The following is a 62,934-nucleotide window of genomic DNA, read 5'->3' as shown; positions in this document are numbered from 1 at the left end:
AGTGCATGTAAACCAATGCTACAAAAGGTACATTTACGGTACATGCCCAAAAGCTTTTTCAACCCATACAAAGAGCTTTCAATGGAACATTTATTTTAAATTGTTTGAAAAGAAAGTTTTAGTAGTACTGTCACCATTCACCCACCTCATGATACGCACGGCCCACACAAGTATAACTGAGAGATTGATCATTTACTATCAGTAACTTACATAAATGCAGTTATTTATTGAACAAGTCTTCCTCTTGGTTGAATACCTGATCTTTATAATAACAGTGTACCATATCCACACGAGTAGTGCATAAGTCTAATATGTTCATGTATAGATGATTAGCATCATATATGACTAATAATGTGTTTGCAATTCCTGAGAATGGTCTTGATTTCCTATTACTTTAAGAACATGTGATTAACCAGAAGGCAATTTACAAGTTATGAGGACATCAGTTGGCATGGTAACCCAATTTGCCATCTGCAAGCTTCATTCATGCTGAAAAATGACACTGCCAACTGACAAGAAACAATTCAATATGCCTCAGCCATTGTGGGTCAAAGTGCCCTGCTTTAAATCTCGGTGCGTGTTGTGATTTTGAGTGTTTTCCACCGCAGGACAAACATTTCATTTCTGAGGAATGTGATTTGAAGTGAGCGAACTCAGGCAAAAACACCAGGTTTCCAACATTGTTGGGAAGATTCATTACGTAATACTTCATAAGATGTTGGACGTAGAAAAAAGGTTTGCTAGTTACAAATCAGTTGTTCACACTGTTTATGAATCAGGGACTCGCTGTGCTGTGATTATGCATTAAATAAATATGATTTAAGACAGATATCCTCTGTGTAGGATAATCTGGTGTCAAGAAGGGATAGATGGTTCTACTTTCTTCTCAATTGAGTAAGTAGCATATCAAATCAATGCTCACATTATTGATAAACTCTCATTCAAACTTAATATATTAGATAATATTAGTATCTTTTTAAGTTAAGGTTAAATTTATTCAGACACATTTTCAGAAAATTGACTTTGATCTGCTGACATGTTTTGACTGTCAGAGGCATCTGCTGATTGCTTTGATGTGTCCTTGACTTTCGTGTAATAATTCGAGCAAATTAATTTTGTCTTCTTTTTTTAATATGTTAATGTTTCAAGAAAATTTCCTGAAAAATGTGTTTGAATAAATGAAACAAAAAGACGACAAAATGAACTTGCTGGAATTATTAACTTTTTGTTGTCTGAACAGTATTTCTTTTTTTTTTTTTTTTTTTTCTAAATTGGAATAAAAGGTCCTGAAATTTGTAAACTATGAAATCATTATTGAGCAGGAGACAGAGCTATGGAAGAGAATTCTGAGATTAAAACTCAGAATTCTGTGATTAAAGTCAGAATTCTGAGTTTTAAAGTCAGAATTCAGATTTTAATCACAGAATTCTGAGTTTTAATCACAGAATTCTGAGTTTTAATCACAGAATTCTGAGTTTTAATCTCAGAATTCTGTGATTACAGTCAGAATTCTGACATGTGGCCCTAATTCTCTTCCGTACAGAGTTGTTTCTGTTTCTAATCCTACATAATATGTATTTCTAAAGGGGAAAACAATCACAATGGCAAAGTATAATTTTTTTAATCTTGTGAATGAAACATTATATACACACGGACTAATCAATGACTATCCAAAATCTATTGACTATTATTCTTGCAGGCATGTTTTTTTTTAGTTCCTTTTTGTTGGTACCGTGTTTCATTTCATATTAATCACTTTTATTGTTTTTTATGTCTCATCAGTGCTCTGACATTTGCAGTGTCTTTATGGTTTGAAAACCAATATTTGTAAAACTCCATTTGCAAATATTTATGCTTTTAATATTTGCAACCACAGCAAAAGGCACTGAACCTGCTTATGAAGAAGAACATTAGGATTTCCTCACCTTTTTTTTTTTTTTTTTTTCAAACTTACATATTACAAAAACAAAAACAAAAAACACTATCATTATCATCTTTCAGGATTGTTAATGATGGTTTCACTTCAGTGACTCATTTGTTGTGCAGATTGGCATCCAACCAACCAAGGTCATTTCCACCATTATAAAGTGTGAATTAATAATAGTTAAGTGCTTTGCGTGCCATTGAAAGTAGGTTAGCAACCTTATTATTATCATTATTATTAGCCTAGAGCTGAAAGTTGGAGCCAAAATTCTTGCAATGGATTATGGGAGCGGAAACTAGCCTAAAGATGGCATTTTACCAATTTATAAAACATGTTCTACTTTAATATGTAAAAACCTTTGGAATTGATTTGAATTTGTTAAAGAACAAAAGTGTATTTCTCATGAAATGACGGCTGTGCTTTAGAAAACTATCCAGCAGGCTGATGTAAAGCGCTTTTGATCGATCACAGTGTGCGGGCGGGTGTCTGAGGAACTAAAAAAACACCTCTCGTTTGTTCACATCGTGAGAGAATAAATGCCCTTTCCCTTTAAATGTCTCTACTAAATAGGAAACGCGCTTTCTTTGACGGGCTTTGGCTTCCACGCTTAGCCCCGCCTCCTCTTTCCTGTGATTGGCTGAGCTGTGGGAATATTTAAATTTGCCTTTGATTGATTGGCTCGGAGCCGGTTCCAGCAGCTCAGTAGTGTGACTCGTTTCTATTCCGACATCACTCCCAGGCTCACAGGACTCTGCTGAGGTGCTCGGAAACCTGCGGCTTGAATAGAAAAAAGAAGAAGAAGAAGAAGAAGAAGCTCCATCGGGTGATAAACTATCCTGTTGTGGAGTGAGGAATAATGTCGCATTAATGGAGTTCGGGGTCATCCATGGATATTTCCCCCGAGGTTTGCACCGATCACCGCAGCCAGATTGCTTTTGTGGAGGAAATACGCCTTCGGAGCAGGAGAGGGACCAATCAGCCGTGGCCAACCAAAGATAAACAAGCCTTATGATAAAGACTAAACTCTGTAAGACGCACATCAATCCTAGCTTTTTTATTCTCTTATAGTTTCATATTGATTTGATTGGAAACATGTGTGTTTTATTTGTGATTCACTAGTGGGAAAATACCTTGTGCGCACTAATAGAGTTAATTACGACGCCTTAAATACACTGGGGAAAAAAAATCCCTATAATCTTATGTGTGGTTTGAATAGTTTGTTTGAATGACGCACACATTAGGTAAATATTAAAACTACAAAGGTGTGACTTTGTTTGATGAATTAAAGGAGATGATGATGATGATGATGATGATGAGGCATGTGCTCGCATATCATCATCATCATCATCATCAGTCCAGTGCATGTGATGTGAACTGCAGGGTGGCTTCGCCCTGAAAGGAGCTTTGTATGTCAGCATCTCCACTGGTGGATGGATACTCAGGGGGAAGTGCTTTGAAGTATATTATCGCCTCTCAAGGTTTCCATTTCTATTGTGTAGGGGCCGGAGGTGGGATCATCGCACCTCACTGCACCGGTGGCAGCTGAGGTTGAAGGTTAACCCCAGCAGAGGTTCCTATAGATTATTGGCCAGGTGTGAAATTCTAGCCTGCGTGCTTTTTTCCCCTCTCTCTCTCTCTCTCTCTCTCTCTGCTTGTACCAGATCCTTTATTACCCAGAGAAATGGGATGTCACAGCTCACCACCAGAAGGCAAGGGATGGAGGGAGGGGGGTCTAAAATCCTGCAATTTGGTGTTTTATTATCCTCTGCTGCCCTTTTTCTGTCTGACCAAACAAGGGAAATATGTAGACTCCCCTGAGTTTGGATTTTCACTGACAGGAAGATCATCATTTTTCTTTCCTTGGTCTTTTTCTACCAGAGTGTCACAATAGAAGCCCAGATCTGTATATCTTTTCCTTGTGAAAGTGGACTAGGTTGGCTTCTTTCACTATATAACAGTTTGAATGGAGACCATGTTTTTTTTTTTTGCTTTTCTCCATTGTCTTTACTAGTGCAGGGGTTCTCAACTGGTTCTCACCCCGGGACCAATATTTTGCTAGGGTCATTAAAGCTGCAGTGTGTAGAATTGTGAGACACTCCACGTGTCCCCCTTCCCCTCCTGAACGAAACTTGTGAATGCGCACACCGTCGAACTCTATGTGACTTTTTTTCTCAATGATGTTTTAAAGACATGAAAGCACATGTCACTCGCTGCTGTGAGGGCAGTAACTAAATGCTCAGAGCCGCTCGTCACACACAAGCCACTGCAGCGAGCCCAGCTGATCAGAGCAGACGGATAGACACTCCACATCCACACTGCAAATTCATTGCATCTGTTCTCTCCACTTTAAATGATGTTTCTCTTAGGTTTACAAGCGATTTATCCCATCTGTTATCACTCTCTCTCTCTGACTCGGTATGTGGGGCAGACTGCGCACGGACTGAAAGCGGATCGCACATACCGAGAGGGACATTCGTCGAGTCCGTTAATTCTGAAAATGTTTGTGCCTTTATTCTGTTGCTTCTCCTCCTCTGTCCAGCTGTCCTCGACCCACTTTTGGGTCCTGACCCAGCAGTTGAGAATCCCTGCTTTAGTGTGTCCTGTTAAAACGAGAATGACCTCTCTTGGGAAACGTGTGCTGCCTATAGTGCACGGGCTAGAAGAACTTTCTTCTGGAAGGTTTTCATTTTGCCTTGTATCATAAGCAGTCAGTGTGCAGGTATCCCCATGGGGCTTTCCCTCTGATCTCACATCACAGCCCAGCAGTAATTCCAACTCTGTGAAGAAAAGGGATTTGTCATTTGGCTGCCTGCTTCCCTTTGCTTTCTGAGAAGCGAAGCTCAGCTCTGATTTACTGTGAAGTTTCCCCAGGCTCGCTCAATCTCCAGACCCAGCGAATTACACCAATTGAGGAAACTGCGCACACACACACACAGAGAAAGGGTTCTTCTTCTTCTTCTTCTTCTTCTTCTTGGAAAGATTATTATCCAGGGCTGGTACAAACACTGATTAAGGTCATGTCTCATTCATGCCTCATCATTCATCAGGCTTTTAAGGACTATACTCAGTGTTGGAGGACTTTTCTCTACCTTTCATCTGTAGGGCTGTGCATTGCCATGAATCTGATGATACGATTCACGATTTGCAAGAACGACGCGATATAGTGCGATACTAAACAATAATATACATCAGGAAATATATTGCAATATCAGTAATTACAAATTTCGCATTTACAAGTACAAAAATGGTCTGAAATATGATTTATTTTATTTTTTTTTAAACTTGTAAGAACAAGTAAATGGTAACTAACTGTAATACAGTTACCAATATCAAAAAAAAGTGGTATGTTTATCATTTTTCCAAAATTTTTTGCTTAAACCACTTACATCTATAAAAGTTCCCAGTGTGTTTTATGAAAATAAAGTGCAATCAACTTCCAAGCTAAAATGCATTGAGGAACGAGGTAGTTTAACAAGGTTTTATGTGGTTCACTGACAGGGAATGACCGGGCATTTACGTGCTATGCATATGTTAGCGCAGTTTAAAAAAAAAAAATGTAAAAAAACAATTTAAAAAATCTATTTGGACATTTTTTTTGGCATCGATACGATAAATATTGCGATATATTGCCAAATCGATTCTTTTCCCCACACCCTTATTCATCGGTCTACGCTCTGAATGGCAGATGATTTCATACACGTGTACATGCACCCAACCCCTCTCGTCATGTTTGTCGTAAGTAATGTCATTTGCTCTGTTGCTTAGCAATTTCCTTTGTTCCCCCCTTTTTAATCACCAATTTATCCACAAGAAGTTGTCATGTGTAATTACCAGTGACCTGCCATCTTTTGAAATCTGTCTAATTGGTCTTTTCATGAATAGGATGAAGGCGTAGTGAGACTGGGGGGTTAAGGGTTGAAGGTTAAGGACTGGGCCTCCGAGGTTATTGGCGGGGGGACGGGACCGCTAAGGTCACTGTTATTATTTTGTCTGCTCGCTGCCTCTCAGTAATTGCTTCATATTCATGATTAACTTCTTGCCAAATTGCAACTGATGCATCACGATCTGCCCTGAAAAGGAAAAAGCAGCGAAATGATGATGATGATGGGTTGGTTCAGAGATCAAAGAATAAACATTTGGTTGTTTTTATCTAATGCATGCTAGACAGCTTCTTTCTCATTAGGTTATCTCCCACATAGAAGCCATAGGCAGTGTTTACTTTAAAGCTTTAATGAGTTGTATATTTGCCTTGTGATTTTAATGGCTTGCGGGAATTGGTGACCCTTAACAATGAAGCCGAAAACTAAACAGCCAGATGACAAGAGCTCAGGAGCGGTTTATATTTGTCTAACACAAACTGAGTTTTATCTTCTCTGTGGAAAGACTAAAAGTGATCCACCGCAGGGCCGAGGAACTGTCAAATGTCATTGTTTGGGATTCTCTGTGAAAGGAGTTACCTACAGCACGCTCTTTGCTGTGTGTTTATCTTTCCAAGTCAAGGTTTCCTGAAGGCTGGGCCGCATACCCATGTGCCTGAGTATGCATACTGGGATAAGGACGAGATAAGGCCCTGTTTACCCTCCAACGCTACCTTGGCATCAGTCAGACTTTACCCCATGCTGCGTGTGTTTCTTTTACCTTGGCACAGTCCATGTGCAAGGGCAGATTTAGGTCAGTCCAAGGCTTTCTACTCCCGTCCAAAGCTGGTCTGATAGATAAGAGATAATGGTCCTGTTTTGGAGTTGTGGAATAATTAGCACTTTTTGTCTGAAAACATCATAATTACTGTTTTTCAGTGAACACATTCCTCCTGATGACCTATTTGTATTTCCACAAATAGTATATCATCCACAAAAATTAAAATGTGATGTATTCTTATCATTTTGAACTCACTTTTAGTATAATATTATAGCTCAAATAAATACAAATAAACCACCATAATGGACATTTTATTGGTGAAGTTGTGGTGAATTGTTATGTAGCGGACCAATACTCCATATTGCCTGTGTTGTCAGATAAAAAATGTTTGGATTTTTCCAGAAAAAGAGACTTAAAGACATGCTAAATGTATAGCCATTGTTAGTGGAGCTTTAGCTCTCATTAACAATCTATGTTAGTGTCAAATCAAATTTGCTGTTGTAAAAATATAAAATGTAACCAAAAGGCTCACATTAATTTGTTGTTTTTTAAAATCATTTATAATTTTATTTTATTTTCAAATAAACACCATATAAGCACCTAAACTTAACATAAAACAGGGTCATGTGCAAGGGTCATTATGAGGGTATCAATACATTCCCTTAACAAATAATATAATAAATAAAATAAAATAAAATGTAAGATAAAGAAATATAAAATGTAATATATTGTAAAAAATATGAAAATAAGAGAATAAAAAAACAAACATCAATTTGGTATTTAATTAAAAAATAACAATAATAACAATGTCACAACCCTCTCCTTTTGGAATCTTTATAAACAACAAAAAAAAACAAACAAACTGTTGTTACAACTCGTAATGTCATCTATTTTGTTGAAAATTAGTGCACAATTTAACTCTTATTTTGAATGAACTTTTTCAAAGTAGTTACTAGAGTATTCTTTCGAGGCTGGATTGTCTAAATTCAGATAACACACAGCGCTGTTGCAGTATACAATATTTTTGTTCAGTAGAAAGTTCATCTCAGGCTAGATCAGGACAACAACAATAATAATAATACAAAATATTTCTTGATACCTCACAGCAAAGGTACACTGTGACACACCACAACAATAACTGATTTATATTCTCTCATTATTGTCGTGCCCCGTTATGATATTGCACTAGTGAGATAATTGGACATTATTAAAGGCTGACAGTTGATGTTTTTTTCTGGTTTCGAAGCTGACTGATATGCTCCATTATCCTATAAGTGTGTCTCCGATATAATTTAGCATTAGAGAAACTGTACTGCTAATGTTTTCTGTCAGGCACACAGTCATTAATGCCGCCTTATTTATATTCAGCTAAATGCTCTGGACATCTGTCTGAACGCTACCCAGTGATAAATTACATACATTTTGTGCTTGCAGAAAGAAATACAACATATATAGGAAATGCTTAGTAAACACAGTTGTAATACCTTTTGTGGGAGCTAATCTGGTAATATGGCTCATTGTTAACCGCCTCAGGCCTGGAGTGTTCCCTCAGCGTGGAGCGGAGCGACTCCAGGTTGTTTGGTTATCCTGTATGTGACCCTTTGTGTCCTTTTTACTTCCTCCATAGAGAATGAGACGAGCAGAATCTGGGTCTTCTTTATATGCCACTCTGATACCAATTATGTACACTATTATAGAATTTAACCAGGCCAGCTCTTATCTGCTAATCCAGAAGTAATAGATTCTATTAAAAATGTATGAGGGGATGAAGGGGGTGGATTCATGTGTGTGTGTGTGTGTGTGTGTGTGTGTGTGTGGTTGAATCTAATTCTGTCTGCTTGTCTGGTCTACATTACAGGGAATGGCTCCTGCCATGAGACAATATGAAAGCCATAAATAAAATACAATTAATTATACAGTAAGTGAGTTGTTATTCATGATGTGCGTCATACTCATTAGAACACTGACCCTGCCCTTTTTCTCTTTTTTATACACTAATTGTTCTTTGTTGCTCATTTATTAACCCCTTAACTATTGGTCGTCTTCTTTACGCCTCATCTTTAGTCCACTTAAATCTCCGTGAACCAGTTTCTTCAGGAAAAAGGAAAACATTTACATAAAACTTGTGCTAATCCACGAGAGACAGTGAAAAGATTGCCCGTCTTAAACCTTTTTCATTATCATTGAATTATTAACCGAGGATCCTGAGACCTGCGGTGCGAGCACGAGCCGAGATAGTAAAAGAAGTGTGCGAGGTGTGCTCGAGTGTCTGCGCTTCTTTTTTTTTTTTATCTCTGCATTAGATGTTGGCTCTGAGCACCTTTGTGCAATTTGCACAATCTGACCCTCAATGCAGTGCGAAGTCATAAAAGACTCCAGAAGGTCAGGCAGATGTTGGAGTCTGAAGTCGCTGGATTATTTATAGTTTGTTTCCTGTGCTTTGATGATTGCTGTTCTGCTTTCCACAACCAAACAGGTGAAGGGAAACATGAGCCGTGTCTTCCCAAAACCTCATCCTGAGGCCAGCTGGTTAACTGACAAACCAAAGGATGTTGCACGTTGACATGAAACATGGTAAAAAAAAGCAACTAAATTTGCCAAAAACTTTGTATCACTTAATCATTAGGTAATAGTTAGATAGTCTCAAACAGCCCACAGTATCTAGGCCTATTCTTTGCACACATCACCTAGTTAACAGCTAAATGGATGTTGATCAGACTCTTTCAACTTGAATCGAGTCATGTAGGTTGTATGAGTGAATGCAATGTGATCTGTACCTCAATATCCTTGTGCATGGCTAATTTAGTTGCTGATTTAAGAGTAGCTAGTTATGCTAATAGTTGGTTAGCGATGTTACCTTAATATCCGGAGTTTCTGAGAAACATCTCGATGTCCCGCCCTAAACAACCTCACTTCCTCCCACTGCCGCTCCCAATCTACCAGAAGCCACGCCTCTACTTTCTGCACGCGCATCGCGGAACATAACAAGGTCGCATCGGGTCACATTGATATAGGTCTATGGGTCAGGTAAGAGCCAAAATCATATTCACCTGTTTGAGCTGTTGTGACGCGCGGCCTTGTTTCCGTGCACAGTTCCGCATTCACTTTGATTGACAGTCTCAAAAACAGGAAGTCAAAGCCTATTGGCTGGGCGCACTCGGCGATCGTTTCCATTTGTATAGGGGTCTATAGGACGAAGGAGGGACTTATATACATTGATGTATATTAATGACTAACGGCAGTAGACCAGAGTAAAAAACTAGTTATGTATTTTTTCGCATTTCAAAAGAATCGTGTATAAACATAGATTTCTCAGAAACTCCGGATATCAGCTTTAAGCGAGCTTAAAGCACAGAGGTGATAATTATTATTAGGTTGTATATCTTTTTCCTTGTGGTTTACTCCCATAGTCCAAACATATGTGTTATTGTTAGGTTTACCTCATTTCTAAATTGATTAATGTAGGTGTGAATGTGTGTTGTTTGCTCTGGTGAACTTTACCAGAAATTCTTCACCTTGTTCTTGTTTTAGCTAATTTACTTTTAACTATTTATCTCTTATAAGCTCTTACTCTGTGATAGGGCAAAAAAAAAAAAATTGATTTAATCGATTTATCGAATTTGTAGATTTGCGTTCCTTCCTTGTGGGTTACCGTAGCGCGATGTGAGCCAGCCCCCTCTTTGTTTACATGTGTTTACCCTTTGAGTAGGCTATATGTGTGCCACAGGCATGTTCAATTTGTTTTTCCCACTATGCTGAGATGCTAAGGGAAGAGTTTATTATTTTTTTAATTGTAATGTTACATGTTATAAAATATGTAGTTTTTTTAAACATTTAAGCTACTGTGAAGTTGCTGTTGCACTTTTGCTTAAACCTGGGTTAAAGCTTGAAACAGTTGAATGACAGAGCCTCATTTACTTGTTATTTTGGGATTGTTTTATGCATTTTATCTCTGGAGGACAATCATATCAATAAAGTTGCACTTTTGACAATATACAGTATCTGATGTCTGCAGTCATTTTTAAGTGCATTGAAGAAAAAAAAATCAAATCGAAACTCTAATTTTCTTTAAAAATTTAGAGATTTTTTTTTTTTTTTTGGCAAAATCGCCCAGCCCTATATGTGACTGTTCTTTTTATTGTTTTTAATGTACTTGTCTTCTGTGCCATTTATTTGTTTGAAGAACATTTTAGTATTATTTTGACACATTGTAAACTTGTTTTATGGACTGCTGCCAGGACACACTTGTGAAAGAGATTATTAATCTCAATGTGGTTCTCCTGACTAAATAAAGGCTGAAGAAAAAACTATAGGCTCCAACCAGTAGCCTACAGCTGATTTTAAATCAGAATGGTTGCATAAAAAGGGAGGTGAGCAAGTTGCCATAACTGGAAAGCTACCAGTTTTGTTATGTTTTTGGGCAAGACCTTCTAATCACATGACGGTGTGTCAATGGATTTGGTGGGGTTAGTTGTTGCTATAGGTATAGCTTTCCTCAAGTATGACTGGTATTTAAATACATTATATTACCCTATATGTAAGTAAGCAACTTTGGGTTTGTAGAAAGGTGCTGAATAAATCTATACCATTATTCCTATGGTCTAGATATTTGACCAGGGCTGTGTTCGAAATGGCAAACTCTGTACTATACACTAGAGGTCGACCGATATATCAGCCGGCCAATATATCAGGCCGATATATGGACTTCGGCGGATTTTTTATTTTATTTTTATTTTTTATTTAGCACTTTAGAGTAGCCATTGAAGGAAAAAAGAAAGAACATAAATTAAAAAAAGTCATATTAATAATAACACGTGCATGGGAGAGGTAGAAGCCATTAGGCTTACAAATAAAAAAGCCGATATAATATAATATTGCCTGATCAAATATCCTGATCCTATTATATCTTAACAGGATAAGGATTTTTGTTTTACTTGGTTGCGTACAGGTATATTTAAATTTCAATAAATGTTAAGTCAGTTCTATTGGTGTATTTTATTTAATTTCTAATATATACATTTATATCATATGAGTGTTTCAATTGCCTTTCATAATTAACGTGCTTTAAAAAAAAAAAAAAGTATATCAGCCTCAAATATCGGCCATCGGCTGAATTTTGTTTTTTTTTTTTTTTGTTTTTTAAATCGGTTTCTGTATCGCCCTTTGAAAATCCCATATTGGTCGACCTTTACTATACACTACACACTCAATGAGTATAGACTGTTTACAATATACTGTAGGTGACCATTCCCACTGAAATATACTTCCAAGTTTCCTAAGATGCAATTTAAACCTACAACGTCAAAAAGCAGAAGCACACCGAGGCTAAATATCTCCGTTGATTCACCACCTTTGAATGTTCTGAAAGCATTTTAAGTGAGAAAATGACCATGTAGAATATCAACATGTGGTTATTTGATTCATAAAACTCATATATGTACAATACACATTTAATTCCAACATTTCGTGCAACTAACAAAACTTCTGGTTGACTTCAAAACAAGAGCCTAATTTACGAAAGCGTTCGAAAACTAATGGAAGTCAAGAAGAGATGCTTTGGTTTTGAAAAAAAGGATGTTGGGAATTTTAGCTTGAAGCCGGTCCCGGGACGATTTTACGTTCCGCTCGCAATGCATCATGGGGTGGTTGAGTATGACGAGTGTCTAGCCCACCATGCATACTTAAAAAAATGTCCCGATATGCAATATAGTATATATTCGGGTAGGGGTGTTGAAAAAAATCGATTCGACGATATAACGTTGCGCGATTCTCGGATCGATTCAAAATGCATCCATATCCATTTTTTTAATTTAATTTATTTTTTTTTTTTTTTTTAACCTTTATTTAACCAGGAATGTATTTTCTACTGCAGGAGACATTGTAACTGCACAAAGAAGTGCACTGAAACCTGGCCATGTTGACCAGCTTATGTTTGTTTCAATAAAACCTAGAAAGAAAGTAATAACTTTCTGCATTTATATGTTGTTCTAGACATATACCTCAGTTAAGTTGCACTAAAGTCATGTTGCACTAAAGTCAAAGTTGGTTTAAAAGCCACAGGTAGATTGTATGTTATTGTTTTATTTTAAATTGTTGACACATGGCATGTTAAAGCCAATGTTTTAAGTGTAAAATATGCCAATAAAATATATTTAATACATAATGTTCTCATGAAGGTGTAGACATTTACAGATTAGTTGTATCTTTAGTCATATATATATTAAAAAAAAATCACAATAATCGCCTTATACTTTAATATCAGGATATATTTTATCATGACCTATGTATCGGGAAACTAATCATATCGCCAGATGCCAGGCAATACACACCCCTATATGTGGCGTACTCAATCTTTTCATACTTTCTAATATGAACGCACTAGATACGTATATTTACGACAAACTTAGTAAGTTAGTATGCGATTTCGAACACAACCCAGGACTAATGATTTCTATTGAATAGCGTTTTTGAATAGCGTTCTTCATAATATTTAAATTCACCAATCTGGAGAAAGCAGAACACAGAAAGTATTTAGTCTAAGTGAAACACAGGTGTTTGATGCATATTCTGGGTATTGCTGTGATTTTATATCACTCTTTTTAGGTTCGCTATGCTCAGTGAGACGCCAATTCAAACGCAATATTTTCGGAAACTTTAATAATAATTTGGAAGGGGGATGGGAGCACAAGAAAAAAGCATCCATACTTTTAACTTCATGCCTGGTTTCCTTTTCTGTTAACCTCCTACTGTTTTCTCTTTGAATTATAATGTCCTCTGTCTCATGTTTTCTTCCAGCTGGAAATTATTGAAGTAATGGCAGGTATTTTGATTCATGCCTCATTTTCTGCTTGTGAAGGGATTTCCCTGGAGACACTTTTTCTCGCGCCTTTTCAGTATCTCCCTCTTGACAAATGTGTGGTAATGGAAGGGTTGTTGTGAAATTTCCATTATTTTCAAAATGGAATCCGCCCATACAGAGGCTTTTAGCTCCTCTGATGTGTGTGTTCAGACGAGACAGGTTGCACTGAGCGGTTTGAAGTGAGCTTGTCACCAAGGGACAGATGTTGAGCGGAGGAGGGGAGCGGGGAGAAGAAGTGAAGAGCGAGAAGGACTTCTTTCTTTCTTTGGGCACCTGAGTAAGATAAAAGCCACTCTGTCTCTCCTGCTTGGTAGTCGTGTTTTTGCTGGCCATCGTCCATATCCTGCACTCCCTTCGGATGCTCTGTGGACTTTGAATAAGGAATGAAAGCAAAAATGAAGAAGAACCTTAAAACAAAGTGTCCTGCATGCTAATTTTAGCCACATTAGTGAAATTACTGTATGTGTTGTTCTCTATTTGTACAGAAATATTTATTATCACTTTCCATTCACATCAGTATTTATTTGCTTTGATAAGTTGTTAGCTCTCAACAAATACCAGATCTACACACAGCAAAAACCATTTCAGCCTTATCTTGGCTGTTTTAGTTTACCACTGCTATGGATTGGATGTGCTGACTTTTTGACAATAAAAAGAAAAAAAAATTGCCAATTGTGATTATCAGTGAAATTTTCCCTCAATGCACGGCTCTCTCTCTTCTGTATGATTGCTTCAATCAGCACAGCTGTGGATAGGCGCAGTCCTCTTCAGGCACAGGCGCTCATTTCCTCTGACAATGCGTAACTCTGCAAACACTGCTGCCTATTTTAAAAAGTGGGCTGCTTTTGGCTTCTCTCCGTCGATCAATGCAGACATAAGTTCATAGAAGAAAAAAAAAAAAAAAAAGAGACAGAGGTCCGAGAGTGGCTCGAAACTGCGGCCGCAGGAAGGGGTTGTAAATGATCTGTGATCGTAATGGAATAAACAAGGTTGATGACGAAAAATAAGAATCACAACAGCTCAGTTACCTTCTTAAATAGACAGATTTCTGAATATTAGTATGTACGGGGTTTATTTGGAACCCAGACCTGAAGTAGCTACTGTTTAAATTACAGAAAGCACCACTAACCTCCATCTTTCTCTAAGCCATACTTAAATATGCTAATTGTAACATCCTTTATTTTGATTTTAATAGTTTACCTCTGTTCAACATAAAGTTATAGTCTGTTTCAACAATGGACAGCTGGGACTATAGTTATGAATTCAGCCTTTAATTCATTTATCCATTCATCTTACCACTTGTCATTGCCAGGGTACACAGGAGTCTGCTGGAGGTATCGGTCTATGGGTAGAAAACTGTAGAATGGGGAGAAACCGCTTACATTCTTTTGGAAATGTGCAAACTCCTTAAACAGTTTGCACACAATTCAGCAACCAATTGCCACGTATGAACAACTAATGGGATTAGCTTTCAAAATAAAGCAACCTATTCAAGATATATCGAGATAATATAGAGAATTACAATGACATATTTAAAAAAAAATTTTATAGCATATTTTATATTACAATACATGTTTTAGAAGTCGCTGCTTTTTCTGCTTCTCAAAACAGCTTGAAAAGCACAGTTTGATGGATTGCCGAGTGCGTCCTAACCCAGAACTCACTCACACATGCTGTCCCTTATAGGAAAAAAAGGCAAAAGTGGCACACATCATGCAGCTGTTTGTTAATAAATGTGCCTGTGTGACATATCGCATCAGCAAATTTAACCCAGAATCGTGTTTCTAATAAGACTTTAATGAAGTTAAAAAATATTGGAATTTATATCGTATCACGACAGAAACTCTGGTGCAGACGGAAATAGTGGAACAACTCTTGGAAAGATTACTGTGGAACTTCATACAAACATTGATGATTACCAGAGGATTAAAACGTGCTGCTTGTGTTTATTTCCTCCACCACCATGTGGCTCTTACAGTCTCTGAATCTGAAACTTTTTGATACAATTTCACAAATATTGGAAAAAACAAATGCTTAGAAGATGAATCTAACTGGCTTTGACGTTCCCACGTTTTTTCATTTCAGTGTCACAGGTCACAGCTTTTAATCGGGTTATTAGAGCCCCAATCTATGAGATACAATGTTCACCATCATGGGTTTTAGAATAATGTATTTCCAATTCATCTGTGGAGTGTCTACATTTTCATCTGTGTGTAGCTTAGTCGTGTTTGCCCTAGCCTTTGCAATCATTGGCTGTACATTCAAAAAAGTTTCTTCATCTTTTTTCAGCAGGTTTACCCAGGCTGTGCACAGCCCTAGTGAAGTATCATGCTGGCCTGTGTCCAGAGACGGCAGAACCTCCCATCGCAGCGCGTGGCCTGCACTCCCAAAAGCCTCGATGTCGCCCCTTTACCGATACTACTGCAAGTACCACCACTACAGTCATGCACCAACAACAAAAGTGAGTGTCAAAATGTATCAGTTGTGTCTCAATCGAAGAGTTGACTTGTGATTAGGCATGTTAATTGATACGAATCGGTATCTAAATACAAACGTGCGCGATGCGAGTACAATGATTCATTCAGCGTGCGTTGGTACAGTCGATGGGTGAAATCCTGCCTGCATCGGTAAAATCCATGGTTGCATCGGTTTTTTCATTCATTCATTCATGCATCCATTTTCTGACCCGCTTGTTCCTGTTTTCAGGGTTGTGGGGCGATTTTTTCATGTTGTATTTCATTCTATCCTGTGTTTCCAAGGCACACTGAATGCACCATCACTGCTTTGCATTTTGTTTTGAACACGGACCGAAGCCGGGGAGCACATTTCTATCCAACAAAGTTACAACAACATGGCGTAGAAAGATGGTAAACTTGACAAGACGCAGGTGGTTTGTAAAGAATTCCATACTGATAAACCTTACACTGACAGAATGACAAAAACTGAGGGGCTCACTCGTACCGATACGGCATCGCTGCTCCCTCTAACTCAGATTCCTCCGAGGCAGATTTCTGTTTACAGTTTTGGTATCATTTCTTTGCATCATATTGAATTGATCATATCGTGGGGTTGAATCGGCATCAAATCAATATCAAATCGCGAACGGGTGAATCGTATCGCATCATATCGCCACGAGGGGATTCAGTGTACCACTAATGTATCGAATCTCCAGGGGTGTCAATGTACCGCTAATGTATCGTATCGCTGGTAGTGTATCGAGGTGCGTATCGAATCGTTGTACTGGTGATGTGTTTGCTTGTTGTATACTGTATATTTGTTTGTCTCGCAAAGCTCCATATTTTAGCTTCACCGTTTAGCCTGTTCAATTCCATTAATGGCATCTTGAAGGTGAAGCCTGTTAATGGGACTAGTAATCAGCGTTCTCCTGCGGTGCAAATGTACGCAGGTCTAAGTGGACTCTGAAATTACAGAGTTAATCAGCTCTCTCCCATACAGGGTTATTTGGCTTTCACCTTGACTGATTACGCTGCATCCGTTGAAAGGTTGAGTGAAAGTTTTTTTTTCGGCCTGGGATTTGTGATTAGATTCCTTTAAATTAGATTAGCGTGTTTTTTGCTGCCTTGGGTTCTTGTTTATTTCATCTTTCTCTGATGGTTGCTTTCATCTACTACAGTTTTGTGATGTTGTAAAATATAGAGGAGTCAAACATAATCTGTTTAATTCATTAAACTACATAGATTGTTTTCTGTATTTTTTTTTTTTAATCTTTGCTCTAAATCCACCTATGGATTGTTCTTCAGTTTTGTATTTGGGGGATAATCTATCTTTCTTTCTTTGAATGCGGCCTCACAGTTGTCACTATTCATATGGTATAACAAGAGATTAAGGGCTTGTTGTAAATTAAATAAGTGTGTGCCGCTCAGACTGTCAAGTCTGTGGTATCACAAATACTCAAACCATTCAAATATTGACCTGGAGTTTGGACTGTTTTTATACAAGCAGCAGCAGCAGCAGCTGTGTTTTGTACACTGAAGTAAAAATGTGCAGTTTACGAAATTTGATAAAATTCAATGGGTTAAAAAAAATAGTTTTCAAGCCTAAAAATCAATTTGTTTTTCTTTTTTGCATTGGTTTTATATTTGACAATCTTACACAAATAAAAACCAGATTATCATTATAATATTTTTTTTTCTCCTTACCGTCACCAGCCCTCCCTAAGGAAGGGTAAACTAAAAATGTATTGGAGGGAAAGGTATAAAAAGAGAGATCAGTGTTAAACCCTAGTGAAGGGAGAAAATACAGGGTAGGAAGGACTGGCACAGAGCTATTTCGGTTGTGTTGAAAGTATAATGTGATGTTAACATTGTGCATATTGTCCAGATCATTTTGGAACTCCTTCAAGATATTGATATCCTGAAGCCACACACCAAATTTGGTCATCCTATCTTAAACGGTTTTTAAAAAAAAGCTGTCCCCTTTGCAGATACCTTTAACAGAATGAAGAAAAACAAAACAAGGGCAATAACTCCAGGAAAAATAATTCAGCACTTCTCATTTTCGAACTCCATCAAGGTATTGATACCCTGAAGCCACACAGCAAATTTGGTTATCCTATCTTAAACGGTTTCTACGAAAAGCTGTCCCCTTTGAAAATACCTCGAACAGAGTCCAAAAAACGGAAAAAGAGCAATACCTCCGGAAAAAAATAATTGTGCGCTTCTCATTTTAGATCTTCATCAAGGTACTGATACCCTGAAGCCGCACACCAAATTTGGTTATCGTATTTTAAATGGTTTCTGAGAAAAGCTGTCCCGTTTGAAGATACCTCGAACAGAGTGAAAAAAATGGAAAAAGGGCAATAACTCCAGAAAAAATAATTGCGCGCTTCTCATTTTCAAACTCCATTAAGGTATTGATTCCCTGAAGCCACAGATAGAATTTGGTCTGAGAAAAGCTGTCCCCTTTAACTCGGACGGACGGACGGACGGACGGCGGAGGATAATAAACTTTGACGCCATTACAGAAATCAGACAAAACAGACATTGGAAAATGTTACATCATGTAGTTAGACGTCTGCATGTCATTTTAAAACCTAACTGCCACCTCACGACTAGGATTAATAAATGCAATAACTTCTCTCTGACCACGTTAGATCAAACTTTTTATCAACATTATCATCAACAGGTTTAAGCAAAAGTGTAACAGCAACTTCACAGTAGCTTAAATTTTCTGATTAAGGAATCAGATAACTACATATTTTATAACATAAAACATTACAATTAAAAAAATAATAAACTCTTCCTATAGCATCTCAGCATAGTGCGAATAAAAAAGTGAACATGCCTGTGGCACACATATAGCCTACTCAAAGGGTAAACACATGTAAACAAAGAGTGGGCTGGCTCACATTGGAAAAAACTGTAGTGGGGAAAAAAATAAATAAATATATATATATGTGCTTTTTATTATTCATCTAATAAATGCCTTTATCTATTAAAGAAAGATTTAACAGGCACTTCTTTATTAGCAGGTTTAAAATGACAGTGACTGGGCTTTTACTGACACCTGGACACCATTTGGATGTTTTCACTCCCTAGGGATAATTAGACTTCCTCTTAGGTTAGCAGTGAGTGAAACCATGCTGGGTGTGTGCTGCTGTCTATAAACCGTGCGTGGTTTAATGAGCAATAAAAGTTCTCCTGATCAAACAGCTGGAGCGTGACTAACAGGACAGGCAAGGAGACATCACTCAAGTGATTTATGTCAGCACTCACACAATGGAGAGTTAAGCTCACTTCAGCTAAAACAGGTGACGCCGCTGTTGTTGATCTAACAGATTGTGTTGCTGATTTGATGTCCTTTTTTATTTACTTGGGTGTAACCGACCGTAGTCAAATGTGAAAAGCTGGGAACTGAGTTCGACTCATCTCTCATTGTCCTCGGGTGAAATACCTCTTTGTCTTTTTTTGGTTATTAAATATTAATTGGGAATCAGTGGAGCACTTGTCTGCTAAATGTTGGAACAGATGGGCCTTATTTGCCTTCAGGCAGAACCAGGGATGCATTTAACATCCTGTTTACCTGCAGGGCCTTCACCCCCTCGTGAGTTTTATGTAGTGCGACTGTGCAGCGTAGTGCGGCACCCTCCAGCTCCACGCCTGACATTTAAAGCAGAGCCACAGGGAATAAACCGCTGATGGGAGCTCAGTCTGTGTGGTCTGAGCTTCTTCATTAAATGAGTCGTTGCTGGATCGAGTTAAACGGGGACGGTCTTCAGCCACCGCTGCGCTTTTGAAATCCATTTCCATTTTTAGCTATGAATAAATGGAGGGCACAGGCTTTTGAGAGCTCTCAGCCTCACCCATGTGAAAGATTTCTGTGAAACGAGTGTTAGGAATTATGTGATGAGAGTGAATGAGAGCTGCGCTGCTCCTCTCTTGCTATCTCAGCCTGAAAGCTCGAGCTGGAAATGTTTTTTTTTTTTTTTTTTTTTTTCCCACGCTGTTAGCCTCTGCCCGGCCTGGCTTTTAAAGGGGAAACTTTTGCCCAGGCTGGGCCGAGCGGCACAGAGACAAATGAGGAATGACATTGGTGCAAAGAAGTATTCGCCAGAGCCTCCTAAGTGTTGAACCCTGAGGTTCCTCTCTTCTGAGAGCTGCCTTCATATAGTGATTACTGATGCGGGAGCTGGGAGGCATGTGAAAATAGGGTGAATGACGGTCTGTCTTTTTTATTTTTGTGTATTTTTTTTAAAGAAGACGATAGATAGATAAGTTGCTGTGGGCTCAGATTCCGGAGTATGTGCTAGAGTGCTTGCACAGCTATTTCTTTTCCCTCTGCAGTAAAAAAAAAAAAAAAAAAAAAAAAAAAATGTACAGCAAAGTAAAATCTGAAGCTCAGTTTGGCAGGAGAGATCAGCTGTACCAGCAGGGCCGGTCCAAACCTCTGAGGAGCCCTGAGCAATTTTAGATTGGGGGCTGATAACAGTAAGGTTGAAAACAAATGTAGCACTTATTATCCTTGTACTGTATTTATAGTAGTTTTACTATTTACACCAGCCTTTTACATTTAAACCCTAAGGTGGAACAGGCCTTGTTCAGAAAAAGTATTTTGAGCTTGAAAAAAGTTCCAAGTCATTAGCAAGTGGGCATTGCTAACCTGGCTTCTAACTGGGATATGTTTTCATAACAAAACTCCATCATAATAAATTGCCACATTACAACATTTACATGCCAGAGACAAATGGGCAAGTGTCATTGTTTACCTGTTAAGTGAATCTTACTTCTAACCTGAAAGGCTAGCTAGAAAATGCTATAGTAACATGTTTAGCTAGAAAATGCTATAGTAGCATGTTTCGCTAGAAAATGGTATTGTAGCATCTTTAGCTAGAAAGTGCTACAGCAACATGTTTAGCGAGAAAATGCTATTGTAGAATGTTTTGCTCGAAAATGCTATGTAGGATGTTTAGCTAGAAAATGCTACAGTAACATGTTTAACTAGAATATGCTATAGTATCATGTTTCACTAGAAAATGGTATTGTAGCATCTTTAACTAGAAAATGCTACAGCAACATGTTTAGCTACAGAATGCTATAGTAGCATGTTTAGCAAGAAAATGCTATTGTAGAATGTTTCGCTAGAAAATGCTGTGTAGGATGTTTAGCTAGAATATGCTATAGTAGCATGTTTCACTAGAAAATGGTATTGTAGCATCTTTAGCTAGAAAATGCTACAGCAACATGTTTAGCTACAGAATGCTATAGTAGCATGTTTAGCAAGAAAATTATATTGTAGAATGTTTCACTAGAAAATGCTTTTGTAGAATGTTTCACTAAAAAATGCTATTGTAGAATGTTTCGCTAGAAAATGCTATGTAGCATGTTTAGCTAGAAAACGCTACAGTAGCATGTTTAGCTAGAAAATGCTAGCATGTTTAATTAGAAAATGCTACAGCAACATGTTTAGCTAGAAAATGCTATAGTAGCGTGTTTAGGTAGAAAATGCTACAGTAGCATATTTAGCTAGAAAATGCCACAGTAGCATGTTTAGCTAGAAAATGCTACAGTAGCATGTTTAGCTAGAAAATGCAACAGCAGCATGTTTAGCTAGAAAATGCAACAGTAGCATGTTGAGCTAGAAACTGCTACAGTAGCATGTTGAGCTAGAAACTGCTACAGTAGCATGTTTAGCTAGAAAATGCTACACTAACATGTTCAGCTACAAAATGCTATAGTAGCATGTTTAGCGAGAAAATGCCACATGATTAGCTAGAAAATGCTCCAGTAACATGTTTAGCTAGAATATGCTATAGTAGCATGTTTCACTAGAAAATGGTATTGTAGCATCTTTAGCTAGAAAATGCTATGTAGCATGTTTAGCTAGAAAACGCTACAGTAGCATGTTTAGCTATAAAATGCCACAGTAGCATGTTTAGCTAGAAAATGCCACAGTAGCATGTTTAGCTACAAAATGCTACAGTAGCAGGTTTAGCTACAAAATGCTACAGTAGCAGTTTTAGCTACAAAATGCTACAGTAACATGTTTAGCTAGAAAATGCTAGCATGTTTACATTGAAAATGCTACAGTAGCATGTTTAGCTACAAAATACTAAAGTAACATGTTTAGCTAGAAAATGCTACAGTAGCATGTTTAGCTACAAAATACTAAAGTAACATGTTTAGCTAGAAAATGCTACAGCAACATGTTTAGCTAGAAAATGCTGTAGTAGCATGTTTAGCTAGAAAATGCTACAGTAGCATGTTTAACTAGAAAATGCTACAGTAGCATGTTTAGCGAGAAAATGCTATAGTGGCATGTTTAGAGAAAATGCTACAAGAAAATGTCAATATAAAAAAGCTTGAATGGTTGACACTATGTTTGCTACCCTCGTGACTGATCAGTCTGAAAAACTAAAAACAAGAATTTAGAAGAAAAATGTATCAAATAACTGTATTTTACTTCAGAAGCAATAACCTTATTACTTAAGGCTATTAATTAAGGATGCTTGTGTTTTGCTGTTTGAATTATTTGTGGGGCTTGAAGATTTACTTACATCATCTTGTTTAAAGTAAATTATGTAAAATTAACAAAGAACAGGATTTCTATTTCACCCAATGGGAGGAAAGTTGGAGCTGCTAGTCAACGGCTCGCTCTGTCCAACCCGGCACATAGTCGATTGCAGAAGCTCATCTTACACAGATGAATGAAGGCAGGGCCAATTAATTACACGGTCCTAATGACCGGGCTCATTGGGCCAAGTGGGTGCAAAGAGGAGGTAGCCATGGTAACAGAGAAACAGGTTTTAAATGCATATATGTGTCGAGCTTAGACTGCGGTTGTTAAGGTAGGCTTGAGTGTTCTTAAGATCAGGATTATTGTTGTGGTAAACAAGTGTTAATGGCTGCTGAGAATGGCTGTTCTGTAATTAACTGCGAGTTCCCTGTGCCATGTTCCCACTGAGGATTTGACTCTCGTAAACATGTTATCTCTCAAAAGTGCTCGGGATAAGTCTTTAGCCTAACATCAAAGGCCTCAGGGGTTTTAGCCGTGGTAGTTCTGCCAACATGTATGGATATTAATAGAGAGGACATGATGAATTTTAGATTTATCACATGTGGAAATCGCTGCTAGCAGCCAGTGTAATTGTTTCCTTATGCTCCCCCTCTGGGTATGACATGGTTGGGGAGCCGTGGTTTTTTGGAAAACGCACTGAGCCGGTCCAACTCCTGTTTCAGCCCTGCCTCTGGGGCTTGTTTTGCCCATAAATTAGTGATTAACTCAAACTGCTGTAAAACAATGAAGCATAAGCTCTAATCTGTGGGGGAAATGGCTTCGAGTGTGACCACGGGAAAAAGATTAGTCAGTTTAAAAAGCACAGAGCTGGCTTGTATGTGGGTGGAAAAAAAAAAAAAAAAAAAAGGTTATAAAAGAACACTCAGAGGTCATGTGTGCGAGTGTAAAAGAAGTATACAGTATTCCATAAATAATAGCCACAAAAACTAGACTGTGAAATGATAGAAACTCCCCATCTCCTGAGCTCTTACTCTCTGAGCATGTCCCCTGCACGGAAGGAGGAAATCAGGATTAGGCGTTTCTTGTGAAAGTGTGCCAGTTTCACTCAGTGCCATAGCTGTGGAGCGGCATGTTTAATGCGTGGAGTCTCTGTGAAGCGAGAAAACATTTTGAAGGCTGAGTAGCAAAGCCAGTAAATCCAGCAAGGTTGTAAAATGCATCACACATCACTGTCATCACACATCACTGTCATCCCCCCCCCCCCCCCCCCCGTTAAGGATAAATAAATAAAAATAAAAAATGCAAACAAGCTTTTCAGCCCCGTGTTCGTTCACTACTCAATCCTATGCGTATGCAAGCAGGGCGGGGGGGGGGGGATGCTGAAAGGTCAATGGGTGTTTTAGCACTGCGTGTTGGCTTTACCCAAGGCTGCATGGGAAAAGTGGATGCTGATATTTTCTGTGGGGTGTGTGTGTGTGTGTGTGTGTGTGTCTCTGCCTCCTGTCAAGGCTGAGCAGAGAAGCAGCGTGCAGTCTGCAGGTTCAGGGTGATTAAGTGCTTAAGGTCACGCCGCTAATTATCCCTCAGCCTTTCTTACCTCACAAACACACCGCTGCCATTTCCCTGTTGTCATGTGAACAGCCTGATATTTGTTTTCTTTTCCGATCTCTTATTTCACACCATTGGGTTGGTGTTGGCGGACAGACCAGCTTTGTACGTAAACACAGAAAATCATGTCTCCATGACTTAAGATTAACCAATTAACAGAGATTACATCCATAAAGATGAAAGTTAGTCACATTTGCCTTTTTTTTTTCTTTCTTTTTTTGCTTGTACCCTTTATGGCAGAGATCATTTTTTATCTCTGTTTGGGGGATGCATCTGTAAATGAGGTGTGACATCTCCAAACACAGACTTTTCCATCTATTGCACTTTAGCGTTTTTAAGCATGAAAGAAGTATTGTTATTTCTATTTTTTCTATTATTATTATTATGATTTCTTCATCTTCTTTTTGTTTTGAAATCAGTTTTTTTTTTTAAAGTTATTAGAAAGCAAAAAAACATTTTTTGGCCAATTTGAAATATCTTACTAACGTACTATTCATACTAAGTTTGACGTCAAAATTAGTATGCAAAGATTGAGTACAACACTCAATCACTGCATGAGATTTTTTTTTTTTTTCAAGTGGGCACACTAGTCACACTCAACCGCCCCATGATGCATTGCGTGCGGAACATGAAATCGTCCTGGGACGACATCCATGTTTCAAAACAAAAGCATCTCTTCTTGTCTTCCATTAGTTTTTTAACGCTTTTGTAAATAGGGATTTTGTTTTGAAGTTTTGTCAGTAGCACAACGGCAGGTCTCAGAAAATGTCTTAAACGTCAGAATGGAATGTGTTTCTGCGAGTTTTGTGCATCAAATGACCACATGTTGATATTCTACTTGGTCACTTTCTCACTTAAAATACTGCAAAGGTGGCGAGATATGAAGCCTCGGTGCGCTTCCAGTTTTTGTCTTTCATCATCCTAATCATACTTACTAGTATATAGTAGACAGTATACACTTATTGAGTTTGTCGTGTATAGTACGGAGTGTGCAATGTCGAACACATTTCTTCTTTTGGAATCAGTGTCTGACCTTCTTTGTTTTTGACTTCTTCTTCGACGACTTCTTCTTCTTCGACCCAGTACTTTAGGATTTTTAATTTCAAAGTTAGCCCAAGCATTAATTGACACATGATGCGTGACTATATAATTAAATGGGTAGCTCAAAAAAGGTCTCATATTTTCATTTACCTACCTTGACGCCCACATTCTCTTTTCAACCCTAAACCTTGTTATTGTGATGCAGTCCTCTAACCTCCCTAAACCCTAAACCTTGTTATTGTGATGCAGTCCTCTAACCTCTGCCCAATGTGACATTCCAACAATTTCATGTAGGTTTCTAATTCCGACGAGGTCATAGGGTGAATGATACACACTGTGAGAACATCATCAGCTATTCTGATCCAAATCCTTCCAAACTTCAGCTGATGACTTTGAAGTGAATATAGTACCACATATGACACTCGCGTAGACACTTTGGTTGAGTGTCTGTGCGTGGGGCTTATTCTATCCACGATAAGCATGTCAGTGCATGACCGTGATTAATGAACGTGACATTTTAGGTGCTGCTGCGCTCGTGTGCGTTTGTTTGTTTGAAGCTCATGAATCCCGAGTCTATGCTGAAGACTGATTTGAAGATACGTTTCATTGACTGCAACACATCTAAAGGAAAAGCCGGCCCAGATTAGTAAAGCATGAGATGCGGTGCTGAGTTTAATGCCTGCCTCACGCTGCTGATTAATATTGAGGTCCCTGAGCTTGAAATGATTCCCACTGGTTGTAATTTGAAGCCATTATATCACTGATGCTGCTGTTTTTGATGTCAATTCCAACTTCACGCTCCTGTCAAAACAGCCTAAAAAAGATCCCCCCTCTCTGTGCGTTTGTCACGCCGCAAGTCGTCCGTGCACGATAAATAACGCCGATGCAGAGTGGCCTGTTTGCTAATGAGGTTTCCATAGTGCCACATTAAGCTAGTCACAGTGGGAAGTGCAGCTGTGTTGTGTCTCCATAGCTCTAACAGGGCTGTAATCTCTGGACTAACAATATCAGACACCCTGTGAAGACGTGTTAGCTTTCAAAGTGTTTGAAGTGTTTGTGTAGCAGCAAGGCGTTCACAGCACGCCGAGCAACGCTGACATTTTACTCCACGAAGAAATGGTTGGAATCCACCTCTACGATTTTTGTTCGGTCATTGAACTGCACAGGACGACCATGTTGTTGTTCGTTTTTATTCATTCTCACGATCTGTCCTGGTTTTTTGTCCAAAATTGTCCATTTCTTTTAAACTTTCATGTCCATAAATATTTAACTGTAAGCTAAAAAATGTTATTGCAGCTTGATATTCATGTTACCTTTTCCCGACACTAGCTTTGTTTGTGGGAAACCAGAGAAGAGGGCGCTCCCATTTCCACGCTGTATACAGTACAAACACCTCTCCATCATCCCAGATGTCATTGTTTTCTATAGCAGCACTACACTGTGATACATAATAAGCAGTGTTTTGGCTTTGTTGTATTTCTCAGCAGAATTCATTCATGCTTATGGCACCACGGTGTTGATCTCCCCCTGGGCCGCTGGGACAGTGCGAGATGGATTGAACACTCCACCTTACCTCCTTTCCTCCATTTTAAACACCCAATTTATTTCTTTCATGAGATGGATCTTGTAGATTGACTCATTTTCACAGTCGGGAGGCTCACTGTAGAGCTGAAATGAAATGAAGTCCCAAATCAATTTCAAATGGGAACAACGAGCGCGCTCTCCCCTACATAGCTGGAATTGGTTTTGTTATTGAAAATGAAATGAAGTTGTTGTTGTTTTGGTTTTTTTATTATTATTATTTTTGGACCTTTATTGCAGATTACAGGCCTGCTCTGCCACCCTGCCGCGTTTTCTGTCAATTTACCGTGTGATCTTGGTTAATTTCAGCTGCTTTTCTTTTGATATGAAGAATTTCCATAAAAGCGCCAATGTGAGCGGTGGCGGTAATTTCTACCAGGTGATTTATTGTTTTTAAATGAGACGCCTTTTCCACCTTTTCCTTAGTCGCGTTGAGTTAAGCAGGCATGAAATTGCCTGAATAATAGTGTTTAAATCCAATCTTAGTTTGTACCATCAGCTTTCCTGTGCACAATTCAATCAGAGGATTGCTTATGTTTTTCATCTGCAACAAGTTTGCCTTCACAGTTTAAGCTCTGGGCTTTTACTGTAGTAGAACAAAATAATAATAATCATTTTCAGTCAGACCTTGTGAGTGACAACAAAGTAAGTAAACCAATACCTATCGTCAGAAAACCATAATCATTTCTAGTAAAAAAAAAAAAACAACCCATCCATCATTATTATCGGCTCACCCTGATAAGAGCTGCAGGGTTTGGGAATAATCATTTGTTCATTCATTCATTCATCAGACCATGAACATTTGATCTTCTTCACATCTATATAAATATAGTAAGCAACCATTGCCTGCTGGTAGACGGGTTGTCCTAATGAAACAATTGGTGAATCGATTTCACTGCCGTCTACGTGTTGAAGGGTCTTTGCGAAAGACACTGAGCAGAGTTGGTAACAGTGAGGGATTAGCACGAGGGTGATGTACAGGGTCTGCTAGAGTCTCTGGGTGCAATGGAAGGTGTCCTCTATCACAAATGCTGGAATCTGTCACAGCTCACTCAGGATAAGGGCTGATGCTATAACTCTAAACTCCAAACTATCACTACCTCATAAACATTCACTCATGTATGGGGCGCTGAATGTAAAAACTGTTTTATAGTCGACATATTTAGCTCACTTTCAGCTCATTTTTCTTTCATTTGAGACAGAAATTCCTGTTAAATAGCATGTTCTATATCTTTGTTGAAAATGTGTACACATGAAAAATAAATCTAAAGCAGGCACTGACCTGCCACCTTTGTAAAATTTCTAAACATTTAACTTTATACTTGGCAATTGATTTAATATTTACATTTAATATTTACATTTGACATTCAGATTTAGATTTAACGTTTAGATTTACATATAACATTTAGATTAAGATTTAAAATTTGGATTTAGATTTAACATTTGGATTTAGATTTAACATTTGGATTTAGATTTAACATTTTGATTTATATTTATCATTTGGATTTATATTTACTATTTAGATTTACATTTAACATTTAGATTTTACATTTAGATTTACATATAACATTTAGATTAAGATTTAACATTTGGATTTAGATTTAACATTTGGATTTAGATTTAACATTTGGATTTATATTTATCATTTGGATTTATATTTACTATTTAGATTTACATTTAACATTTAGATTTTACATTTAGATTTACATGTAGCATTTTGATTAAAATTTTACATTTGGATTAAGATTTCACATTTAGATTTATCATTTAGGTTTATATTTAAAATTTACATTTATGTTTACCATTTAGATATACATTTAACATTTAGATTTACATGAAACATTTGGATTTAGATATACATTTAACATTTAGATTTACATTTAAAATTTAGATTCAACATTTAAATTTAACAATGATAAAGAACGTGCTGTTTTACATGAATTTGTCTCAAATGAAAGAAAAATTAGGTAAATGTGAGAAAAGTGAACTGAATGTTCAAATTATGTCGACTATGAAACAGTGAGAATTTTTACATTCGGCACCCCATACTCCTGCAGTCAATTTAGAAACTCTAAAAAACTCACACGTTCTTTTTTTTTCTAAGCTCGAAAGGAACAAGCAAAGGAAAACTGGGCCGGTGGAGATGCAATAAATACTGCCCATTGTGCCACTGAGCAACCGCCCACAAAAACCTAGGAAGCACAATCTATTACAGGAACCCCACAATAAAACTCCAATAAAGGCAGAGCTTAAACTCATATACAATATTATTACCTCAAGGGTCTCAGTGTTTAGTGGAGACGAAGCCAACAAGCTGTCATGGACACACAACAACATATAATGAGCTACTATAGAGTCCTATATAATCTGTTGGGTTTATGGGAACAAAAATCTACCAGAGGGATGAAAAACTCTTAGTTTTTGATGATCTGGTGGGTTTTTTTTTAGCTGTCAGAACACACCTTATTCCTGGAGGCACAACTTCCTGCTTTTGGGTGCAACTTATTCTATCATAGATCAAGAGTATCAATAAAAAGAGTACATTACAATAAAGTGAAAGCTCATCATTAACATAACTTTATCTTCCATTTGGTGTTTTGTTATTACAGGTATTTATGAGCACACCCACTTAATGAATGGTTTTAGAAACAACTGATATTGTTTTAAGTACCTGCTGCTAATCTTTCATCACACAGGAAGTGTTGCCTGTTAGGCACGCCCCCTGGAATAAGGTGGATACTTACAGTATTTCATTAACCAACAACAAAGCTCGGAATATAGAAGCTTCTAAATATTGGATGGTATTAATGTTTGTAAACACACACACATTATACACAGATATGATGTAATCAATGCTTAAGACTACATGATCACATGATTTTTATCCCATGTGACAAAGTGATTTAGTTTGACGAAAATGTCAATACATTTATTTAAAAAATATATGTCTATATATACAGTATATGAATACATTTGATATACTTTTCATTACATGTATTTTTTTTTTTAAATTAGTCATAGTCTCATTATTGTCACTTTAAAATGTCATTATACTTGTGACAACAAAGCTATTTCTACTCTATATATTTTTTAAATGTAGTCACGTAAAGTTTTTTATTCCAACAAAGTTAAGCATAAATTGCTTAAAGTTGATTAAAAATGTTAAAGCTCATCTGTTACTGTGATTAAAACATGCAGTCCAAAAACATGGAACTATACAGTATTTTTTTATTTTTTTTTTTTAAAGTCGAGGCTATTTTTGTTCACCAAATAGTAACTATGTTAGAAACAAACACAGATGCACAAATACAACTTGCTGGACTGACTGACTGCAGCTCAGATGGTCCAGCTTGATTCCAGCTCTGTCAAAGTATCCGTGAGTAAAAAAACAAACCAAACCTCATCCAGAGGAAGCGGACACGTCTATTTGGCGTCAATATATGAGAGCTGTGTATATTATGTTTTGTTTTTCAAATTCATGCAAAGATGTAAATTATGTTTAAAAATAAATAACTGCTCATTTCACTGCGTCGAAATGTGTCATTGATTCATGCTGCTTCTTTTCAAATCCATGGATAAAATAATTAATGCTTTATCCGTGTCTGAATTAATTTAATTACACATTGATCAAACAGTTCCCAGAGGAATTTTGTTAAAAATATGGTTTTAAAAGTTGGTTCTAGTGTGAAATAGGTTTGAGTGTCGTAAACAGGATGTAAACAGTGATTTTCTCTCTTCTATTTGTGCACTAAGCTTCTTCTCTGTCTCTGTGTTCCTCAGGAGAGCCGTCCTCCATCATCTCTCGGTACCCGTCTCCTGCAGAGTTGGATGCATTTGCTCAGAAAACAGCCAACAGCCCGCTGTCCATCAAAATATTTCCGTCTGACGTGCGGGTTCCGCAGCACAAGCAGCTCAACAAAACCGTCAACGGCTTGGACACCACGGGCCAGCGCTACGGCCACTTCTCTCAGCCGTACTCAGGGGGACACCAGGGTCTGTTGGCCGTGGTCAAAGCTGCTGCTGCGGTGGTGGTCAAAGGTGTGGTGAAAACCCCAGAGGGCAGGAGGACTAAACACGCAAACACACCAGCCTCTGTGGCACCGTATAATAATCCTCTGAATAATGGCTACGCAGTTAGACATGGGCACAAAGCCTATCGTATAAGCTCCTGTAAGCCCCCTGATGTACCCATTGAGACACTTTGTTCAAACGCTGGGATTGCCCCTGGAGATCAGAGCCTGGCCTCCCAGTCTGAGCTGGCGGAGGTTCAAAGCCTGATGAGACAGATGAACAGAGCCCCCCACAGTCAGGCCCTACAGCGGGGGGGAGAGGCTCGGGCCAGCCCGTCGCTGCAGGCCGTGGCAGCGGTGGCGCATTCAGAATCAGACTTTGTCCTAGGGGTGCCTCCCCAGAGCAGCCTGGCCTACACGGGGGCCGTGCTGCCCACGCACAGCACCGACATCGGTAAAGGGGACTACACGGTGTGGCAGCAGGTGCAGCTGCAGCAGCAGTCGTATCAGCAGGGCCCAGGCAGGATGTACGGCGTGGGTCACAGAGCACTGGAAACCAGGCTCGGTGAGTCTCCTGAAACCTGCCTCCCACTGGGCTGCTCCTCACAGCTGTCATACAGGCCACACCCCTGCAGCGTGGGCACAGTCAGCGCCCCCCCCGGCCGAGCCTTCCGCCCCGCACTACTTCGCCCCTTCCTGGGACTGCGGCGGAATGGCCACCCCCAAGAGCGACTGTTACATTTCTCAGGGTTTGGCAACGGGTACATGTGCAGCCAGGCCCAGAGACTTCGGACTTTACCATCCACACCCACATCTCCACCCAAACAGTCACCAACACCAACCACAGTATCCTCCTCAGCAGCCGCATCTCCACCCTCTCCCCCCCCACAGGCAAGTCTACAGCACGGACCAAAACCTCTTCTGTGGGCTCGAGAGCTCCAGCCTGTGCCACGCCGCGGTCCTCAGCAGCAGCCTGCAGTCGCTGGAGTGCCTCATCAGTGAGATCCACCCCCCCTGCATCAAAGAGCACATGCTGGGCCGCGGGTACCAAGCCATGGGGATGCCTCAGCTGCTGGAGCACCAACCGCAAACCCACATCCAGCTCCCCGTCTACAGATAAAAACGTCCCGCTGCCACTCAATGAACCGCAGAGGCAGGGTTGGGGTCAATTACCAGGGTTTCTACTGCTTTAGTCAAATTAGATTCAAGACTTTTTTTTTTTTTATTAACATTTGAGGTTAAATTTAAGACCAACTTCACAGTAAATATAATTAGGGGTAAAAAAACGCCACATCAGTTACATAAGGTTAGGGTAATTATTTTCCAGTGTCTACTGGCGACTCTCAAAGTAAACACACAAAATAACAGTAAAATACACCAAAAAAACTGACTAAAATAATCAAAATCGCTCCAAAAACACAAGATGACTACAAAAATAAGCCAGAAATCTATAAAACAACAAAAATACAAAAAATAAAAGCCATTAAGAAGAATTTTTGTTGTTCATGTTGTTTATACATTTAAAAAAATAAAAAATAAATAAATGTTTTTTTTAATTTTGAAATGTGAGAATAATTACAATTATAAAATCATATTTATGTGTTAAACCGTAAGACTTGAAAACATTGATTTAAGACATTTTAATGACAAATATGGCCTTATTTTTAGATTCATGAATTCAATGCCTTTTAAGGCTTTTTAAGGAACCCTGATTACATTTTTCAATTACATTTACATCTTCAGTTACAACTCAATTATGATTACGTTGACCGGTATGTTTTCCCATTACAATTCAAATTACAATTGTCATTTTTACTCTGAAAGTCAAGCACAACTACGTTCTCAATTACTATAGTTCAAATGTAATTAAACACAATTACTGAGCCCTTAATGAATAAGCTCATAAAACTTCACCATCCAGTGTTAGCATCTCTTATGATAACGGGTCAGTTTTGACCAATGTTTTAAATCAGCTGTAAAATACACTAAAACATATTATCTATCATCCAATTTCTTTTTCATCTCTTGGGTATCTTATTAGGCTTCTTTGCCAATGAAAATATTGGTATTAATATTTTTGGTGTGGGCGTCTGAGCCTTTTTTCTGTCAGTATAAACCTACATTTAAATAAAAAAAAAAAATGAAATAAAATGACAATATGTAACATGGTTCCCCAGTTTTGCGCGTTAATCAAACAGTATTTGTTTTTATAGGGTTTCCATGCCGATTGCAATTACAAAGTCATTTATGAGTACAACAGCAACAGATTTATTCAATTACAGTTACAATTATAATTACGCCATAATTGTAATGAATTATCAAAGACACGACAACAATTATAGTTGACCCCAACCCTGCACAGAGGCAACGCAAGCTTTTGATAGGGGGACGAAGATGTGCACTTTTAATTTGTGCATGTACTGTGTTTGTGGAGGGCTTTGCGTTCATAAAAAAAGTAGACGATAATCATGACTTGGGATGCTAGTTCATCCTTTGATCATCTCATGTTTTTGTTCATATATCTTTAAAGGAAACAGGACTGGTGTTAATCGAAAAACAAATATGCCACTTTTGGACACTGCTTACAGATTACCTTCTATCCACCTTATTCCTGGAGCTGCTACTGCCTGATTATGGGTTCAACTTCCTGTGTAATATGCAGAGGTGTGGACTGGAGTTGCATATTTGATGACTTGACGGAATCACGAAGGACTTGCAACTCAAAACAAATGACTCGTGACTTAACTCAGACTTAATGACTCGGGGAGACTTGACTTCCTACCCTTCCATGACAAAAGATTTTATAAAATGCAATTAATATTAATGATCAATAAGTCTGCTGAAACCCCTGCTGGATGGCAAACAGGACTTTGATTGACAGACAAACAGACAGCCAATCATGAAGCAGGTGAAAACATCAAGCTAGGCTGAGACGTGCGCACACTAGCAGAGAAAATTCAATGTAACTTTATTTGTGTAGCGCAAATTACAACAACAGTCATCTCAAAGGGCTATCGAAATATTTTTTTATTAAAAAATGATTCCGAGGGATATCATTCGGATTCATAGATTATACCGTGATTAAAAATTATACCTTGTCCTTCTTCCCTGTACAATTATAGTTTGTTTGGTTAATAAAGGAACAGTGAACATGTTCAAAATCTAAAAATACACTGAATTAATTTGTTTCTAAAAGCATATGTAAAATGATACAATTATTTGACAAATGTGTACTCTATTCAAGGAATTAATGGTTTAAATCAGTTGAATAAAATGTACTAATGACTTGTTAGGACTTGTAAATTAAAGTTGAGGACTTTTGACTTTGAGTTAAATGACATGACTTGAGAAGCAGAGACTGGTTGGTAATAAATAACACTATGCTATATGTCCACGAGCATAGCTTCTGCGTCTAACGTTTCAAAATAAGAGCCCTGGATAAAATCTATTCCATTGTATTTAACGGACGACGATTCAAGATCGCATGTCTTTGTTTTTTTTTTAAAAAAACAATAGAAATAGTTGCAAATTTCTGTTTTTTTTTAAAAAAACAATAGAAATAGTTGCAAATTTCTGTTGAAGCGTTGATTAACGATTGCTACCTGCTTCTCTATTACACCTGATGTCGCTTCCGTAATCATATCAACAGTCGCGCCTCCTGGGATAAGTGGATACATTGGCATGAGCGTTACACAACACATCCATTATTATACAGTTCTAGAGTTTATGGCGACAGGTAAGCATTGAAGTGATTGTAATAATTATAATACTTATACAATCTAATATTTTTTCTGTCTCTTGAGAGAACTACAAATTGGAAAGTGGGAGCAACACTGCCCCCTATGGTTACTTGTGATATTGTGTTTGATCCAATAACTAACAGCTTTTTTCTCAATAAACATAAATGGGCTTCTGAATTTAGCATCTAATCACATTCATTCTTTAAACGTATATTTCTAGGATGATTTCTCCTTTTAGGCCTTTACCACATGTAAAAAAACAAACAAAAAAAAAAACACACTGAACTGAACTAATCATTCATTTAAAAAAAAAAAAAAAAAGGACATTACTTGAACTTGAGTAGAATCTGATGTGGCAGGTTTTGTGGATTATTGTACGTTCTCACATGCTCGTTACTCGACAGGGATTACTTCTGAACTCTTACGTTACACTTTGAACTTTCGGCTCATTTTCTTGTGGGTTTAGACTTCATCACCCTGTTTTTGGACAGAATACTCCAAATGTGAAACTACGCATATAACATCGTCTTTATTTTTCATTCGGAGCGAAAAGAACTTGATAGACATTTATGTACTTAATACTTTTGTATCTCTGAAGCAACACTGTTTTTTTTTTTTTCATTTTTATTATTATTATTATTTTCACTGCTCAGCGAGACGTGCTGCTTGGTTTGTGAGTTTGGACGATTCTGAAACAAAGTTTGAAGAGTTTTCTTTGAATGAAAGGAAAGATATGTGATGCTGTCTCACTGCACTGTGCGTGTAAGGTAGTACCATGTTGGACAGCAGGCTGCCTGAATCATATATAAGTACCTTCTCTGTAGGGCTATGTTATTTCTGTCAGTTCAACACTAATGACTGAGCGGCTCTGTGTGTGTGTGTGTGTGTGTGTGTGTGTGCACTGGTTCTGTAATAATATTTATTTATGTTTGCAAGCAGTCTCTATCATTATAAAGTGCAATTATTCTATATGAACGTGTGAGTGCTCTCTCTCTCTCTCTGTGTGAATTATGTTGATGAAATAACTACATTTTGAAATGTACAATCCTAATCCCTCACCCTTTTCTGCCTCTCCTTAATAAGGATTGTCAAGTGAATTAAATTTTCTAATCTGAGAAAATGCTGTGTCGTTACGTATTAATAGTCATTATCTGACAAACACAGAGCCTTTATTGTATTCACGGATGATAAACGACTCAAGTTATGGAAAGCAGGGACGACGTTATAGGTTTATTGCAAAGGGATTTAAAAGCTTAGAGTCTTTCGCTGTTTTCCTCACATTTTTTTTCTTCTTTCATTTTTTTTTTTTTTTTTTTTATTAAAAATCCATCTTTTCACTGAAGGATTTCAGCTTTCTAAAACGATGTGAGCCAATCCTGAGCTGAAATATGTAGGGCTCGCTTAAAGCACTCAATTATTTTAGGTTGAAGTGAAGGCTGATGCTTGGGGGAGAAAAACCCAGTCGACGTTTTAAAGAGACTGCATTAGGAAGTGACAAATAAGGTGCTTTGTTGAAGGTAAATATTAGTGCAGGTCAGGGTTGGAGTCAATTATAAATCTAAATACAATTATGGCGTAATTATAAATGCAATTTTAAAAATCTGTTACTGTCATAATTGGAATTAAATTCTAATTGACTTCAGATAATTTACTTTTTTAATTGTAATTGTCAATTGACAGTTCTACACATATGTAGTTAATTATTCAAATATGTTTTATTTCAAGCTTTTCCACATTTTTCATTTAAAAAAAAAAAAAAAATGAAATCTAGGGCTATACTGACATAAAAAAGGCTCAGATGCCCAGAGGTGGACTGGCAGACATGGTAACGGGCACACTCAAACTCCACTATGGCCGAGACCAAAGAGCTAGGACACAGAAACTAAATTGTAGACCTGCACCAGGCTGGGAATCTGCAATAGGTCAGCAGCTTGGTGTGAAGAAATCAACTGTGGGAGCAGTTCTTATTAGAAAATGGACGACCACTGATAATCTCCCTCGATCTGGGGCTCCACGCAAGATCTCACCCTGTGGGGTCAAAATAATCACAAGAACAGTGAGCAAAAATCTCAGACCCACACGAGGGGACCTAGTGAATGACCTGCAGAGAACTGGGACCAAAGTAACAAACCATCAGTAACACACTACGCCACCAGGGACTCAAATCCTGCAGTGCCAGACGTGTCCCCCTGATGAAGCCACTACATGTCCAGGCCCGTCTGAAGTTTGCTAGAGAGCATTTGGGCGAATGTCATATGATCAGATGAAACCAAAAAAGAACTTTTTGGTCAAAACTGAACTCGTCGTGTTTGGAGGAGAAAAAATGATTATGAAAAAATTAAGAAGAAAAAAAAATACACTAATTGAAAGCCAAGGATGTTTTCAATTATCCATATTGAATTATTTTCCAATTACAATTAAATTAGTTATTTTTTATCCTCAGAAAGTAAAATGTGGACAAACTTGATATCATGGAACATATTTTAATAACTGTTAACTACATATGTGTAGAACTGTACATATACATGTAACATCGTTTCTCTGTTTTGCGTTAAATTGTAATTGACGGATTTTATAGAATTTTCATGGCAATTACAATTACAAAGTCAATTATCTAAACTCAATTACAATTTAAGCCAATTCCAATTATAATTACGCTATAATTGTAATTAATTATAATTAGAATTGACCCCAACCCTGATGCAGGGGTAATTTATAGTTATTAGGAATGGACTGGCTCTTACGCAGCTATTGAATAGCTAATGTTTGATGATGTGGCTGCCTGCTCTGCCTCCTTTGCTCCATTTGTTCTCCTAAATGAAAGCTTTAACAGCGATGCAGTTTGGATCAGCGTGATCGTAAAACGTGCCGCACACTGAAGGAAGCCCATTACAAATGAAATAACCTCGATGGTGTGAATAATGGCATCATAGAAGCACTGCTGGGAATGCCAACTGCACATCTGAATTCATGACCTTGTCACTAATAACAAATACGTCCGAGCTAAAAGGTCAGCGGCGTTGTCATCGAGGCGTGGCTGTAAATGATTTTTTTTCCCCCCTTCGCTCTGTAGTGTAGAATGTCGTGTTCTGCTGGTGCTTTTGGAGCTTTTCCATCACTGACGGTCCATGCTGATGATAAACCTGCAGGATTACAGACAGACTCCTCTCGCTCAGAGACGATTAGCCCCGGCCAGGCTTTCCCTGGCAGAGGAACCGGGGCCACAGAGGCCTCTGGGACACTCCAGATAAGTAAGCCTGCACGGCCAGAAGAGGATGATGGTTCATTCGGAGGATTAAGATACACAGAAGAGAAATGTTCCTTCCACATTTAGTTTTTTTTTCTTCTTTTAGCCATTAAAGTTATTTGGGTTCAGGCTTCCTAAATGCATGCACTAGCAGCAGCTGGCAGAAAATAAATCCAACATCAAAAGTGAGTCATTTAAAACCTTAGTTATCACTAATGGCATGAGGACAGTATAAGGACTCTATGTAAGGCTGGGTTGCATCTAAAGCCTCACTCGCACAGGATAAGTATTATCTGGGGACCCCATGTAATAAATGAATGACCCTCCAACGTCTGCTTTTTATGTGGTGCATTCGCACGGGATAACCGAAGCCTGCCATTTTGCTGAAATGTACGGACATCTCCCGGATATGATGTCAACGTGCTGCGTATTGATGCAACATTTGCTCACGTTGTTTTCCGCAAAACGGGCGCTAAAAAGAAAAGAAGGCACTGGACGCGAGGAGAAACCTTTTGTAGCATGTTGTCCACCTCACACCGATGGCAGAGGTGTAATTTGCTTGTCGATGACGTTTCGTTAAAGAGTTACTGATGCTGGAAGTCCGAATCTGTGAATATCTGCCAACTTTACCAAACAATGTTACGGTCCAAATAGTGTCCAGATAAACTGGTGTCTGGGCGGACTTCTGCTCCCTGTCCAGACATAAAAAGAAGCAACACATAAGTCACATTACTGGTGAATTGAAACATTATTAATACATAAATAAATCAAAACCAAAAAATGGTTGTGGAACCAGAGGTGGGGTAATGAATCTACTGGTGCTCCTCGTTTCTTGTGATCAACTTCCGTGTGTGTTGACGGCTGCTATTCAACTTCCCTAAAAAAAAACTGTACTTGTTTTTGCAAATGTGTCAAATCGTAGGAGTTCTAACATCTATTGTTTCTCACAGTTGACAGTCAGTCGCCAGTTTATTTTGTTACTGCTGTATTTCGACTGTAACGCTGCAAAACAGAAACATAAACGTGAGCAGCTTTTCACGAGCTAAAACATCCACAGAGAGCATGAAAGCATGAGCAGGACCAGAAAACTGCTGAAATAAATCCTAAACAGTCCTACTGTGTGTAGAGACCTGGTCCAGGCCCTGGGGATGGAGGTGACCTCAGTTCTCGCTCTAATTTCCATGTTATCATAGAAAAACAGAACAAGTTAAAAAAAAAAACACAAAAAACATTGTAGGTAATTTGCGGTACAATTTTTACTTTACAAATTACTGACACGGCCGATTCGCACGGGATTAACATCACAGACATTCTCCTCAATTATTACTAATCGCATGTGGTCCCTAGGTCAAACTAATCCCGTACGAATAGGGCTTAAGAACGCTCTCCAAGTTCTCAACTAGAGGCTCGGGAACCAACTTTGGATTTTGGATTTATTTTTGGTGAACCCCAGTGAACCCCAACCATTTGGATGGATAAATAGATGGATGTAAGGATGGATGGATGCTTTTTTTTTTTTTTTTTTTTTTAAATTAAAATAAAGGTTTTCAAGCTTCAACGCATTTTCATTCAATAGAAAACTACTATTTAATTGTTAGCTTGTTTAATTTAGTATTAGCTCAGTTTTAAAGCACAATCACTGATTGAATATTCACCATTTTTATAATATTTATTCCTTAATCTGGAACAGTTTGTTAATCAGATGATGATGGGCTTGTGAAGCCAGAACAGTTGAGAGTAGGGCTGTACAAGGCCATAAATCTGACAATACGATACGATTCATGATTTGCACGGTACGGTATATATTCCAATGCTAATATATCACAAAATCAACAATGACACATTTTACCTTTAGAAGTTGAAAATTATATGAAATACAATTAATTTTAATTTATTTAAACTTGCAAAAACAAGTAAATGGTAACTCACTTTAATTAAAGTACAAATATAAAAAACAAGTGGTATGATAATCAAACTGTCAAATTATTATTATTTTTTTAAGTTTAACATTTGCTTCTACAACAGATTCTGATTCTATTATGTTTTTGAATTATTAAAATACATTAAAAAAAAAGTAACCACATACAGCTATAACAAAAAGTACAATCAACTTCCAGCTAAAATGCATTGAGGAGTGAGGGATTAAAGGGTTATTTCTTTAAAAAACATGATTGAAAATATCAATTTGGACATTTTTTTTGGGATCGATACGATAATGGTGCAGTGAAATATCGCGATATATCACCAAATCAATTTTTTCTTACACCCTTAGTTGTCATATCGTGTATCAAAAACATCTCCCCACCCCGTTACTATCTTCAAAAAGTTTACAAATACTAAAAGAAGTTTAATCTCATCCAAACAATCTTTGCGATATTATCGCGATATCATAAAACACGATTTTCTAATTGCAAAGGCTGCAATTTTGTACCGTCCTGTTAAGTTCAGAGAGTGTTTAAGAAGTGTAGTCCACGTGTTTACATGTTTCATGAAACGTGTCAGTTAGTTAGATGTGTTGAAGAGGTAAAGCCACAGATTTCTTTGCTTTATTGTTGTAATCTGTGCTTTAAAATGTATATTTTATATTTATTTAAAGTTTAAATCATGAATCAAATGAAATTGTTTATTATGAAACAGATTGATTTATTGTTTGTGTTCACTGAAAAATACATGACAAGAGGCCCTTGAAAAAAATATTAAATCACAATCGCAATATTGAGAAAAAAAAAAAAAAAAAAAAACACGCAATTAGATTATTTTTCAAAATGGTTCCGCCCTAATCCTCAGTTTCCTATTCTGATGAGGTTCCACATATTGGGTGGTAAGAGGATTTCCTCCAATCACATACCGCGGTTTTAATGAGTGGTTGTCTTTCTGTTTAAAACTCAAACTGTCCTGCAAACGCCAGCATCAATAAGATAGTTTGATTCTATAGAAATGTGTTAAAATCCAAATAAATCAATAATTATGCATCCAACATTAAAAACCATGCCACTTTCAAAGGCACTTAAATCACTTTTCTGCTGCATTCTGATGCTTGGTTTGAACCTCTCTCGCTTATTAGATTTCTCCACCAAGAAAACGAAACACATTTAAAACGACTATCTATCATATACATATATATTTTGTAATGTTTTATTGGTGGTTTTTGAGTGGCGGAATATGAAACTTAAACTTAAACAGCCAAGCCTATATATGCAAACAATGGAAACAAAGAACTACTGAAAATAGTCCCGGTGGATCAGGTTTAGTAGGAAACCCTTTCAACTATGAAGTCGTTTAAACGTAACCATGTGTGATCATTTTTTCCACATATAGAATGAATGAATTTGCAGATTTTTCCATCTTCCCTTTGTGGCTCTTCTAAAATTAGGAAGTAAATAAATAATGACCTTCATCTGATTTTTTTTTTTTTTTCTTGAGGAAAAAAAAAAAAAAATCTCCATTTGAAGATGACACACTTTAATACTGTTGGATAAAATAACCATTACATTACTCTGTGCGAAACAAACTCCATTTAGCAGGAGCTGTCCTTCATTTCAAGGCAGGATAGTTTTTCTAATTGCTTCTTTAATAAGTAGGCTAATCCAGATGGGCCTGCATAAATCTGAATGAAAGTTTAATTTGCTTAATTAAATGGTTTTAGGGACTCTTTAGAGTTTAGTACTTGGGATACCTATTAGTTGAGGTACTTCTTAAAGCCAGTGCTGTTATTCAAGTATAAATCTGATGAGCAAATAATTAAATTAAATTGAACAAAGAAGTAAGTGTTTTAAAAGAAGTGGTGTTTAAGCACTTTGTCCATAATTGGATGTTTCAGTGTCACAGGAAAATAATTTAAAAAAAAAAAAAAAAGGTGAATATCCCCACCTAGTGTTCAAATTGAGAATAGAATTGTAAAGCATTTAGTTGAAGCCACTTTTACTCACTGAATGGCTCATTTGTTCAGTAACATCAAACTCCATGGATTAAAATGCTTAGCGATACATCCATCGAGACACGAAAAGGCCACAGCGGCGTAACCACACCTTCCTTGCTCTTCATGAAAAACAAACAGCAAAATGTACACTGACTGAACACACATTCCACATGGGCAACCAAACATTTCTGGTTCAGCAACCTTTATCACCTGCAGGGTTTAACTACCAGTAAACAGTCGTATACCGACTTTCATCTAACTGTGGTTTCATTCAACACAAAAGGCACATTGGTTTACAATGGAAATGGAATGAGCAGAGGTAGAACACCAGCATCAGTCCCAAAATGAGTGGTTCGTATGCAAGTTCACAACTGTCACCCACTGTTGAACTGTAGCTGGTGGAGTTCTCATATGATACTAACTACACAAATGTATATCTCTAGTATCTATACCAACGTTCGGATTAGCATTGACTGATACCGATTGTCACGGGCTGAGTTTACCTCGTACTGAGATCGATTTTGAGCATGCCCACTACCGGAAAATGAATTTTTGCTACTTCCGCCGTGCTGAGTGAGTGACAATATCAGTCAACAACTTGAGTAAAGTAATAGTGTCTCATGCAGCAATCTCAATATGAATAGGAATAGTTAATTCTCCAAAAAAAAAACATGATTATAATATACATTGCAATAAATAACAGTTAAATTTACAATAATAAGCTGTTGTATTCATATAAATCTGATCGTGACAATTGTCTTTCTTTTATCATTGGTCGACTTTTTTATCGATGGTCGATTGATGTGATGTTTTAAGCATTTTTAAAATGAATACAGCAGCAATCTCTGTATGACATTGCGCATAGCAAGTCCAGCACGGGTACATCTCAGTACGTAGCAGTCACATTCTGAGATTGTCTTACGGGTTAAGTAAGGAGTACGGAGGTGTAAAAAGATTGATGGTTTTGTTTTGTTTTCTCTCCTGTGCACACTGACTGCTGCAGTTTCAACAAAAAGCGACATGCAAATATTATATATGTATATATATATATTCTTTAAGCGCAGTGGCTTATGGGTAAACGCGGTGGCTTATGGGTAATGTAGTAGTGGTAGGGAAATGCATTGTGTGTACGTCCCGCCCGGTACTCGTGCTGTACTTGGCGGAGGTCTGCGCGCTCTCATTTTTAGATGATCTAAAAAGGATAATCTTTTATTCATCCCACGACAAGAAAATATACAGCTAGGCCAATGGTGGAGTAGTCATTAGCTGCCTGGCACACGTCGGTGCCAGGATTGTGATCAAGGCAACTCTGATCTCTGCCTTTCTTAGTTGAAAATTCTGAGAAATTACAATAAAGGCAATAATGTTGATGTGATTAAAGCTCTGATTATTCTGAATGGCATATCTATATTGGCCCAACAAAGCAAGGCAACAGTATGTAGCTTATTTCAGCAACAAGGCATTCAAAATTATTTATGTAAGAGTTTAAAAACATGACAGGTTTTAAGTAAAAAGAAAAAAAAATCATAAAACAGCAACATAAATAAAGCCTACATTACTGTGTTCCACAACAGCAGTAAGTAATTTGTGAATGTAGTGAATATTGTACATTATTTCCTCAAGTTATTGGCATTAAAATGCTTTTAATCACTATTTTACCACCAACATGTGGCTCTACAGTTGCCATTGTTATGAGAAGTCAGACAAATTATTTTTAGAGGAAGTTCAACTTTACCGTGTAGATTTGACTCCATGTAGCGACCCCTGTACATAAACCCAGAATTCTGAGGTGCATTAAATGCATCATAAGGACAGAGACTTCCTGGTGACGATGCAGCCTGTGGGCGGGCTTATGAGTCCACACTGAATGGCTGAAAACCTTTCACTCAAAGCTAGCTTTAAAAAATGAAATACAGAGTAGCCTGTACTAGTGCACAAAGTGACAATATGCATCAGATATTTTCATACTGCGTTTTATTTGAGCTAGATTTATATTTGAGAAAGTGACAGAATAGAACAGTTGTTTGAGATTGTGTGTGGTGTTTTATTATCAAACTTAAAAAATATTTTAATCAGTATCTCTTTAGTTTATTACTAGATATTTCAGGCGACCCCATACTTTTTCTAACTGTGGTTTTATTCAACACAAAGGCACACAGGTTTTAAATGGAGTCAAAACAAAAATTGTTGTTTCATATAAGCAAGTTAAAAACTGTCCCTCACTGGTGTAGCTGGTGAAGTTCTAATATGATGGTCTGTTTTTGCATAAAAAAGGTGCAAATTACACAAATGTATAATCTACTAAAAACGGAGAGCTCCTATGACCCAGTGCAGTCTTTACTTAAAATGGGAAAACAACAGGTTTTGTTCAAATGTAAGATAAATGTACAAGTAAGGTATAGTTACTCATGAAAAAACGTGTGTATATGTATATACAAAATGTTAAATTACTTATTCTTATACATTATTTACACAAGTGTGTAATTTTTAAGATAAGGCACTGTAATAAATACAACACTGGGGGTGAAATGGGAATAAAAGCTAGTACACATGGGAGGTTAAACGGTGTAGTCGAGCTCTGCGTTTAAAGTAGTGTACATCTCGTAGATGGCGTCTACTGTGGGGATGTAATTCACCAGAAACTGCTGCACTTTGGCCAAACACTCCTCTTCTTTGACTTCCTCTCCCTTCGACAGCGCCTTGAGGAAGTTTGATCTGTACGGAGCTGCGATTAAGGCTGCCTGCAAGTGATAAATCAAAATAAATTAAAAAAAAATCACGAGCATCATCTTGAACAAGTCAATAAAAAAAGACGACAACTTTTGTGTTTACCAAAGACGATAAATGACCCTAAAACTGTGCACCCTCTCTCAATTTTATCATATTTTATCGTACAGTAAATTCCAGTAGATATTTGGATTATTAAATGCTACTAAAACAGCTATGCAAATACTGTTAATATTGGTGTGTGTAAATTCTAGCACCGATTTAACTAGAGTTGCAAAGGGGCTGAAAATTTCCAGTAAATTTCCACGGGAACTTGCTACTAACTCGGGAATATTCAAAATACATAAACTTTTAATGGGAATTATTTATTGGAATTAACTGGAAATTTGGAGAAATTTTAAAAAGACTATCATATCCAAAGATAAATATTAATATCCATTCTAAATAACATAATAAAAAAATACAACATTTTTTTCAAAGTTGGAAACTTTTCATGGGAATTTAACGGGAATTTTTCAAAATTAAAGGTTGGCCCGTAATAAGGATGTTGAAAATAAATGGGAAAGGCGGTGTTTAGCTCAGTGGGTAGAGCGCCTGCCCCATGTACAGAGGCTATAGTTCCTCACCTGCTGCGGGTCCAGGTTCGATTCCCGGCCTGGGACCCTTTCCTGCGTGTCATTCCCCTGCTCTCTATGACCCCCTTTCCTGTCAAGCAACTGTCATATAAAGGCCACTAGAGCCAAAAAAATCCTTTAAAAAAAAAAAAATAAATGGGAAATATATTATCAACATCAGTCATTTAAAATTAACTCGCAATTTACATTAATTTGAATAAATAATTCCCATGAAAAGTTTTTAATGGTAAAAGATTCCCAAGCTTAAGTAAAGTGGAAATTTAGCAAAAACTTTCCACCCAGTTGCAACACTAGTTATCATAACTATGGAAGTAAATCTGTGCAATCCGAGTTGGAATTTGAGTTTCTGAAGCAGAATTTTTTTAGCATCAAAATTCACATTCCTTGAATTGCTAAAAACTCTAATTGGCAATAAACCTTGTCTGAATCTGATCAATTTCTAGCATGTATGCTGTAGATGTGCGAAAAGTTTCTTTTCCTCACGTTGAAAATCTTCTGAACAATCCAGCCGTGGTATCTCTTCAGTGCTTGCTCATAGGCTTTAGTCACATTGACTTTGATGAGATTGGGGTTGTTCTCGTCTCTCTCTCCGTCTGCCAAACTCTGCAGCAGAATCTGGATGAAACGAAGCCCCCTGCAGGACAGAGACAGTATGTCAGCAAACGCACACACCCGTCAATCTGCAAGGATTTTAGCTAGGGATGTAACGATTCACTCAACTCCCAATACGATTCGATTCACGATACGATTCTCTCACGATTTATTTTACAAAAGGAGACTGTAGACAAATGACTGAAAAATATTCCTTTATTTTTTTGGGGAAAAAAAACTAAAAAATACTGTACTATTTTCCTTTTATGTTTCATTGTCAAAAGAATCCCTTGATAAACTATTCAAAACAATGCAATTTAACTAAAAATAAATCCTGAATGAAATAAATAAAGGAATAATACAAATGAAGAAGAAGCCTATTAATTTAAATTCTGGTTCTATAGTAAACAATGCAAAACAACATAATAGTTGCTTTTATTTTTAAAAGTGCAACTGAAAATGTATTTTGTGCCTTAACAACTGGACTTTAAAAAAAATAAAAAAACAGTCTGCATTGTATTTACGTCAGATATTTGTTTGGACCAGCAGAGGGCGCTGGTACCCCAGTGGTCGGTTGGCATGCAGCTAATCTAGCAGTGAAGAAGAGATGCTATGCTAGCAGACAGAGCTAATAGAAAAACATGACTTTTACAGATATTCATATAACATTACAGATATTATTCGGGTGCTAAAGGGGTAAGGAATCATTTATGAACATGTTTAAGAGTAGAAGGCAGCCAGAAAGAAAGTAGTAGCAGATTCCCCCCGCCGCCAACACTTTTGAATGATAAATATATAGCACCCTCTGCTGTTTCAAAAAAGTACTGTGATTCAATTTTCAGAGCATCGATGCGAACCTTGATACCTATGAAGCGATTTTTAACTGCCTTACGATTAATCGTTACATCCCTAATTTTAGCACCAATGTGTGGCTGAGAATAGGATCACTCACCTCTTCAGCCACATCAGGGCCAACGTGGCCCCCACTTTAGGCCATTCGGCTCCGTGCTCCAGCCGCTCGGCCTCCACTATGTCCTGCAGGGTAACGTACTTGGCTGGATCCTTCACATAGACAGCTTTAATTTTCTGCAAAGGAGGGAACATGATGGCTGGTCTCAAGCAGGTGTTCAAATGAAAGACGAGATGCTATTACACGTTTCTAGTGACCTCAGAGACTTTTTTTGGTCTAAAGTTAGTTTTTTGATGTTTTACTGTGTATAAATACAGAGTAGCCAGTATCAGTATCAGATATCTTTATTCTTATAAGTGAAAGTCTTGAGATTGTGTGGCGTTTTAATTTGAAAAAGAATATTGATAAATTTGACCTATACCATATTGTATCTTACTAGTACAGTGCCCATCGGAGGTATTCATTTTGACATTGACATTAACAGGAGTTCCACAGTGTGGATGGGAAAATTTATGGGGGATATATATATATATATTTTTTTTTTTTTTTTTTTTCTCTTGGTAGCCAGAACATCACCAAAATGTAATCAGCGGTTCCTTGACCCATCATCATTTCCTGAAAATTCCATCAAAATCTGTATACGATAACTTTTCAAGTTATCGTATACAAACAGCGTCGCACTGCACTAGCATTAGCATAGAATAAAATGCTGATGACATCATCAGTTTGAATATGGAACACCGATAATTTCACTGTTGATGACATCATCAGTTAGAACATTCTTACTGTTGATGACATCATCAGTGTTCTAAAACAATGTTTGACAGGAGTTCCACAGTGTGGACTGGTCATTTCAAAGTGGTTTAGGAATAACCAAATTACAAATGCACACGCTCGGGGTATTTGGAAGGCGTTGACAAAGTTTCAGGTCGATCAGACACTGCGTCGGGGAGATATTCGCTCCATGGTCACACAGACCATCTTTGCTTTAGAGATATTTTTAATCAATTTTTATCATTTAGTCTTTATAATTATATAATTAAATTTTTGTCTGCTTATTTTTATTTTAAATATCTATATGCTGTGTCTAATTATTATTCTATGTATTTTATTTCTTTACTTTTATATTGTAAATTTTGCTTACTTTATTTATACGTGTATACATACATACATCTATGGGAATGTGTGTGTTTACATCATATATGCATACATCCTAATTTTGTGTGACTGCCTTTTATTTTTAATTTCATGTTTATCCAATATCTACTGCTCTGTGTGACTATTTGTTAAACACTACTGTTGCTATTATTCTTACTGTTACTATCATTGCTACTGTTGACTTTTTTAGTTATTCCTTGATCCTGTTTTTTTCTTTTTGAAATGCACATATGGAAATCTTTGTTAACTGAGTGCCACAAATGTGTAATAAAAATATATTTTTATATAATTTGAAATCAGTATTTTTATATTTTATTACTAGACATTTCAGGCGACCCCACATCCCTTTTACTTTTATAGGTAACCATTCCAATATCTATTGCTCTGCATGACTATTTGTTTAACATTATTGTTGCTATTATTCTAAATATTACTACTTTTGCTACTGTTAATATTGTCATTTTTGGTAAATCCTTGATCCTGTTTTTGTTGTTGAACGCATGTATTTACTGTACCAAATGTGGACCTCTTTGTTAACTGAGAGCCAATAACGTGTAATAAGAGTTTAATATATATTTATTATTACTAAACATTTCACATGACCTTTAATTTCCAGGCGACACCCATATGGGATTACAAACTCCTTTTTTTTTTTCTTTTTAATTTCATGGGTATCCAATATGTGTTGTTCTGCGTGACTATTTGTTGAACACTATTATTGACTTTTTATCCTTGACCCTGATTTTACGTTGTTGCTGTTTTTTCTTAGTTTTTTTTTTTTTTCAAATGCTTGTAAATACTGTTCTGAATGTGGAAATATTTGTCAATTGAGTGCCAAAAATGTGTGATAAAAAGTTTTGAACATAATTTTCAGCTGTATTTTTTGATTCTTTGTTTTAATGCTAGACATTTCAGGCGACCCCATTGCATTTCCAGGCGACCCAACATGGGACCACGACCTCTAGTTTGAAAAACCCTGAAATAGCGTCTCACCGTGATGTTGCCGTTGATGTCAGACTTGATGATAGAAAAGACTTTAGATCCCAGACAGTCTGAAATACAAGGGGACATTTGAGAACAGGCGATCAAATATGAATGAAGACACACGCACACGCACACACACGCACGCGGACTTTCTCTACGACAGAAAACACAGCAGCTGGCCTTTTAAAAACCCGCAGTCATCCACACACAGAGTGACACGGTTTGAATCGGCGTGTCATAGGAAACAGGTCCACCCGGTAAAGAGCCAGAAAGAGGCGAACACTCACCAAAGAAAGCAGGCAGGTGAGAGACGGTGTCCAGAAATACTTTGGTGTTCACAGACTTATCCGGAGGGAGTTGGTTGAACTGGTTATCCAGTAAAAGCGCCATTATCCAGCCGGTGGGAGCAGTGATGGTTAAGAAGCAACAGAGGGTTGGAGTTTGTGTCTGAGAACCCGGAACTGAGCCGCTGTCCGGTGGGCGGGGCCACGCCTGCAGCCGTCCAATCAGAGCCCTCCTCCTACAACAGGTTGGAAAATGGGCGTGCACAGAAAATGTAGTCCACAGAAACTCACACAGATCAATGAACTGATAGGTCAGTGCAGGCGCGCCTTACCCGTGGGGCATGCGCAGAGGTGGCGAAAGTGCTAGTCTTCGGTACTCAAAGAAAAGTGTAGATATTTGAAGAAATAAAAAATGACACCGGTAAAAGTTAAAGTATTGAAGTTGCTCCCTTACTTGAAAAGTTTTACAACTAAATATACAAAGTAAAAATTAAAACAAATATCCCTTCAATAATAAAACAGGGTTTTTTTTTTTTTAAACAAGCAAATTCCATATATTTTATTTCTTTCAAGAACTTGTAGAAAACTGCTACATGGAAATTAATTAAATATTTTACACTTGTGCCCATATTGACAAAGCTTCTCAGAGTCCCCTCAGAAAGCTCATAACTTAGCCTAAAAAATCTTAGCAAGGAATCTTAGCTTAAAAGTGATTCAGGAAGTTTCTGAGAGCAACTCTGAACAAGGAGTAGACAGAATTGTTTTTTTTTTAGTGAGGAGGTGTGGTTGGCCTTGTTGCTGGGTGGGATGCAGTCTGCAAAAAGCTGTGATTGGTTGTTAGAAAAAGAGAAAAGAAAGAAAAAAAAAAAAAACCAAAAACTTTGTGCTCCTAGTAATGAATGGAGAATAAAATCAACTGATCATACCTCAACTGCATTAAGAAATGTGTAATCATGAAATTAATTTCATTCAGCAAAATGTAATTAATTTGTACACAGCTTAAACGTTTGAACCTAGTTTGCATGCCAATTATTATTATATTGATTTACTTATTGTCAAGATACAATATGGTAGAACAACACTGAAAAAAGATGAATATTACAATAGCAGGGGTTCAATTATGGAATTGCCTAAAGGATGAAATAAAACAAAGCACCAAAATGAACCAGTTTAAAAAGCTTTTCAAATCATATATCGTTAGTAAGCATAAGAAAGAAAAGCAATAATATACAATATGTATATCATAGTGTAAAATATATTACTTAAACATAATAAAAGGTTTTTTATTAATTTATATATTGCCACTATAAATATAATTGATGAAATTTGTGTCGTAAAAAAAATAGTAAACGGGAAACTTGAAAGGTATGGCTCTGACATTGCTCCATGTTCAATGTATACACCCAATGTGTGTCCACAATGCATCCCAGGTGCGTCTAAAGTTCTGTGCAGTTGCACCGAGATGCGCTCTAGTTGCGTCCTAATGTGCTCAAATTTGAACAGGTGGCGTCCTAATGTGCTGAAATGCGATCAGGTTGTACTCTAATGCGGTCAACCAAGGGCTTTGCTCCATGGCTCACCCCACTGCAATACACCACTACGCTTCCTACCCACCTGTATGAGTCACCTGTGCTTAAGTGATAATGCATACCCAGTGACACTCCCAGATGATTAAAGCTACTGATCTTGAATTTTGTCTGAGTGCTAGTCTGACTGAGTAACTTCACATGCTCTTTATTGAAGTGTAATGGGTGCATGTTTCAGGAAACATCTGGATGATGTCATTCTTAGAACATGGATGCCTATAGTCACATATGTCATCAACAGGATGAAAAGGGGCTGCAACATTAAAGGCAGACCAGACTCTCTACTCATGCTACTTTTAAAGTTTGAATCAGTCTGGCTTTTACTATATGATAGAATACTGCAAAGATTATTATGGATTTACGAAGTAGTGAAGAATGAACGCTGAAGATTTTCAACCCGTGGCAGGGCAAGTTCTGCAGAGCAGCTATAATGCCTTTACCATTCTGGAGTTTATTGGTGAAGGTGCCTTTGGAAAAGTGGCTAAGTGCCAGGTAAATGGCAGCAACGCAATAGTGGCTGTGAAGATCCTGAAGCAAGAGATTGAGGAGGACGTAGAACATGAGTTGGGCATGTTGGAGGCCATAGGCCAACTGAATGCAGACCAAGTACATGTGATCAAATTGTATGAGATTTTTCAGCACTGTGGCCACACCTGTTTGGTTTTTGAGATGCTGGACATTGATTTATTTCAACACTGTCTGAACAAAAATTCACTGTATGTAAATGCTATCCGCCCCATTGCAAAGCAGCTGTTGGAGACATTGCAGGCTCTACAGTATCTCAAAATCGTGCATACTGATATCAAACCTGACAATGTCATGCTGATCAACATGAAGTACCTTCCTTACCGAGTTAAACTGATTGACTTTGGAAAGGCTTTACACTACTATACCTCCAAACTCGGGGGCATGCATCAGGCGGTTGGGTACCGGGCCCCAGAGGTTACACTTGGCCTTCCTTTCACTGAGTCCATTGATATGTGGGGATTAGGTTGTTTGCTGGCATTTCTCTACCTCGGGTTTCACCTCTTTCCCGTTCATTGTGAACATCTCATGTTGAGGTGCATGGTGGAGACCCTGGGCATGCCGTCAAATCACCAGCTTCAGAAAGGCATGTACACCAAATATTTTTTCTGTGAGGAGGATGAATTTGGCTCAAAATGGAGGCTGCTGACAAAAAAAGAATACTCAATTATTCATAAAAAAAATGCTCAGAACTGGCCCAGGAATCAAACTCATTTCACATCACTTGATGACCTGGTCTATGTCTATGAAAAAATGGGATGTGCAGAAATGAAAGACCGGAAGGCTTTCATCGACCTACTGAAGAAAATGCTGCGTCTGGATGGGGCGAAGCGGATTTCTCCCACTGAGGCTCTCCAGCACCCCTTTATCACCATGTCCCACTTGAGCCATGATCCGAGAAGCAGAGACTATCTAACCGAGGCACAGGCCTACCTTTATGATCATCAATACATTAGGAACCTGTACTATGGATATGGATAAGTACAGTATATCCGGGAAATCTGTTAGCCTGCTTCAGTGACAGAGGTGGAGATTGCAGCGTCAGACCAATCACAAACATGAATAAACTGTGTAGAGCAACTTACATCACAATTGAGGAATAATAAGGATTGCATTTATCCAATAATATGCTTTTTATTCCTAAACTCAGCAGTCAGATCCACACACAAACCAGGATCTTCTAACAATAGGCAGGTCATTTTCCAAGAGAACTTATTGGTCAGGAGGCGGGACTTCTGTACTTGCTAAAATCTTATCCAGAACAAAACCTACTCCCGACCAGGTTAGTCGTTCAGCCTAAGTTACCACAGGATTTAGCCCGGTAAGAAGTTAACCAGCTAGGCTAGAACGAAGCAACAGATTAAGGTGGATGGGATGACCATCTCTGTCTACCCTGACTACACATCACGGGTGGCCAAAGCTCGAGCGGGCTTCAATGCCACAAGGCAACAACTCCGAGGGCTTGAAGGAGTTAAATATGGCATCCTCTACCCGGGTCGCCTCATAATCATGTAAAACAACCAGGAGCATCTTTTTTCTGGCATCATTTGGTCAAAAATCCATAATAATATTTGAGCATATTGTAATCCAAAGTGTTATGAGTGGACAGTGAATCTCATCTCTTCTCTCGGCCCTGTAAAATGACATTTAGAAATCCAGGAGCATAACACTCGTAACCAAAAAACCCTAAGAAAAAGATGAAATAGAGAAATAAGAAACATAGGGCAGGGCAAAAATAAAACAAAACAAAACAACAACAAAGACATGCTCTTATAGAATGTCTTACAATACAGTAAGTCACATTTTTAAGGAATCATCACCAGCTGTTAAAAGATCACGGTAAGTCCCATTAGACTAGGACAGTACAAGTACAAGGTTTCTTCAGTATACATAAAAGAAAGGTGGACAATTATTTGCACAAAGTTATTTAAGCAAAATAAAACTTTGGGTTGTCTTTGATAAGTAAGACAAGAATGGTTGCCACATTTTATTAAAGGTTGAACAGCTGAGAGAGACACTATATCGGACCCTCTCCATGTGTAACAAGTTGGTCAGTTCCTGTAGCCATGTCCTGAAGGAGGGTATATCTCCAGTCTTCCAGAAAGACAGAATGTTCCTTTTCTCCACAACCATGCCGTATTGCAATGTTTTTTGTTGTAAATAAGACAAGTTCAATAAATGTTGAGTTCAACCAAAGATGGTTGTAGACGGATCTGGTGTAATGACAAAGTTGTACATAACAGAGAAGCAATTAAAAATGTCTGACCAGAACTTGTTTAGTTTGGGACATGACCAGAATAGATGACCCAGAGTGCCGTCGGCTAATTTACACTCTGGACAGGTTGGAGAAACAGACGGGTAATTGGTGTGTAATTTGGTGCAGGAGTAATGAAGCCTGTGAAGTATTTCAAAGGTAGGCAAGGTAGGCAGTGCCTACTCAAGGGTGAATTGATATTTTGATTATTTATTGTAATATAATTATAAATTGTTTATTTTTCCATTTCCAATAGCCTACAGTACCTATAAGTTTGAAAGTGTCCGCATTTTGTGCGTTTCATAGCCCAAATTACTAAATAGCACTATTTCCTGGAAAGGCTACTGTCTCACTCCGCTGTAAGGTAGGAGGAGGCCACGCCCCCTCCCAAAAGCACACAGCTGCTCTGCCTCTGTTCCCATAGCAGTCAGTTCCCCAAGATGACAACCATTTACATCCAAAGGCAGCTCTCTACGCTGCCTTTGGACGTAACCACGCTATGCTAAATGCTATACGTAAATTTGTAATCTTCTACTCCTCCAGACCATACACTGTAAAAAAAAAAAAGAAAGGGAGGGGGCTCTGAGCAACAGCTGTCAGACAGTCCATCAAACACAATCCTGGCTCTGATTGATTCTTTTTGCTCGGTCGTGGTGCATTCTGGAAATCTCCCAAAGGCAGCAGGAGCAGCAGGAGGGACTCAGATTGTTTTTTCATACAAACTACTAGTTTCATGTAAAGCTGTCCTTACATAGTGACAACTTTAGCAAATACGACAAAAAGTCACTTTTATAAGAGTTGCAGACTGCACCTTTAAAGAAATGATGCAGCATGCACCAAGACTCTCAGATGGAACAGATATGACCTTAATCACTCCTGTTGATGTTGTTGAAGAAGCTAAACAGACACATCCCAACCTTGAAGAGGAGATATCTGATGATGTTGATGATTTCATCAGGGATCCAAACTATACCCCATGCTGTGATGAGTCCCCTGCCTCCAAACATAAGGGCGATGATGTTGATTTAAACAAAATGGCCGAAAAGAAAAGACAAATGCCTTAGTTTGGACATATGGAAGCAAAATAAATCAATGGAAAAAATTCTGGACACTGCCAAGACATTACAGAACAGTGGATTTTTCTGAAGGAAATGTAAACATAGGAAGAACGCTGGTTATATGTTTCCACTTTGGTCACCAAGGTCAATATTAAACAAAACACTCGCTTAGTGGTTAGCATGCCCGCCTCACAGCAATAAGGTCCTGGGGTACACACTTGGGTCCTTTTTGTGAGGAGTTTGCATGTTCTCCCCGTGCTGCGTGGGTTTTCTCCGGGTACTCTGGTTTCTTCCCACCTTCCAAAAAGTTTGGAGTCTCTCAATTGCCCGTATAGTGAATGTGGTTGTGTCTGTGTGTTGCCCTATGATGGACTAGCACCCTGTCCAGGGTGTACCCCCGCCTAATGCTCATCGTGAGCTGGAGATAGGAGCCAGCAGACCCCCCCGACAAACAAAAAGCAATCCCTTCATTTCCCCCACTATCAGATTACCTCACTGGATTGTAAAAAAGACAATATAACCTCACTGAATTGGAAAAATAGACAATATAACATGCATTAAATAAAAACAATGTGCAATTTACCTATCTGCATAAAAACCTTACACAGATTTTTGTCTATTTTTATCTACAACTTACTCAATGCCTGGGGCCAATTGTTAGATGTTCCCTAAAAATATGGCTGCAATTTAGCAAACATTTTTGCTTCAATCAGCCAATTACTCTCCTTCCCCTGGTACAAAATCATCTGTTTCTCCCGTCCCAAGCTGACACCGCTTTTTAAATATGGCACCAAAATGGTTTGGTGTTCTTCAAGGACCTCTATGTACAGTAGATGGCATATTTGCCTCCTTTGAGCTACTGCAGAAAGACAACAATATTCCTAGAGCCACTTCTTCAGATACTTGCAGGTGCGCAGTTTTGCTAAAAAGCACTTCCCATTTCCTCACTTACCGCCTAAGAATGTATTGGACACCATATTGGAGCTCGACCCCAATGGAAGGAGGAGGGCTGTCAAGATCTACAGAACATTACAAGATATAAATCCGCCATCATGGGAAAATACTCGGTGAGCATGGGAAAAGGACTGAGTCTTAGACATTATGCTACCTGAGGTAGTTTAAAGCGTATACATGCCACATCTCTTTGCATTCGGCATGGGCTTATTTAATTTAAAGTTGTACATAGATTGCACTATTCAAATGACATATTGGCCAGGATATACCCAAACATCAATCCGGAATGTCCAAGATGCAGCCATAATCAGACTATGGTGGGTCACGTTATGGTCGTGCAGGTCTCCGAACAGCTTCTGGACAAGCATTTTCAAAGCTATATCTCATATACGTGGTGTCACTGTAGACCGTGACCCAGTAATCGCCATCTTTGAGACAGTACTCACAGAAAAACACTTCACTACCCTACAGATGAGTGCCATAGCGTTTCTAACGCTGATGGCTCTGAGACTGACTCTCATGCAGTGGAAGTCGGTACAACCGCCCACATTTAAAATACAGCTGTAACAGTAACAAAGACAGATTTATTAAAACCTGGACTCCCTTTGTAGAGTTTGTTGAGAACATATCTTTCGCCTGATATCATTCTCACATGCCAGCCTTTGCATGTTTAGAACAATCAGCTGGATTTGTGATAAGGATCGGGGTGTCCTCTTCATGTTTTTGTCCCCCCCCTTTTTCTTTTAGGATTGCAAGTATATATTGTGTAAATGTGTGTATACCTGTTTTTTTTTAAACTTATTGTTATTATTTATCATTGTTATTACCTCCGCCAAGAGCAAAGCACAGAAGCGGAGCGAAGCGAAGTGCGGTAAGGTTATGTTTTATCCTCCGTTTGTATGTGTGTTAGCAATTAAGATAACTTGAAAAGAGATTTAATAAATGGGACAAGGAACAGGTGATTAAATAAGTATTTAACTTTACTAAGTACTAACTACATCTCTCATATGCTTTCATCTTTGTGAGTTTGAATCCAGGAAAATAAATCAGATTTCAGCATGTTGGTGACCCCTGGTATATACTCATTGAGTGTGTAGTACTTTAGTTAGTGCTGTCAAAAGGCTTTTAAAAAATGGTGCAATTAATTAATCATTAATCTTTTTAAAATGCATCTCAAAATAGCTGAGAAACCCCCTCAACTTGTAGCCTGGCAAAAGCCAGATTGATGTGTAGCCGAGGTATTTTCATTTAAATTACATTATTGTGGCAGATCAAAACATTGATTTCTAACAAAGTGGCTTTATAAAGTCATTTATGGTTTGTTTTTAACAGACTTGAACAGATGCAGGCGTAGCTATTTATATTCCGCTGTATTTGAGACTATAGTCCCAAGGGCTACCTGTCATATTGTTTTGTACTTCTGTCAATCTCCAAATAATAGAAAAATACAAATGAAATAAAATATCACAAATAGTGCTATAAATTAGCACAGAAACAGTAAAAACACTTTTCTGACACCAAACTTGTTGCTTTTTCTCTCCTTCAGATAATAATATTTATCCAGTGAGTTCGTTCGTTTTTCAGACTTGGCGTCCTTGCAGCATGTTGCAGTTAGCACTGTCTGAGTGTCCGCTGTCAGTGCCCAATCCTTCCACGGGCCTGATCGTTTCAGATCCTTCCAACGCATGCGCGCAACACATCTCCATCCGGTCGGCCTAATTTATAGCAGTGTGTGTACTATTTAAAAAGCTGAAATCCTATTTAAAAAAAAAAAAAAAAAAAATAGAAATTTATGTTTCGAGTGAATTCCGATTTATTTTGGTTTTCATCTTATTTTCTGTTTGGTTTTTGATTGTCAATGTTGTGTATTGTGTTTTTATCCATTTTTGTTTTCTAAATCAACAATTAACACCACCACTAAACAGTCACATTTAAATATGTACTATTAAAATATTTAACGTTTGTATGGTTGGTCTACATTCTAATATCATGTCCCAGCAGCTCCGTCGTAATGTTTGCGATTGAAGGAAGTGACGTAGTCTATGCGCATGCGCTAAAAGGATCTGGCTCGTGAAAGTATTGGGCACTGACATCCGCGCTAGCTGTCAGTGCTAGCTGCGACATGTTTAGCAATGAGGTGGTAGCTATGGCTGCAAAGCTGCGGTGATGAGGCAAACTCTTGCACACAACTAGGCTTTAATTTTCCATCCGGTGTTTTTAAAAGCCAAAATTAGCGCAAACGAAGCTGGGCAGTTTCCCAGTCTTGTGCATCAGTATTAAGGGTATACCGGGAGCTCTTGAAATGAGAAGGTTCCACGCTGTTTGGGAGTGAAAAAAGCGATTAAGGGCATCATTTTTTCCTGTAATTAATTAATCGCAATTAACACATTAAAGTGACAGCCCTAACTTTAGCATGCAATTTCAAATACAGCCCTAGTCTTCACGTGTACTGGTGTTCATCTCGAGTCTGCTACACATTGACCCAATGCTACCCCAGGGACAATCCTACCACCTGAGCCGGCGCTGCCCACTATGACATCGTACCTGTTGTTTTGGCGTCTTTGGATGCATTTCTTTCCACCTTTGTAATCTCTGGCCCCCACTTCTCTAACACTGACTGCAGTTTCTTTCTGCAGCTGCAGATTCGGGATCTTGCTCAGGTGTCACATTCGTTCCAATGATCAACATCAGTCACTCCTGAGGGCACAGTAACTTTATTGTTGGCTGTAAACCACGGCAGAATGAACTTGATCACAGAAAGCATTTTAAACACTGGAGTTACGGCACCACGATGAAGAAACGGTTAACAAGTTGCCTAAAACGAACTGCCAGCAGACACGTCCAATGACTCGGGACTAACGTTAGCCTGTGAGGAGCATCATGTTAGAGAAACGGTTAGAAAAATAAACATCAATATCTTCTAAAGAGAGGTATGACAGTTTATAAATAGCATTGCATCTGGGTTATTCTCTGGTAAAGAATTACATGGATACATACATTTTACATATTTTGATAATGCTTTAAAAAAAAAATTCACTTAATTTGGAATCAGACAGGGTAGGCAGGCCTTTCCTGCCCATTTGAACACACATAAATATTTATATAGATTAAGTATGGCTGTAACATTTTAGCTCAAACAAAACAAACCTGCACTTTAATAATGGAAACATTTTCCACCAGGGGAGGGATTAAACAGTAACATTACCTGCTGGATGGAGTTAAAGTCAAAACGCTGTCAGTGCTGCAGACCTAGACAGATAACAGAGTTGCAGCTACACAAAGCCATTTCATAGCGAGGATTTCTGTTGTCATTTAACAGAAAGAGAGAGCAAAAAAGGTCTATAATTGAATGACGTTTTAACCTGTACGCTGTATTTAGGCTCATGTAAATAGAACATTGATTTTGTACTTGAGAATTTTAAAGTCAGTGCAGGAATGAACAAAGTAGCTGCTTTCTCCCACAGCTGATGTTTCAGACAAAAAAGTTTAAATTTCTGTCTTTAAAATCGATAATTTTCCTCTTCCGTTTCTAATGTCGTCCCAGACTAAAGTTGAAATACTACTTATTACACTGAAGCTGTTTTGCACCATCACAGTATGCTCACTTAACACCTGAACTTCAAGCATTACTACTACATAAATTCAAGACTGAAATACTGGCATTGTATATATGTAATAAAAACCTTATTTTTATGATTAAAAAAAGGCAAGATAATAACCCAGTGTTGAAATGCAAGACGGCTCATTTTGGCTGCTTTCCCCGGCACGTGCCGAATTCCTTTAGGTAAAAAAAAAACCCTATGTGGATCAACTGTGAGGTAAAGAACAGTAACAGGTTTCCCCTACATCTTATATTCTATGTAATAATAGGGTACAAATACAAGAAAATAAATAAGCTATGTTTGTTCTATTATTTAGAATTGTATATTTATTTATGTTTTTACTATTAAAAACATTTTTCTACCTGAACTAATGCTCTCTCTCTTTTACAACTACAACACTGATTAAGAGAAACAATGAGCAACCAATTAGTTAGATATTTGCAGAGTGTAGGGGGAAGAAATAATCTTTGGAGGATTGGTTAGTTGTTGTTTTCTTTGGTTGTTACGGTGACGAGTTGCTTGGCAGCTTTGGCGATGTCGTAGGCGCACTGGATGACCTGCTGAGTGACCAGCTGGATGTCCGACGGGCAGGGGGCGTGTTCCGCCGACTTCTGACACTCTCCGTGGAGCCTGCTGGCGCTGGAGGTCAGTAGACAGAGAGACGACCGTACGGTCTCTGAGGATGGTCTCTGGGGGGGGAAAGAACATTTAATCATTATAGTATTCATTAAAAACAAACTCCTTTCATCAATTTCCTACCGAAAGTTCTTTTACCTTAGGAAACAGAGCGGCCATCTCTGTCACAGCCACGCAGATCTTTTCAGAGCACGGGAGGAAGCTGTGAGATCAGAATCAGTGAACAAAAAACACAAGCTTTCCAAATCAACCACAAGTACATACTAACCAGGAACTATATTTATATTCTAAAGTGCAATTATTGAGGATGCAGGACGCATCCTCACTATTGTTACACGTTTTTTCTTCTGTCAGTCGTTAACTTCTCCTATACCGTTTGAACAATTTTTAAAAATAATCAAATCGTTCAGAAAGTTCCAGAGATCTATGCTTGTACTATTCTAATTTGTAACCGTTAAACATTTTGAGTTTTTAATTTTTTTGTAAAACTGCATTGACTTTTCAGTTCAGATCCCATTTTTTAGAGTGGACAGCTTGTGAAGCTAGAGTGGAGCTGCTCCAGTTAATCTTTGCAAACAAAGGACAAACCATTCAACCTTTAACATGTTCAGCCTTATTGGTAATGTTAAGCTATTGCTAGGTTATTACCTCTGCCAAGCACAGAGTGGAAGGTTATGTTTCACCCTGCGTTTATCTGTCTTGTCTGTTAGCAAGATAACTTGAAAAGTTATGAAAGAATTTAGATGAAGTTTTCAGGAAATGTTGATAATGGGACAGGGAACAGGTGACTACATATTGGTGATGTTCTGGCTACCAAAAGAAAATACCAAAAATAGGAAAATAGGAGCTGTGCCTTAGCCTGCTCCTTTAAGCATGGTGACTTATGGGTAATGTAGTAGTGGTAGGGAAGTGCATTGTGTGTATGTCCCATCCGGCACTCGTGCTGTACTTGGCGGAGGTCTGCGCTCTCCGAGTGATCTAGTTACTTATCCATTGCTAGGTTAATTCTAATGCTAGACTAATGCTAATGCTGGGTTATTGCTAGGTTAATCCTATTGCTAGGCTAATGCTAATTCTATGTTAGTGCTAATACTATGCTAATGCTATTCCTAGATTAAAGCTAATGCTAGGTTAGTGCTAATGTTATTGTTAGATTAACACTAATGCTATTGTTAGATTAACGCTAATGATAGGTTAGTGTTAATGCTCGGTTAATGCTAAAGCTAGCTAATGTTGTAAAAATGCTATGTTTATACTAATGTTATTGCTAAGCTATTGCAGTGCGACGCGGGCCAGCACTTGCATCCTCACTTAGTTTTTCTTCAGGAAATGTAAATATTCTAGTTTATTTTCTTTTGCTTCATTTATAATCAAACTACAACTACCTGCTTTGCTCAAGGTAAATTATTTTCACAGTAAAACCAACAAACCACCACACAGCACAGGAGAGGCAAAACACAAGACAGTTAAGCTGTGAGGCAGCTTTGCTAACCCCACCCAAATGTTGCAAGGCCTATGGCCTGCATTAGTCATTTACTCACTGAAAAAAAGAAGCTAATCTACAATGTTTCTATTCATCACCACTATCTACACATTATTAATTGTATTTTTAATGTACCACTTCAATCCAGCACTAAACAGTAAAGATGACGCTTACATTTGCAGTGTTATACCTGCAGTCTCACATACTATATTAAAACATGTGAATAGCAGTGGTGCTGCCTCAGCAAATATTTCTGAACTGATCACACTAAATCAAAATCACTCTGTATGAGAGCAAGTAACTGAGGCTTCAAGAGACCAGTGCACATTGCAGTGACATATGCTAAACTCATTTTGAAAGCAGATTTAACTAAGCTTTGCAGTACGCCAGCCTGAGAATTATAGCTAGCTTTGTTTGTAATCTTAAACACCACAAGGTATAGTTGTTGCATAATTTCAAAGGTTAGTTGTGAGCTTGTGTGAATGTGTATTTTAAGAGTATCTTACACCATAATAGTTACATCACAGCCAACCCTGTTTATCACAATCAAACTGCTGATGGATCATCTTTTAAATCTGGAGAGACTAATAATGATGAGTGAAGATTTAAATGCTGCACCTTTCATGTTTAGTCTCCTGGGCGGCTCTTAAAAGTTCCTGAATGTTTTTGGTGATCTGCTCTGTCTTGCAGATGACGTCCTCTGTGCATGGCAGAGTGGCATCTTCTTCTCCATTTGCTTCCCCTGCTTCAGAAACTGGCAAAGGACTCCTGAAGATGGAATAAGAGTCAAAGTCAACTAGAACAGTGGAAAAGTGGTTATGAAAAATATGAAATAAACAAGAGATTTTCATTAAGATTGGTCAATTGAGAACTGAGATATGGATTTTTTAAATTTTGTTAATGATGAGTGTATTCATCTGAGAGTGTATTGATTTGTCTTTGGTTAAAATTTTGTCAAAATCCTGCTAAGAGGCAAATAAATAAATAAATAAACAAGAAAACAGTCATCATAATCCCCCGCCAGATTGGTTCTCATTTCAACTCGCAATCACAACCTTCTCCTAAATGTCCTAAATCTAACTTAGATGTATACATAAAAAAATATTATCACATCAGCGTATAATATTACTATGTTAAACATTTTATAAGAAAAGCTGTCCCCTTTGAATATACTGCGAACAGAGTAAAGAAAAACAGATCAAGGGCAATAACTCCGGAAATTTTTTTTTTGCACACTTCTCATTTTCGAACTCCATCAAGGTATTGATACCCTGAAGTCACACAATGACTTTGGTTATCCTATCTTAAACGGTTTGTAAGAAAAGCTGTCCCCTTTGAAGATACCTCGAACAGAGTAAAGAAAAACGGAACAAGGGCAATAACTCCGGAAAAAATATTTGCGCGCTTCTCATTTTGAAACTCCAAGGTATTGATATCCTGAAGGCACACACCGAATTTGGTTATCCAATCTTCAACAGTTTCTGAGACAAGGTGTCCCCTTTAACTCGGACGGACAGACGGAGCTCAAACATATATCCCCCTTCCACATTTGTGGCGGGAAATAATAAAGGCTAATGAAACCATTACCTCCTTGAACAAGGTTCCGGTCATAAGTAAACATCTTAATCAAAATGAACCAGAAGATATTGGAAAAAGGTCAAACTTGGCTTCCTTTATAACAGCTGTAAAATATAAAATTTTCACTACATCAGAAAATGTGTGCAATTATCTGCTTCCTTTTCACTGTATTACACCGAAACCAGGCCTATCCCACACATTTAGTTCATTACAATGCATTTTTGAACACAAAAAAATAATTAAAATCATGGCCTAATTTAGTGTCATAGATATTATTGAAAGAGAATCCATAATGATAAATAACTACATGTTGACAGAAAATGTCCTCACCCTGCCTCCTCCAGCTCAGAGTGGTTGGGTGTGGAATCATAGTCGTTCTCCAGCATGGTGCTATGTCCCTCCAGACTGCAGCCCTGAAGTGATGTCAAC

At 37.9% G+C, this 62,934-nt stretch overlaps 3 protein-coding genes and 1 pseudogene across 8 annotated transcripts in view; 2 read left to right on the top strand and 2 right to left on the bottom strand.

Moving 5' to 3' along the window:
• Window positions 1-2,664: 2,664 nt before the first annotated feature.
• Window positions 2,665-32,072, top strand: LOC114472852 (protein FAM222A-like; annotated as a pseudogene).
• An 11,491-nt stretch (window positions 32,073-43,563) lies between these two features.
• On the bottom strand, window positions 43,564-49,065 carry LOC114472859 (glycolipid transfer protein-like). The gene is made up of 5 exons (XM_028462146.1): window positions 48,833-49,065; window positions 48,555-48,613; window positions 46,446-46,579; window positions 45,386-45,536; window positions 43,564-44,281 (listed from the first exon to the last, which is right to left on the bottom strand). The coding sequence occupies exons 1-5, from the start codon at window positions 48,933-48,935 to the stop codon at window positions 44,099-44,101; spliced, it is 630 nt and encodes a 209-aa protein (XP_028317947.1). The 5' UTR covers window positions 48,936-49,065; the 3' UTR covers window positions 43,564-44,098.
• A 2,007-nt stretch (window positions 49,066-51,072) lies between these two features.
• LOC114473732 (homeodomain-interacting protein kinase 3-like) lies at window positions 51,073-51,921 on the top strand. The gene has a single exon (XM_028463504.1). It carries the CDS (start codon window positions 51,085-51,087, stop codon window positions 51,919-51,921), a length of 837 nt encoding a protein of 278 aa, XP_028319305.1. The 5' UTR covers window positions 51,073-51,084.
• A 5,976-nt stretch (window positions 51,922-57,897) lies between these two features.
• git2b (G protein-coupled receptor kinase interacting ArfGAP 2b) overlaps window positions 57,898-62,934 on the bottom strand; it is a 17,768-nt gene continuing 12,731 nt past the window's right edge. For all 6 annotated transcript variants that reach the window (XM_028462125.1, XM_028462129.1, XM_028462126.1 and 3 more), the window contains 4 exons: window positions 62,836-62,918; window positions 61,546-61,695; window positions 59,583-59,646; window positions 57,898-59,497 (listed from right to left, as the gene is read on the bottom strand). In XM_028462125.1, coding sequence (XP_028317926.1) covers window positions 59,288-59,497; window positions 59,583-59,646; window positions 61,546-61,695; window positions 62,836-62,918 — 507 coding nt within the window. In that variant the 3' untranslated portion in view covers window positions 57,898-59,287. The remainder of the gene's footprint in view (window positions 59,498-59,582; window positions 59,647-61,545; window positions 61,696-62,835; window positions 62,919-62,934) is intronic.

The sequence above is a fragment of the Gouania willdenowi genome, chromosome 12 (genome assembly GCF_900634775.1).
Source record: "Gouania willdenowi chromosome 12, fGouWil2.1, whole genome shotgun sequence".
NCBI lineage: Eukaryota > Metazoa > Chordata > Actinopteri > Blenniiformes > Gobiesocidae > Gouania > Gouania willdenowi.
This window is presented reverse-complemented; position numbering and strand designations above follow the sequence as displayed.

Excerpts from the sequence above, each read along its gene's own strand:
- LOC114472859 (XM_028462146.1), bottom strand. The coding sequence starts at position 48,935 with ATGGCGCTTTTACTGGATAACCAGTTCAACCAACTCCCTCCGGATAAG. Across the intron at positions 45,537-46,445 it reads GCCCTGATGTGGCTGAAGAG|GGGGCTTCGTTTCATCCAGA; the intron begins GTGAGTGATCCT and ends TCTGTCCTGCAG. Across the intron at positions 44,282-45,385 it reads TTGTTCAGAAGATTTTCAAC|GCAGCCTTAATCGCAGCTCC; the intron begins GTGAGGAAAAGA and ends TATCACTTGCAG.
- LOC114473732 (XM_028463504.1), top strand. The coding sequence starts at position 51,085 with ATGCTGGACATTGATTTATTTCAACACTGTCTGAACAAAAATTCACTG.